The sequence below is a fragment of the Phragmites australis genome, chromosome 14 (genome assembly GCF_958298935.1).
Source record: "Phragmites australis chromosome 14, lpPhrAust1.1, whole genome shotgun sequence".
NCBI lineage: Eukaryota > Viridiplantae > Streptophyta > Magnoliopsida > Poales > Poaceae > Phragmites > Phragmites australis.
This window is the reverse complement of record NC_084934.1, coordinates 15,187,182-15,259,270: the sequence shown is the minus strand read 5'-3', so window position 1 is coordinate 15,259,270 and position 72,089 is coordinate 15,187,182. Positions and strand designations below refer to the sequence as shown.

Here is a 72,089-nt window from a genome sequence, read left to right as displayed (position 1 = left end):
ATTACAAGAATATTCACATCCCACTGAATTGGGTACATATATGATTTGTATTCGTTATAACATCTATTCACATTAATATTCTAGCATGTTTGAATTCATATTTGTTTAAAAATTACAACTTCAAATCTGACCTGACCACTGTTCGATTCATATTGACCCCTTGATTTTAGACAAGAGTCCTGAACAACCATCCATTCGATGAGGAATTTGACTATTCACTACTTTAATGATGTGGCTTCAATTATTTATCACTCTAATTGTTAGCTTTGATTATTTGGCACTCAGATTGTTGACACTTTGATTTCTATGCCATTATCTCATTTGTTTTAATCCTTTCCTTTTTCTTTTCCCTTCCCAGGCCAAGTAAAAAGCTGGTTTTGCCCCTGCGCCTATTCGCTCAGCTAAGCTAGTCTGACTTGACCCATTCCGCTAGGCATGGGGTCAATCTGATCCATCTGATTGGATCAGAACCTCTCCGTTTCAACTTTCTCCTGTCTCTGTTCGTTCACATGCAACCGAACCACCGCTGCGTGCCCCTTCTCTCTGTCATGTGCCCTCTCCACCGCATGATAAGTATTTAATAGGATTAACTACTGCAAACAATTTGTAAAACTATAATACATAGCACATAAGATATAAGTCCAGTTTTAAGATCATATAAATTATTTGAAAACATAGATTCAATGTGATAAGAAATAGGACTTGCCTTCTGAAGGTCAATTCCCGATTGGTCTTATCGTTCAAGTCTCCCGGGTTCTTCATCTTCGGATCTCGCCTTCAATTCCTTCCTCGTATTTTTGTTTAGAACCTTGACTTCGAGCCTACGCAGATTAACGACAAAAAGCACACATCGACTAAGCAAATGAACACCAGAATAAACCCAAAAAACATTAAAGCAAAGAAGAACGACCGAGGAAAATGACGGAAGCTAACCCAACAGGAAGACGACGATAACACTAAGCTTAGCGAAACTAACATACAGAGACTAGCGAGATTATCTAGTGAAGCAAGGCTAAGTTTTTAACCTAGTTATTTTATTAACCTAAGAGAAAACATAATCAAGTCATTAACGACTAGGTGGGCGTTTATTAGCTTAACTGCCGAAAGGCGACGGTTAGGATTTCTACGTATAGGTGAGTAAATGTGTACAGACATAAACGTACGTGTGATACCTACGTTTATATGTATATGAGCAGGTATACGTATATACGTAAGTATGACTCTAGGCAATTAATGTGTTTTAAGTGTCAAGATTAATTATTCTAATTTATAGCATTATAACATGGTTATCTAGTAATTAATTTTAATTAACATGTGTTCCTTAATTGCCACTCTAATTAAGCTATATCTATTGCTATAGCAAGAGCATGCATTTAATTAATTAACTAGGTAAACTATTGCATTAATCTAATTATTGCTTATTAAATAATATTTAATTAATTAATTACCAATGTTAAATTATTCTATCATATTCTAATAATATGTAGTTATTACTTAAGCAGCTACATTGGTTAACTTGTTATATTAATCATACTAAGATTAAACTATAGATTATAGCATGAAATGACAATCTATTTAATTAACGTGATGATTGAACCTACAGTTAAGCAAGATTAATATAAGCAACTAATCTATGATTATAACCTAAGCATGGTTATTGAATTAATTAAATCGACTTTATTTATTAAAGATGAAACTACTTCTAGTTAAACGCTGTGACAAGAAATAAATACCGGACGAGAAAATTAAATGAACTCCAAAAATTACAAGAATTGGCCAAGAGGTAGATTATAGTTTTAGAGGAATATCGACGAAAGAATTGCCGAAATCGAAGTTGAAACAATGGAATTGTGGACGATGGAAGATTTACCGGTAAAGAATTCCTGGAAAAATAAAAAGGATACTATTTCACGAACTTGGTCCACGAGAGTTGTGAACCAGAAGGAGTTTGTGAGTGAAGTCCACCGTGCACCGGATTTTGTGAACTCAGTCTGCACTGTGCAGTGGACTCGGTGGACCGAGGGGGCTCATGTGGTTGGTCCATGGTGGACCAAGGCCGATGGACACGGGCTGGCCTAACCTGTGGGCCCCACCTGGTAGTGAGGGGAGCCAGCAAAAAGAGATAAGGCCGGTTGGGCCTATGTGTACATGAGGCTCAGAGGAAAAGAGAGGGAGAGAGTGGGATGGCGGCTGGCCGGGGGAAGAGGGAGGCAGCATCGGAGATGGGGGTGTCGGAGAGAGAGGAGGAGGACGGAGCTCAGGGAGCAGTTAGTGGCCAGCCGGGTTTGTCCCCGTGTGATGCGTGTTTGCACGATCTTCCGAAAGGTAATACGATAAGTCGATTGGTGGAGCTTCGACGTTGATGATCCAAAGGTTCCGAACAGAACAGATCGAGAACCCTTGCAACCACTACACCACTACTTCGTGGTTATCAACCGTTCCAAGACGCAGTTGACCATGCCAAGAAGGCTTTTCCTGCAAGTGAATCGAGAACACAAACAAGAATAGGTAGATGCAATCTGAATATTGTCAATTACCAGTGAAGTACTCGAATTGCCAATCACAAGAATTTAGTAGTAATCCATCTAAGGAAGCATGAACAGCAAGGAACGAGTTCACCTGCTGGTCTAATTATCGTGCTCGTGCTCTTGGAATTGGACCTTGTATGATTTGAGGATTATTGGCGCTATTGTTCGTATCTGAAGGAGCCATGGGCTCATCATCCTCCCCCTCTTAAATTGGAATCATCCTCGACTCAAGCTCTTCTTCTTCTTCTAAATATGGCTTCAAATCTGAAATGTTAAACATGAGACTAACCCCAAAATTTGCAGGTAGGTCCAATCTGTATGCATTGTCATTGATTTTCTCAATTATCTTAAATGGTCCATCACCTCTAGACATCAACTTGGACTTTCTTAGCTCTGGAAACCTATCATTCCTCAAATGCAACCAAACTAAATCACCCAGTTAAAATTTTATTTCCTTCCTACCTTTACTTCTAGCAATCTATACTTTTCAGTCATGCTCTCTATATTCTTTTTAATGGTTTCATGCAACTTAAGAATAAATTCATCATATTTCTTAGCATCTACATTAAGTCTTTCAAAAGTAGACAAATGTAGTAAATCAATAGGAGCACAGGGATTAAATCCATACACTACCTGGAACGGACTTACCTTGGTGGTGGAGTGTACAGAAACTTGCACCCCACGGATCCTAGGATATAGGGGGAGCTCTTGCAAAATATTCTTATAAATATATGCATTTGAGTTCAAACCAAATTCTCAATCAATGCACACATTTAGGGGAGCTCACCGTATATTCTAGAATTCAATTTTTTTAATTTAGTTATCTCTTGTAAGTTTTAATCGTGTTGTCATCAATCATCAAAAAGGGGGAGATTGAAAGTGCATCTAGACCCCCTAGTGGGTTTTGGCTTATTGATGATAAAACGATTATGGGACTAATGAGATTATTGAAGCTATAAATAGGTTTTAGTCTCATTGGTGAAGTTATACGACGTTGGCGTCCCTCAAAAAGAAAAGAGAAGCGGTTTGTAGTACTCAATAGGATTTAATTTGATTTTATCTTTGAAATTGAGTTTAGGAAAGCCTTACTATCAAGAGGGATGCAATTGATAGTTTTGATGGTGTCTCAATACTCAAAGTAATCTCTTAGAACCAAATGTTGAGAGACACATTCACCCACGGACACCGGAAAATAGGCAAAGTGTTCTGAGTCCGGAGTCTCCGGTGTTCACTGGATACTCCGGTACTTAGTGTTTTAGGCTGGAGTCTCCAAGTGAGACTCCGCCAGAGAGTCTCGGTTTTGATTTAATTTTAATTGTCTGGAGTCTCCGGTGTTCACCGGATACTCCGGTGCTTGGTGTTTTTGGCCAAGTCTCCGAGAAAGTCTGCGGCAGAGAGACTCGGTTACATTTAATTTTAAAAATGGCCGGAGTCTCCAGTGTTCACCGGATACTCCGGTAGATAGAGTTTTCGACCAGAGTCTCCGAGTGAGACTTCGCCAGAGAGTCTCGGTTAGTTTTTCATTTTAAATGCCTGGAGTCTCCGGTGTTCATCGGATACTCCGGTACCTGGAGAGGCCAGAGAGTCCGGCAAGTCTCTGGGTCTTTTCTGTGTGACGACTAAGTGCCACCCGGAGTCTCCGGTGTTCATCGGATACTCCGGGTCAGTTCAACAGAACTGTAACGGCTAGTTCTGACACTGTTTCGAGCCTGTTTTGGAATTATGGCCGGAGACTCCGGTGTTTATCGGATACTCCGGGTTAGGTCAACCAGAACAGTAGCTTCTAGTTTTTGAGGGATAGCTATATATACCTCCCCACCTCTTTGCATTAAATGCTTGATGTTGCTGCTGAGCTACTCTTTGACAAAGCTTCCTAAAAGCATTCAAGAGCTCCTCCAAACCTCTCTAGTGCTTAGATTGTTCCAAGAATTGAGAGATAGAGTTTGGAAGAGTGATTTGAGTTGTTGAGCCAAAATCCAATCTTTGAGCATTGAGTTCGTCGTCAAGCGTTCACTTGTGATGTTTTCTCTTGGAGCCTCGTGCTCCTAGACGGCAAGGCGTCGCCCGTAGAGCACCCAAGAATTGTGGAGTGTCACGGGAAGTTTGTAATCGCCCGTCGATTTGAGTAAGAAACCTAGCTTGATCTTTGTGGTCGCTAAGATAGGATAGGGTTGAAAGAGACCCGACTCTTTGTGAGCTCCTCAACGGAGACGTAGGCGCTTCTTAGTGAGGCAGCCGAACTTCAGGATAAATTCTTGTCTCCTTAATTTTTGTGCAAGCTTTACTAATTCTTGTAGTTTTGGGATTTTTCCCAAATTCTATTATTCGTGAGTGTCTTACTGTAGGATATTGTTGATAAAGTATTTTTACTCCTAGTAGAACCTGTGGTAACTCTTAGATTCTAGTAAACTTGCTTAGATTCATTTTGATTTTGAAATCATGTATAACTCGGATAATCCGGACAAGACCGGATAGTCCGGACACCCGGAGTATCCGACCTTCACCTGAGTATCCGGACTCCGTTAATCCGCTGCTGAGTTTTAAATTTCAGAAACGCCTATTCACCCCCCTCTAGGCGACATTAAGTACATTCAATTGGTATTAGAGCCTAACCTCCTACACGGCTTCACCGCTTGGAGGAATTAGAAATGCCAACATCCGGAAGTCTGAGGAGTCCAAAAGATGATCTATCGAAGAACGACGAAGGTAATGGTAAGGGAAAGGGAAGTGAAATACCTTTCAATTATGATCGTTTAAATTCTTCTAGAAATTACATCTCCGTGCCATCCGAGCGTGCACCATTCTTTGATGGTACACATTATGCCGCTTGGAGGCACAAAATGAAAATGCATCTAATATCTTTTCATCCAAGTATTTGGAAGATTGTTTGCACGGGTTGTGACTTGCCAGATGAAGACCAAGAGCTCACTTCTAATGAAGAGCAAAACATGCACCGGAATGCTCAAGCTACAAGTGTTTTGCTTAGTGCCTTGAGTGCAGAGGATTCCAACAAAGTAGATGGACTTGAGGAGGCTAAGCAAATTTGGGACACTCTCCAAGTTGCTTATGAAAGCACCACAAGCATGAGAGAGTCCAAGATAGAGTTGCTTGAGGGCAAACTAGGAAGATTCATCATGGAAAACCATGAAACTCCCCAAGCCATATATGATAGGATGGTGGTGCTTGTAAACAAGCTAAGAGGGCTTGGGAGTGAAGATATTGATGATCACAAAGTGGTGAAAAGATTGCTTAGAGCTTTCGCTCCTAGAAATACCACTTTGGTGGCACTTCTCTGAGAAAGAAGAGATTACAAAAGGCTCACACCAAGCGATGTGCTCGGGAGGATAATTGCTCATGAGCTCATGGAGGAAGAAGCAAATGAAGTGAAGATTCATGCCAAGCAAAGCTGTAACATCCTGATTTTCAGATTTCTCAAATTTCTAAAAAATTTCCAAGATTATTGAATAGCTTCACCAGTAGTATAGGTTTAAAACCTATTTTCTTAATCAATCAATCAACATATGTTATTATTTTCTGTGCATTGCATGCTGAGTTTTGTTAGGAGCCAGGTAAATGTATTAGAGTTCTTTTTCTTTTCTTTCTCTTGGTGTTTTGAGTGAAAAATATTTTGAAAATATTTTTGCAAAACTCAGTAGTGAATAAGTTAAGGATCTTAATGGTTGGAATTTAAAATCTTTGAATTCATCATCTATTCAATCCTTGATCATACTTCATCCTTCTCCAGGTCAATTCAAATCTTATCAAATTCTTGTTTAAAGCTAATCTCTCATTTTTATCAAATTCTACTCAAATCCAAATTCACATTCCTCATCTACTCCTATTCTTGTTCAACCTCATCTTTTTCGGTTTCTCTCAAATTCACTCCAAACTCAATTCAAATTCAAATCCTATTCAAATTTCTCCGCAAACGTTTCTTTTCTAAACCCTAGATATACCTAAAGTATCTTTGGGCTCAATCTTGCTCAAGTCCAAACCCTTAGCCAAGTCTTCTAGATGGCCCAACAAAGGATCCACGAAATCTGTAAATTTTCGCGGAGTCCTGGACAGCCTCATCTTTCCATGACGTTTTGGAATTTAAAAAGGTCTCAAATGCAAATCTTGATAATACCAAAGTTGTAGGTCTCGTCGAGAGCTTCGATTTGAACCTATGGAAGTCACCTTTTTGATAATAGAGCTGAGAGTTATGGCCCCCGAAATCAGTGCTGCGCAGAGAAGTCCGAGTTCAAACAGTTTATCTTGTGGCGCATTTTTGGAAATGAATATGACGTTTTCAGAAGTTCCAATGACTACCAAAGTTGTATATATTTTCGAGTACTACAATTTAGAATCAAGAAACGTCCAATTTGGAGTCCGGACGATGGAGATATCATCCTCGGAATACAGATCTGCGAAAAAGGAATCGTAACCGACTCGGACTGTAATCTGAATCGTGTTCGGTTTGGACTCTACCTCATCCAGCCGCCCTTAGCCCTATATATATGAGTTGCACACCCTCTCCTACCTCTATTTCATGCCCTCAAGCCCTAGAAGTCGCTGCTGCCCTGCCCGTGAGTCGCCGGAGCACCGCCGTTCGCCGGAGTCGCCGCCGTCGCCGCCCGTGATGCGCTACGTCGTCTACTCCGCGAACCCTTCTTCCTCGACCACCAAAGCAATGTGAGGACCCCTTCTTCTCCTCCCTTACTACTGTTTTAGCATCATACTAAGTCCCTAGCAAAGCCCTAGCCCCGATCAAAGCCCGATCTATGCCGCTATGGTCGTCATCGTCGCGGACAGCCGCGAGACAGCCGCGCTGTAGCTGATTGGCATCGATGTTCCCGACCGACCAGTGGTCAAATCACCAAGCCCTTTCACCGGTGCATGTCCCATGATGTTTCCCACGCCCTCACCAACCGGTTTGGCCAGTAGATTAGCCAAACTATCGAAATCAAGGTCGACATACCCGCTGTCCGGTTTCTGGACGTGTTCAGCACGCGCACTAGATTTGCATTCGCGTTCCCCGTCAATCCGAAAGCCGTATGGATGCACCAACCACGTCACGGTGTGTCCCATTGAGTCTTCTACGTTACCCTAGGTGCCCATCTCCGTTTGTGCAGCGACATGACCAGGACGCCAATGCCAACCACAGCATGTCGCAGCCATCAACCGTTTCATCTATGCTGATCGTTCTTCCTCTCAGTGGATGATCTATCCAAAACTATGCCGTAGCATTGTGTTCCCGAGTTATATGAACATCCTTGTTCAAACGGTTTCTCAAATTTCATAGCCAATCTCCTGGAACGCGAGCATCTTTGTTCTTGCTTCTGTTCGCGGTCACCACCAAACCTAGAAGCAGTCATCATTGTTTTTTCCGCTACCTTGAATGACCTCTTCCAAAACCAACCATAACATTGAGTTAGTCTTTCCGCGTTCTACGCCATGCTCCCCTCGTTTCACTGAAACACCACTGAAGCCGACATCGATGTCTGTGGCCACATGCCCGATCACTATCTCCGACAAAACCCGAACCACTACCACTACATAGAGTGACTAGTAGTATCCTTAACCTAGAAGCACAACCTTCGGCATTTTTGATCCATCATAGGTGTTTGATACTAGATCTCAGCATATCCTTTCTTTAATCCAAGATGGTATTTGCATAGTATGCCAAGTCAGAGTCATATCATTCTCCTTAGCCTAGCCAGTGAAGTCTAGTCTGCCCTACACTTCTTGAATCTTGCATAAGGATGTTGTCAAGCCTGATGCAGTGATTGTGAAATAAAGTCTAATCCCATAGGAAGATAGTTCCGGAAAATCAGCATTTCCTTTTCAGTCTAATCCATCTCCCGAAAGCTGTTCTCTTTTCATCTTAACTCCGATTTAGACGATTCTTGCATCTAAACATTTCTAAAATCATCCCTATCCAACCATAGTATTTTTAAAGTGTTTTAATGATATTTGTTATGTTGTTCTTAGTGTTTTCCTTTGTGTTGTTTGTCGGTAGTTCTCGCGATTAGTTGATAACGTTCCTGAGCAGTTCGAGGGACTTCAAGACCAAGATTTCGACAACACTGAGCAGCATTGGGAAAAAGGCAAGTGTCCTTGATCATTTTGAACCTATGTTTTCTAATGTTTTATTTTACAAAACTGCATGCAATGTCTGTCAATATGATGGGTAGTCACCTATGTTAGGGTTTTCCCTAGATTTTTCCTTATCATCCCTTGGAACCTAGATGGTTTATGGTTAGGTGTCTTTTATGGGTAGATTGCTTAGCCATGCTTTTGGGATGTTGAAAAGTGTCATAATCTTGACTAATAAACATATGCAATAAGGATGGTTTATGTGTTAATGGTCTAGCAACATGGAACCTTAGGCCTTGAGCAAAGTGGTTTTGATGGTTGTCACGGTTATGATGTTGGTTTAGTGTTTGCTCAAGTAACCTAAGTAAGGACCGGTTCGTGGAGCGACAACCCAAGAAGTAACGTACCAACCACGAGGCTGATATGGGTAAAGTGTGACATACTGATTAGTCTGTCCAGTGTGCGTTGGGTCAGCACAAAAGGGGGCTTCTGGGTAGGAGCTGTTGCTTGCGTAAAGCCTGGCGGTGAAACCTAGTGGGCAGACATGCACTGGATTAGTCTCTGGTTAGTGGAAAGTGTCATACAGTGATTCTTGGCGGCACACCACTGGCGTGTGTTAAGTGTTTCGCGAACACGGCAACATGGAATTCACTTACTCGTGGGGAAAGCTGGACAACCTCTGCAGAGTGTAAAACTGTTATAACAGCCGTGCTCACGGTTATGAGAGACTTGGATCCTCACATGATTAGTTGGGTTGTGGTTATGAGTTTGGTTGTGGGTATGGATTTGGTTGTGGTTATGGTTCTGGTACAGTGAGTACTAGATGGTTGTGGTTTTGGTTATAGTACAGGGAGTACTAGACAGTTATGGTGTGCAAGGTGGGGAGCCTTGTGTACTGAGTGTTGTACTGTATGGGTTACATTCACTTAATAATTGCTTAATGCTTTTGAGTCCAAAAATATTTTCATTACTCGCATTTACGCAAAAATACCATTTGTTAGCCTATTCTTGGTATAAGCCTGCATATCATTACTTTCCCCCACTTGCTGAGTACTCTATGTGCTCACACTTGCGATTTTCCCTATACCATGCGACATGTATGCTGCTGCTCAGTGAGTGAAGATGTTGAAGACTATCAAGACAAGGTTGTGACGTTCTAGGCGCGTGTCTCCCGGTCAGTTGCCTGCGGTGTTGTTGGGCACTAGTGCTTCTGTTCCGCTGCAAATATCTTCATAGAAGACAATATATGTCAATTGCTGTAAGAATTTAACGTTATTTAATACAAGTATTGCTTTTGTTACTTCACCTATGACGTCCTTATGTGTGTTGAACATCCTGGGCACACATAAGCCGCATCTGGTTTTGTCCGTTAAAACCGGGTGTGACAAAAGCTCAACCTCCAAGAACAAGGAAGTTGCATTCAAGGCAAGTAAAAGCAAACAAATTTAAGAATCAAGCTCAAGTGAATAAGAGAGCTCTGAAGATGAAGAGATGGCCTTCTTTGTAAAGAGATTCAAGAAATTCATGAGGAAGAGTGGCTATTCCAAATACAAGAGAGATAAGCTCAAGAAGAGAACATCTAAGAGGGCATGCTATGAGTGTGGCGAAATTGGTCATTTCATAGCCGATTGTCCCAACAAGAAGAAGGGAAAAGACAAGGAAGAAAATAAGAGCAAGTCATTTAAGAAGGAAAAGTACAAGATCCACAAGAAGAAATATTCGGGTCAAGTACACATTGGAGAGGAGTGGGATTCTAATTCCGACTCCGACTCCGATGATGAAGGGATTGCCACCATCGCCATCCGCGAGCCTACACCAAGAAAATCACTCTTAATGAGTGATGATGATGATGATGACTCCCCCAAGTGTCTCATGGCTAAAGACCGCAAGGTAAAATCCCAATCCAAGCTCCTAGATAGTGATAGTGATTGTAATAGTATGTTTAAAGGTTTAAGCAGAAATATCATGTCTAAGATAAAAGAGCTAATGGATACAATAGATAGTCATGAGGAAACCCTTGAGAGACAAGAGAACTTGCTCATCCTTGAAAAGGAGAGACCTTGAAATCGAGGAGCTCCTTACTAAGGAGAAGGAGAAAGTTGAGAAATTATCCAATGATTATGATTTGACTAAATCCTCAATTGCTAGTTTTGAGAGTAACAATTCTACACTTCAAGATAAATTATCATGTTTGGATAAAAATTATAAAACTCTTGAAATGCAAATTGATACCCTTAAGAGTAGCTCATTCGACTCTAATGATGCAAACTTGCTATCGAGTGCTTCCACTAGTAATGGGTGCTCTCTTTGCTTTAATATTGATATAAATGCTTATACTACTAATGTTGAATCTTTGCAAGCATTACAAAAAGAAAATGAGAGGCTAAATGCATTGGTCAAGTATGGGTGCATCAAAACCTAAAAATCCAAAGATGCACTATACAAGACCATTCAAGCCAAGGACAACAAGCAAAAGAGAGGGCTTGGATTTTATCAATACACGAGCAAGCCAAATGGCCGTGTGATGATGAATGGAGTGGAGTGCCTCAAGTTCATCAAGGGAGGCAAGCAAGATGATCACACCGCTCAAGCAAAGCAACCATAAGCCTATGCTCCTCAATCTACCTTTTATGCCTCTTATATGCTTAAAAGGAATGTGTGGGTACCAAAGGTGCTTGTGACTAACGCTAAAGGATCCAAACAAATTTGGGTACCTAAAATAAAGGTATAATTTTTTTTTAGGCATACTCCTCCGATAGATCAAGTTAGGTGATCAATAGTGGATGTACAAATCACATGACTGGAGAAAAGAGTATGTTCTCATCTTTTGAAGAAGATGGAGGACCACATGAAAACATCATCTTTGGCGATGATGGAAAAGGAGAGGTAATATGTTTAGGTAAAATTGCTATTTCCAATGATCACTCTATTTCAAATGTTTTGTTAGTCAAGTCTCTTAATTACAATTTGTTATCTGTGTCACAATTATGTGAAATGGCTTACAATTGTCTTTTTAATAATGAGGGTGTGATCGTCTCTAGAAGGGAAGACACCTCAATAGCTTTCACTGATAAGTTGAAGTTGAAGGGTAAACTTTATCTTGTTGATTTTTCAATGGATGAAGTGAAGCCTAAAACTTGCTTGATTGCTAAGTCTAGCATGGGTTGGCTATGGCATCGCTGACTAGCCTATGTTGGCATGATGAATTTGTCTAAAGTTCAAAAGGGCGAGCACATCCTAGGACTAACAAATGTTTCTTTTGAGAAAAATAGAATTTGTAGTGCTTTTCAAGAGGGAAACCAAGTCGGAGCACCTCATCCCGCCAAGAACATGATGACAACCACAAGGCCATTGGAGATTCTCCACATGGACTTATTTGTACCAATCGCCAACATAAGTATTCGCGGTAACAAATATGGTTTGATTATTGTTGATGACTATTCTCGTTTCACTTGGGTATCCTTTTTGCATGACAAAAGTGAAACACAAGCCATATTCAAAAAAATTGTAAGAACAGCCCAAAATAAGTTTGAAGTGAAGATCAAAAGGGTGAGAAGCGACAACGGAAGCAAGTTCAAGAACATACAAGTTGAAGAGTTTTTTGATGAAGAAGGGATCAAGCACGAATTCTTGGCACGCTACTCCCCTCAACAAAATGGTGTTGTCGAGAGAAAGAATAGAACTCTAATCGAGTCGGCAAGGACAATGCTTGATGAATACAAGGTGTTGGATCATTTTTGGATGGAGGCAATCAACGCCGCATGCCATGCCATCAATCGGTTATATCTCCATAAGATCTTGAACAAGACCGCTTATGAGCTCCAACCGGTAACAAATCAAATGTTTCATACTTTAAAGTCTTTGGTAGCAAATGATTTATTTTGAATAAGAAAGTAAAGAGTTCTAAATTTGCTCCTAAAGTAGATGAAGGCTTTATGCTTGGTTATGGATCAAATGCCTACGCCTATCATGTTTTCAACAAAACCTCTGGTTGTGTTGAAATTGCACGAGGCATGACATTTGATGAGTCTAACGGCTCCCATGTGGAGCAAGTTGATCCTAATGTATTAGGTGATGAAGAAATTCCAAGCGAAGCAATCAAGAAAATGGCAATTGGTGAAATGAAGCCTCTAGAATCACAAAATCAACAAGTGGCTCAAAATGATCAAGCTCAACCATCTTCATCAATGCAAGTGGAGCCATCAACATCAATTCAAGATCAAGGTGAAAATCAACTTCAAGACCAAAATCAAGCCCATGATGACTCCAATAAATTCTTAGATGATGATTAAGTGGAATACATTCAACCTCAATCCTAAGTGCCACACCTACGTGTTCATCAAAGCATCCAAAGAGATCACCCGGTGGACAACATACTTGGTGATATACAAAAGGGGGTAACTACTCACTCAAGAATTGCAAATTTTTGTGAATATTATTCTTTTGTTTCTTCTTTGGAGCCTTTGAAGGTAGAAGAAGCTCTTGAAGATCCGGATTGGGTGATGGCCATGCAAGAAGAGTTGAATAACTTCAAGAGAAATGAATTGTGGACGTTACTGGAAAGACCAAATCAAAATGTAATTAGCACCAAATGGGTCTTCCACAACAAACAAGATGAGAACGGGATCGTGACAAGAAACAAAGAAAGATTGGTTGCTCAAGCCTTCACACAAATACAAGGTTTGGATTTTGGTGAAACTTATGCTCCCGTAGCTAGGCTTGAGTCAATTCATATATTATTAGCCTATGCAACTCACCATGATTTCAAGCTATATCAAATGGATGTGAAGAGCGTCTTCTTAAATGGACCAATCTCTGAATTGGTACATGTGGAGCAACCACCCAGATTTGAAGATCCTAAGTATCCTTCTCATGTCTATAAACCCCATAAGGCGCTCTATGGGCTAAAGCAAGCACCTAGAGTATGGTATGAATACCTTAGGGATTTTCTTGTTAAGAAGGACCTTGAAATAGGCAAAGTCAATTCTACACTCTTTACTAAAAATATTGATGATGATTTATTCATTTGCCAAATATATGTCGATGACATTATATTTGGTTCTACTAATCAACTATTTTGTGAAGAATTTAGTAGGATCATGACAAAAAGGTTTGAGATATCAATGATGGGAGAATTGAAGTTCTTTCTTGGATTTCAAATTAAACAACTCAAGGAATGGACTTTTATTTGTCAAACCAAATATATCAAAGATATGCTCAAGAAGTTCGATATGGAGAATGCCAAACCCATCAAGACACCCATGCAAGCAAATGGTCATCTCGATCTTAATGAAGATAGCAATAGCGTGGATCAAAAGGTATATCACTCCATGATCGGTTCTCTACTTTACCTTTGTGCATCTAGGCTCGATATCATGCTTAGTGTGTGCATGTGTGCAAGATTTCAAGCTGCTCCAAAAGAGTGCCATTTAGTGGCCGTTAAGAGAATTCTTCGATATTTGGTTCATACACCTTACCTTGGCTTATGGTATCCTGAAGGGTCATCTTTTGACCTTATCGGCTATTCAGATTTCGATTATGCCGGTTGCAAAGTGATAGGAAGAGCACCTCGGGGACTTGCCAATTCTTGGGTAGGTTCTTGGTATCTTGGTCTTTAAAGAAACAAAACTCCGTAGCCCTATCCACCGTCGAAGCATAGTATGTTACCGCGGGAGCTTGTTGTGCTCAACTCCTATGGATGAGGCAAACCTTGAGAGATTATGGCCACAACCTGACCAAAGTCCCACTTTTGTGTGATAATGAGAGTACCATCAAAATAGCCAACAATCCCATGCAACATTCAAGAACCAAACACATAGATATTAGACATCATTTCTTGAGAGACCACTCAACCAAAGGGGATATTGACATTCGCCATGTGAGAACCGAAACACAACTAACCGATATCCTCACAAAGCCACTAGACGAGCAAATATTTTGCGAGTTGATAAGTGAGTTAAATATTCTAGATTCTCGCAACGTGGCTTGAACTGTTGCATACATTTGATTGTTATAGTGTTATAGCTTTGGTTGCTAGGAGTTTGCAAAAATTGCATTTTGTGTACTATTTTCAAAATATTGATTCTTTGATCTTACGATCATAATTTGCTACTTGTGATCATAGTTATGTAATGATGTTTGTTGGCTGATCACAAGTGGTAAAATAGTCTTCTATGTCCAACTATCCATCTCCCAAAACTTCCCCTCGAATCTCAGCCCAAACTTCCAATTCTGTCAAAGTTCCAGGTACCGGAATGTCCGGACTAGGCTCGAGTATCCAGCACCTGACACTGTTCCTGTATGTGCTGAGTTCTGTCGAGTTAACAGAACCTGGACTCTCCGGTCTAAACTAGAGTATCTGGAATCTATCAGGTCTGGAGTCTTCGGACTAGATCGGAGTCTCCGAGCTCTCCAGATTTTTATCCCTACCCTACCCGAACACTTATTCATCTCCTACCAAAAACTCCTTCTTTCAACCTCTCTCTTCACAAACAACTCCCTCCGGCGATTTCCAAGTGTGGCCAATGATTTCTGGCGTCTCTCATCGATTCACCTTCAATCTAAGGTCAGAATCTCCGGACTTTCCTGTAGATCGATTCTCCGGGGTTCCTTTTCCCTAAAAAGGTATTCTTTTGAAAAATCTCTCGATCTCTCAATGCCTTCATCTAGAATCGATTTCCTCTGGTAATTTTTTTCATTATCCTTCCTAGAACTCATTGCTATAAGGGATTTGCATTATCTTGGCTGAATCCTTCAAACCCTAAAGTTTTGGGTCGGAATCGTGCTGTCCGGAGTATCCGGTGTTCACCGGATACTCCGGCCCTTGTCAATCTTTTTAGTAAGCTCTGTCTTCAAGCAATCCTCGTATGAATCTCAAGCCTATCTCTCTTATGAATCTCAGGAATCTTAACATGGGAGGAGATAGGTATGTGCAAGGTCATGCTTTCGAAAGAAAGAAAAAGCAGAAGAGTGATCATCAAGCACAAGAACAAAATGCTCCGCCACAAACAGAGGATAGTGGTAGTGGGCATGGAAGCGGTGAGCGCGTCCGAAAAGTTGTGAAGAAGGTGAAGTCACCCCAAGCCACCGGACGTGGTATTCGACTTGATGAAGGAATAATTGATGCATGGCTTCAAAGAGCAAATGTTGGTCAAGGAAGAACCAAGAGTCAAGTGGCTAGAGGTCGGGAATCCGGAAGAGGAAGGGGAATAGCCCCAATCACAGCGGGTAGAGGAAGATGAACCTTGCCAACACGAGAAGAAAGAGGCAAGGGCATTGCTATGGGCACCAGCTCGGGTTCTCTCGATGATGACTTTGAGGAAGAGCAAGAGGAGGAACAAGAAGAGAATGTGGTGATAGGCCCCTTGAAGCTTCACAAGCCTATCAAGAAGACTCCACCTTTTGAGACCCCAAAGCAAATGGTCAATTATATGAAACATGCTTCAAAGGGGAATTCAGAGAGGCATGTCAACCCCTATGAGTATGAGAAGAATGTGACCGATTATCGCTTTTGGAATGATTTTCAATCGGATTTTTATGAGATAGTCATCCTTACAAAGAAGAAACCAATTACTCACATGCAATAGATTGATTGGGACTACATGGCACAAAAGAATGATTCAGTTTTCAATGAGGTCATCGCAGCCTATGAACACAAGAAAGTGAAAAACATTATGGCTTTTAAGTATGATTGGAGTGAAGAGGTGATAGCTCAATTCTATGCCACTATTTGGTTTGATGGTGTAGAAAATCCTTCCATGTACTGGATGACAGAGGGAGAATAATACAAAGTGAGTTTTAGAGCTTTTGCTCATCACTTTAGGTTTGATGCTCGTGACACTCAGAAAGATCAAATTCATAATGAGCATCAACTCACTCTGGAAGAATTGGGCTTCATGTATTTGAATCATGGAAAGGTTGAATTTGGGAAACTTACTGGGATGCGACCATTCTATAAGTGTTTGAACTCTCTATTTCACCTTACTTTGGCACCCAAGAGTGGAGATGCCACTACGGTGCAAAGCATTTGAAGAAATCTTCTTGCAGCGATGTCCAATGATCATGCACTATTTAGTGTTGCATATTTTCTTTGGGAAGAGAACGTCTTCACATCTAAACCTCCTGTCAAGAGCTATGGATATGCTCCTTATATCATGTTCTTAATTGAGAGAATATCCAAGAAAACCTTTGTCAAAGAGATCAAACATGAGCCCTATCGGATGCGGCCTTTGAACATTAAGGCTCCCTCTCCATCACCTTCTCCACCTCGTGCTCCCCCGAGTATTAGGAAGATCGCTTCAAGACATGCTCCCCCACGTGGATCCTCCTTCATCAAAAGTACTCTTAAGGCTATATTCAATGTTTGTACTCACAATGTGACACAAATTGAAGAGCAAAATGCCAGATTAAAGAAGATGGAGAAACGGCAAAAAGCTATGTATGCATCCATGAATCTTCAGCTGCCCTGTTCTCCAATTGCTTCAGAAGAAGAAGAAAGTGAGCCAGTTGAGTTTGAAAACCCTTGGGCATGGTATGATGAAGTCCAAGCTGCTATGGAGAGCTCACAAGCACAACACGTTGATGACTCCTCTGATGAAGAAGTCTATGGAGCGAGTTCCTCCCATGATGGTGACAACGATGGAAGCGGGGACGACGACGATGGAGATGAGATTTATGAGGAAGGCAATGGATAGCTTTTCTCCGTGCTTCTCTCCTCTTTTTGGTGTTTGATGCCAAAGGAGGAGAGATGTCAGTATTTCTGATTGTCTGCTCCTTACCGGAGTATCCGGAGTAGGCCAGATACTCCGGGTCAGCTAGTTCCATTTCAGCTTTGTAATCTTTTCTTTTCATCTTTGTTTGACATTAACACATATGTAATAATTGTGATGAATTGTGTGGTGTGATTTTAGTAACTTTAAAATTTGTAAGACAATTTATGTTAGTGTGATGCTTTTTCAAGTTTGTTTTGTTATGTTTGTTTCTCTCTTTATTAGATTGAGTGATATATCGTGCCATATGCATCATGGATATTCATGTATACACAAACTTGCACCCCACGGATCCTAGGATATAGGGGGAGCTCTTGCAAAATTTTCTTATAAATATGTGCATTTGAGTTCAAATCAAATTCTCAATCAATGCACACATTTAGGGGGAGCTCACCGTATATACTAGAATTCAAAATCTTTTAATTCAGTTGTCTCTTGTAAGCTTTTATCGTGTTGTCATCAATCACCAAAAAGGGGGAGATTCAAAGTGCATCTAGGCCCCCTAAGTGGGTTTTAGCTTATTGATGACAAAACGATTAAGTGACTAATGAGTTTATTGAAGCTATGAACAGGTTTTAGTCTCATTGGTGAAGTTATATGACATTGGCATCCCTCAAAAAGAGAAGAGAAGCGGTTTGTAGTACTCAATAAGATTTAATTTGATTTTATCTTTGAAATTGAGTTTAGAAAAGCCGTACTATCAAGAGGGATGCAATTGATAGTTCTGATGGTGTCTCAATGCTCAAAGTAGCCTCTTAGAACCAAATGTTGAGAGACACATTCACCCACGAACATCGGGATATAGGCAAAGTGTTCTGAGTCCGGAGTCTCCGGTGTTCACCGGATACTCTGGTACTTAGTGTTTTAGGCCGGAGTCTCCGAGCGAGACTCCACCAGAGAGTCTCGGTTTCGATTTAATTTTAATTGTCCGGAGTCTCCGGTGTTCACCGGATACTCCGGTGCTTGGTGTTTTTGGCCTGAGTCTCTGAGAAAGTCTCCGGCAGGGAGCCTCAGTTACATTTAATTTTAAAAATAGCCGGAGTCTCCGGTGTTCACTGGATACTCCGGTAGATAGAGTTTTCGACCGGAGTCTTCGAGTGAGACTCCGCCAGAGAGTCTCAGTTAGTTTGTATTTTAAATGTCTGGAATCTCCGGTGTTCACCGGATACTCCGATACTTGGAGAGGCTGGAGAGTCCGGCAAGTCTCTGGGTCTTTTCTGTGTGACGACTAAGTGCCACCTGGAGTTTCAAGCTCACGAACTAAAGCATACAATTCTTTATCATAAGTAGAATAATTGAGACTTGGCCCACTTAATTTCTCACTGAAATAAGCAACAGGTTTACTCTTGAATTAGCATACCTCCGATTCCAATCCCACTAGTATCACATTCTAGTTCAAATGTCTTACCAAAATTAGGGAGTTGGAGTAAAGGAGCATGGGTGAGCTTCACTTTCAACAACTTGAATGCTTGTTCTTGTGCAGGTTCCCATTTGAAAACTACTCATTTATTTGTCAACACATTTAATGGAGCTGCAATGGTGCTGAAATCCCGCACAAATCGCTGATAGAAACCTGCTAGACCATGAAAGCTTCTCACTTGAGTAACAATCTCAGGGGTTGACCAGCTCTTTATGGCTTCAATTTTTGCTTCATCCACTTCTATTCCTTGTGGAGTAACAACATAGCCAAGAAAAGAAACTCGATCTGTGCAAAAGGTGCACTTTTTGAGGTTATAAAACAAACGTGCATCTCTCAAAACATTAAAAACAGCACGTAAGTGATCAAAGTGTAGTTCATATGACTTGCTGTAAATCAAGATGTCATCAAAGTAAATCACCACAAATCTTCCAATGAAAACATGTAAAACTTTGTTCATCAAGCGCATGAAAGTACTATGTGCATTAGTTAACCCAAAAGGCATTACTAACCACTCATAAAAACCAAACTTAGTTTTAAATGTAGTCTTCCATTTATCTCCAAGTTTCATCCTAATTTGGTGGTAACCACTTTGCAAGTCAATTTTAGTGAAAATTATAGAACCACTCAAGTCATCAAGCATATCATCTAACCTAGGGATAGGGTGGCAATATCTTATAGTACTATTATTGATGGCTCTACAATCAACACACATAGGCCAACTACCGTATTTCCTATGAACTAAAAGAACAAGAACAACATAAGGGCTAAGACTTTCTTGTACATACCCACGATCCAATAGATCTTGGATTTGTTGTTGAATTTCCTTAGTCTCTTCTGGGTAGGTCCTATATGCAGCACGGTTTGTCAAAAAGTTGCTCCCGAAATCAAATCAATTTGATGATCAATCCCTCGGATAGGTAGTAATCCCGGGGGTACCTCAGCTAGAAATTCAACCACAAACTCCTGCAAAAGGTTAGCAACAGCATGAGGCAAAGAGTTAGACATATTCTCGAGTGAAACTAAAGCATCTTTGCATATCAAAGCATAGCATGGCAGCTCATTATCACAAATTTCATCAAGGTTAGATTTAGTAGCAAGCATAACACACCCTTTTAGTCTAATTCCATCAGACTTATAAGTTGTTGTTGCTTTCTCCTTTTTGGGTGAAAAAAACTTTTTCCTCTGCTTGCTGATTTTCAGATTCATTCTCAAACTCTTTTCTTTTATTTTCAGCTATCTCATGTTCACATTTCACAATTTCAACAGGGGTTAAAGGTAGAAAGGTTATTTTCTTTCCTTTATGCATAAGAGTGTACTTATTACTTCTATCATGATGTGTTGCATCAGTGTCAAACTCGCATGGTCATCCTAACAAAAGTGAACATGCTTGCATGGGTACTACATCGAAATCAACACAATCATTATATGAACCAATAGAAAAATACACCCTAACTATTTGTATTACTTTCACCTTACCACTGTTGTTGAACCATTGAATATGATACGGATGCGTATGGTTTCTTGTCGGAAAGGCAAGCTTCTTGATCATATCTGAACTTACCAAGTTGTTGCAGCTTCCTTCATCAATAATGACTCGAACACGATAATCCTTGACTATGAGGAACATATGAAACAAATTGTGGTGTTGTAGCTGTTCTGCTTGCTCCATTTGAGTACTAAACACTCGCTGCATAATGAGTATCATATAATTCTCTGTAGCAGCTACACTCAATTCTTCCTTATTGTCGATATCCGTCTCATGTTCGTCCTCATCGCCTACATGGTTAGCTGAAAGTGCATATTCATCCTCAACATCACTAGCACTTACATATCCACCACATTCTGTTACAATGTACGCTCACTGACTTGGGCAATCCTTCATGACGTGGCATATTCCCTTGCATCGGTAGCATACAATTCCGGTCGATCAACCTGTAGAAGCAGCCGAAGAAGAGCTCTTGGTCGGACCCTGCACACTTACAGATTTGCTTACCTTGGAAGCATGTGACAGTGTCGAAGGTACTGCTAAACGCGCTCTACTCGAGAAGGGGGTAGCAGAATGTGTAGCTGAATGTGAGGCTATTTTGACTTGTCACGGTGTTGTTTTTGAAGTGGGCGTGCTTCCAAAATTGCTCCTTGGCCTCTGTTGTCGTCCCTGCAATTCTTTTTCTGCCAAACATGCAAGTTAAAACAACCTAGGAACACTATTGTATTCTTTGTAATCAACTATGTCCTGAATTTCACACCTTAACTCTCCATAAAAATGTGCCATTGCAGCCTTTTCATCCTCAATAATATCACAATGCAAAATACTAATTTGTAGCTCCTGGTAATATTCTTTTACAGATCTATTACCTTGGTTTAAGAGATGCAATCTCTTACGCAAATCATGTTTAAAAGAGGGTGGAACAAATCTGTTATGCATAGCAACCTTTAAAGCATTCCAAGTAGTAGGAGCTAATCCCTCAATGCATACCCTATTCCACCATTTTTAAATTCACTAGTGGCTTGCCTAACTTTATGCACTTCAAGAACTAAATGAGCATTAAACTTCTGTTCTACCATCATCTCCCAATCTAGATACCTTAAGCACCCTCAAAAGATGGTATAATAAACTTAACCTTAGCAAATAGATCATCATTAATATGTGGGTTATGTTGCTGAAAATTATTACCTCTCATACCTTAATGGTTGAAGTTCAATCGGTTCCTTCATTGTTTATCAAAGGAGTCATGTTCCTATCTCAAAATTTCATCATACGCGATGGACTCCTCTTGTTCATAGGCTGCACCATGAGGATCCACTCGACCATTTTTTGATGGCGGATTAACCAATCGATCAAAGCTTGTATTGAGCATTGCAATGCTTTCATTGAGACGCTGCAATGCGGTATTGGTTCCCGTAAACTTCTTGTCAATGTTGTCATTAATAGTTTATCGATGATCATCCAACAACATTGTGAGTTCTTCCCTCAAAACATACTCTTTCGCATCCGATGCTTCTCCTGCATGGTTAGTCGAAGATAGAAAACAATGAAAGATAAATTATCCCTATTGACTACTAGGTGGTGGAGGTGGAGTCACACACTCTCAAGCATCTTACCACGCTCTTGCAAATGTTCTTACCAATAACCGTAGTTGGCACAGCCGGTGGCTGGTTCGTGATATCTTATCGGGTGCGAGTGAGGTAGTTGCAAGCGAAGAAACCGTTCTGATTGAGAGAAGGTGTAGGTTGGACATGCAATATTTAGTAGCAAGGAATGACAATAATTAAAATTAGATTAGCAAAGCTGAATAAAAGTCTACAGTACTCGTCATAGTTGCTGGCTCGAACACGTTCCTAAAACTACCTCAAGCAAGCCGAGAACTATAACAGACACAAGCACAATGAACAAAATTCGCAATGCAAACTAATTCTCTCTTTTTTTGAATTCTCTCTATCTTGTTTTTTTTTTCCACTCTTTGCTTCTATTTTTTGCACTCTTTGCTTCTTGCTTGCTTTTCTTTTCTTTTTTCCTTTTTTTTTGCGAATGTGACACAAACTCAAAAACTCTTCTACTCCCTTTTCTAAGACCAGTGAGTTATGTGGGTCAGACACTTTTTTCTAGAGAGCAGGGGTATAAAGGTAAAAAAAAGATACTCTCTCTCTCTCTCTGAACTTTGGCTATTCTGACTAGGTGGTCGGAGTGATTGGTCAGGACCCTGAGTGGGTGGTCGGTACCTGGTCAGACCCTGAGTGGGTGGTCGGAATGACTGGTCAGGACGAGTGGGTGGTCGGAGCATCTAGTCGAAACCCGAGTGGATGGTCGAAGCGACTAGTGGTCGAACCCGAGTAGATGGTCGACTCGACTAGTGGTCAAACTCGGCTAGATGGTTAAAGCGACTAGTGGTCGAACACGACTTGATGGTCGACTCGACTAGTGGTCAAACTCGAGTAAATGGTCAAATTGACTAGTGGTCGAACACGACTTGATGGTCGACTTGACTAGTGATCGAACTCGAGTAAATGGTTAAAATGACTAGTGGTCGAACATGACTTGAAGGTCGACTCGACTACAGACACAAACTCAGCTATTGCAGACAAGGGCAAGCCGAGATACACGATGACTAAATAGGAAGACTCGACACTAGAAACTAGATCACGATGACTCGACCAGCAACAAAGACACCGACGATGGACTCAAACTCAACAATGTGAATACTGAAAACAAAATTGCGATGGCACAAAGTGGTTTGGACAGCGGAAAAAACTAAGATCTAAATATTTTTGTGGGGCAATTTTCTGGACTCTATGTAATGGAAAACGACGAAACAAAGGAGATAACTGAGATTACCTAACGGCCAACCGAGACTCTGATACCACTTGATGCGCGTTTGCCCAATCTTCCAAAAGGTAATATGATAAGTCGATTGGTGGAGCTTCGACATTGATAATCTAAAGGCTCCAAACAGAATAGATCGAGAACCTTCGCAACCACTACACCAATATTCTGTGGTTATCAACTGTGCCAAGATGCAGTCTACCTTGCCAAGAAGGCTTTTCCTGCAAACTAATCAAGAACACAAGCAAGAACAGGTAGATGCAATCTGAATATTGCCAATTACCAATGAAGTACTCGAGTTGGGGTTCAACAAACTGATAAACGGTGAAACTATCTAAAACAAAATAATCTAAACTAAACCCGAGCCTAAACTACAACAGCTACTGTGTATATATAGGGGGACGTGAGGAGATCAACCTAGGGTTGTGTAGCCGTGGAAAGAGGCATATACAACCTGGACTCCGACCCCGACACGATTACAAGACCTAACAATGTCCAATACGGTGGTGCAACACCTTATTTCTTTGACTCTGACTAAACTATAAGAAATATTTGGTCGAGCTCATATCAATTGGAAAGGGCTCGTCGTAAACTTTTCAGAATATCCAAGATTGCCTAAAACAGACTTCTTAAGAGAGAGTTATGCCCGTTTTACTAACACGCTGTCCTAAAACTTGACCACGACCACAACTAGAGCTTAGCCTCGAGTCCGAGTAGACATAGCCTTTGAGGGGTGACGTCTGGATATGGTTGTGGTGCTTCTCCCATGTTCCTAAGTAATAAAACATCACAAGAATTTAGTAGTAATCCATCCAAGGAAGCATGAACAGTAAGGAACGAGTTCACCTGGTGGTCTAATTGTCATGCACGTGCTCTTGTAATTGGACCTTGTATGATTTGAGGACTATTGGCGGTATTGTTCGTATTCGAAGAAGCCATGGGCTCGTTACCGTATGGCTCACATAGAGCGAGAGAGAGAGAGAGAGAGAGAGAGAGAGAGAGAGAGAGAGAGAGAGAGACTAGAGGGGAGAGGGGCACTGGGAGAGAGGGAGCCGGTGGAAATATCTCTATTTTCCCAGGCGGTTCATATAAGGAACCGCATGTGAAAATGCTCTATTTTCACAAGCGGTTCCTTAAAGGAACAGCCTAGGAAAATAGAGATATTTCCACAGGCGGTTCACATAAGGAATCGCTTGTGGAAATTATTTTTCACAGGCAGTTCCGTATGTGAACCGCCTATAGAAATATCTCTATAAATAGTGTCATTCCCAACGCGGAGAAGACACTTCTTCCAACGCAGAGAAGAAGAGAAAAAATCATGCGATGGTAATGTGGTACCTACCAATGATCCCCCGCTTGCATCGTTTGTACTCGAACCCTAGGGACTCTGAACTGATGCATTGGCATTTCGATAAGCGCAAGAAGGATAGAACTAAGTTCGACACCCCGCTGATGCTAGCCAATGGAGAAAGTTCAATGCCATGTATCCAGAGTTCGCTGAAGAACCAAGGAATGTAAGGTTCACGTTGAGTACCGACGGAATGAATCCTTTCGGTGACATGAGCACCTCACATAGTACTTGGCCAGTGGTCCTGGCCATCTACAACCTTCCTCCATGGCTATTCATGAAGTGAAAGTACCTTATGTTGTCCATTCTAATCCAAGGACCGAAGCAACATGGCAACGATATAGATGTGTTTTTGGAACCATTGATGGAAGATATGGCGAAACTGTGGCACGAGGGGGTCCGGGTGTGGGATGAATTCCAACGACAGTATTTCACGCTGAAAGCCATGATTTTTGTTACCATCAATGATTATCCCGCCCTTTTTTCCCTATCGGGACAGGTAAAAGGGAAGCAAGGATGTGCAGTGTGTTTGGATGAAACCGCGTCTGTGTACCTTCCGTACTCACAGAATGTAGTGTACACATGACACCGACGGTTCTTACTCAGAACTCACAGATACCACAAGATGAAGAAATATTTTGACAACACGGTTGAGAAAGATACTGGCCCGAAACCTCACAGCGGGGCATTAGTGTTTCAAATGGTCAGTAGCATCAAGGTTGTTTTTGGGAAGCCACCGAAGGGTAAAAAGAGGAAGAAAAGTGAGACGCCGACCATCATCCTGTGGAATAAGATGCCAATTTTCTTTAAGTATTTGCCCTACTGAAAGGACTTGGACGTTTGTCACAGCATCGATGTTATGCACATTGAGAAGAATGTGTGTGATAGCATTCCTGGCATCTTACTGGACATACCGGGCAAGACAAAGGATGGAATCAAGTCACGTAAAGACTTGGTGGATTTTCAAATCAGGCCAGAGCTACACTCTGAAGACAGATCAAATGGGAAACATTATCTTCCCCCGGCTAGCTACTCTCTAACACCTGAGAAGAAAAAGGCACTGTGCAAGTGCTTACATGGGGTGAGAGTCCCGACTCGCTACTCATCCAACATTAAGAACATAGTCTCGATGAAAGATTTGAAGCTAATCGGCATGAAGTCTCACGATTGTCATGTGATGATGACGCAGATGCTCCCTATTGCAATCAAGGGTATCAAGCCAAGATACATAAAGGTGGTCATAACACGGTTATGTCACTTCTTCAACGCAATTGCTCAGAAGGTGATCGATGCTAAAAAAACTCGGTGCTCTACATAGTTACTTAGTAGAGACTCTGTGCCAACTAGAGATGTGCTTCCCTCCATCCTTTTTCGATATCATGGTACACCTCTTGGTTCACATCGTGAATGAGATAATTGCGCTCGGCCCTGTATTCTTGCATCAGATGTATGCGTTTGAGCTGTACATGGGCATTCCAGGGCTATGTACGGAATCGCGCTCACCCAGAGGGTTCCATGATCGAGGGCTACAGTACCGAGGAAGTCGTTGAGTGTTGCATTGATTACATAAAAGATTCCAATCCGATTGGTGTACCTGTATCTTGACATGAGGGGAGGTTGTCTAGGAGAGGGACCAAAGGAAAGAAAAGATTCATCGATCATGATTACAAAGCATGTTTCACCATCTTGCAGCAACTCCAGTTAGTGGCGCCGTACGTCGAGAAACACCTGGATGAGCTCCACACAAAAAATCAAGGGGGCTCATATGATTGGATCTTGAAAGAGCACAAGCGTCGCTTCACCACATGGTTCAAGAACCAAAACCTTCCGGATGGTGAATCTGTAGATAAAAAAAAATTGAAAATATTGGCTTGTGGCCCATCAAGTTTACTTACGTCATGGCAAGCGTATGACATTAATGGGTACACGTTTTATACCAAAGCAAAGGAGAAGAAGAGCACGACCCAAAACTGCGGCGTTCGAACAGAAGCCTACTATGGGTTCGTAGATGAAATCTGGGAACTAGACTATGGAATGAATCTACAGATCCTCATCTTTCGGTGCAAATGGGTCAAACACCCAAATGGCGTGGCGGTGGACAACTACGGGTTCACAACTGTCGACCTCAGCCTTGTAAGGCACAAAGATGACTCGTGGGTACTCGCTGATCACGTCGCACAAGTTTTCTATATAATCGACCCCACGAATGAAAATAAGCACATAGTTGTTGCCGGAAAACAAAGAATTGTCAAAGTCGAGAATGTGGAGGATGAGGAAGAATACAATCAGTTCGATGGCGTGCCACCTTTCAAAGATCTAGAAAAGATCAAACTTGTAGAAGCAACCCTAGATAGATCTGTGATACCCTACATGCGCCTTGATGGTGTAGGAAAAACAGTTCAAGGCAAATAGTGCGATGTTATGTAACTTATGAAAACTTTACTGTTTCTGAAAATGTCATTGTGGGCCTCTTTTGACCAAACAAGTTGATGTTTTGTGTTATTCTACTCGAAATGTATCCATAGTCAAGGACTTTGTATGCAATATGTAAGATTATGCTTTAATTTATTTCAAGGGCATGTATGGAGTAAATAATATGCTTTAGGGCATGTATGGAGTAAATAATATGCTTTAGGGCATGTATTAACATGTTGTTGTTTTGCAAAAAAATAAAAAAAAAATCAATTTCACAGAAGGTTGACGTAAGCAACCGCTTGTGAAAATGATTATATATATAGAACCCGTTGAGGCCCCTGAAACCCTATCCCTTTGACGAAGTTTGGCCACGCGTCGTCAGGCTGCCCTCTTCCCTCGCCGCGCTCCTCCCCCGACTCTGGCCACGTGCTCTCCTCGTCTCCAGTCGCCTTTGCCGTCTCCCCGATGCCGTCGTCCCCCCACCGCCGCTCTCCTCATTTGCGACGAAGAGGCGCCTCCCTGCGATGCCACCGCCCCTGATGAGGAGGTTCCACCCATGATGCCTCGCCGCGCTCCTCCCGACTCCAGCCGCATCCCCCCCTGACGACCGCAGCTGAAGAAGTAAGTGGTGAGTCGCTCCATCCCCCTCCCGGACGCGCCGTCGTAGCTGGTGCTCCGGCCGACCGTGTGATGCCTTCCTCTCTTTGTGATGCCAGCCATCGTGCCGTTGAGATGCAAGTTGAATGGATTTTACTGAAATTATTTGCCATCGTGCCGTTGAGCTGCATGTTCTGTGGTACTCGAATAAACTTACAATATGCATGAAATTTGAACAGTGACAGAGCAACTGACCTCTTTTTTCAACAAATTAAATGGAACAAGTACACAGTGCATATTACAAACTTGGGATTACATAGAAGCCAGTCCCAATTTGATGTAAATAAACCAACATACAAGAGTGGCCAACTCTAGACATGTAAAAGAAGTTGTACCGCATTGGTACCTCATGTATAAAGCAAAGAATGGAAAGGAAAATAAATGAGTGCACAAGGATTCTTATTTCAGTCCTATTTCTTCTATGCATAACTCTATAGGAATCAATAAAAAAATACAACCTTTACTCTTTGCTACATATACATTGATTATAAAAGGGGGCATATCGCATTTTGGGAAGAGATATTTAAGCAGTTGTATTCTAGCAGCCAGATCTATAGTGGGATTGTTCTCAAGTTCATGGGCAAATTAGAATAATGAAGCATTTCAATTCGTGGGCAATAGCTAGCTAGATAGTCAATCATTTCAATTCATGGGCAAATTAGGATCTCAGGGAGCATTTCAGTAGTCAGGTTGCAACCGGGTGCTGGATGTAAAAAAGATAAAGCATGTTCATTAGATAGAGCAGTAGAGCATGCACACAGTATATGTCAAAAATCCCTAGTAATGACTTGGTTAGCCTATTTAACATCGAACCAATAACCAACAGTACATTTCATTATACCAAACTTATTGTGCGTACTACCTTGCTTAAACCATTTCATTTTGTAGAGCATATTTTGAGTTTATCATCTTGCTTGTTTTCACAAATATAACAGTAGGAGAGTTACCATTGAAATTCAGAAAAGAATAAATTGAAAGTTATTTGAGATATCAGATACATGCGATGTATTACCATTGTTGGAGGCAAATCATGTCAAGATATTGATCAAGACAAAGAACCAAGTGTTGTTGCATGGTCAACTTTCTTTGAAGATGAAAGCAGAACATGTTCCCTACATGGCCTAGTGCCAATGAACATTGCACAGAGGCCGCTTCCAATGTTAGGTTAGGGTTAGATTGAAGAAAGAAATTTATGAAGCTGGAGAGGTGATTTAAGATCAACATTTTGATGATTTTTCAAAAAATGTAGACTAAGAAAAGCGAAATAATTAGTTCAATTAAGTATGGCTCAATAATAATGCCACTTGATTCCTTTTCTTTCCTATACGAAAAGTTTAAAACACATACATTAATTCATTTTCCTTCCTCTAAAGTAATATTATTGCATTTTTCTATGTAACAATAATCCAGTTGTCGAGTAAGTACCATAGAGCCTAAGAGGCCGCTCCCAATAGAGGGCACCCCGGCACAGAGGCCGCTCCCAATAGAGGACGCCCCGACACAAGATGGAGCAGATGCAAATGGGAGGTCAGATAGGAGCCCAAGCCCGCATCAGCCGTCCTCCTCCAACAACAGCGAAAGCTCGGGCTCGTATCACAGCCCGAGCCCTGTTCTGTGCGATCAGGAGATCCAATGTCGGGAAAGTGACAACGACTATGATCCCGCCGAAGAGGTATTTAGTTAAGTCAATGCATTTTATACTTCTTAAATAGAGGAATATCTTCTGTTCATGTCAACTCTCCTTTTTTTCCTCTAGAGGGTGAGGGTGCAAAGATCTTCGCGTCGATCATCCGCGCCACAACCCACCGCTACCTCTGTGCCCGAAACTTCGGGTCCCTCTGGGCCTACACTGAAACGAAGAAAGGGTGTGTGTAGCAGAAACAAGTTGCCGTCCGGCATTTATACAATAACATAGGTCGGTATTGAAGGGGAGCCTGTTGCACCTCGTGAGGCTTGCGCCAAATTCCGCAACAGTTGCGGATTTCTTGTCAAAGAGTACGTCCCAATCACTATAACTGATTGGCGGTTGCTACCAGATGAGACAAAGGAGTTCCTGTGGGCAACATTATAGAGAACCATCTGATTCCCCTCGGGAACAGAGGAAGCCACCAAACAGAATGCATTGAAAACTATGGGAAAGAGCTTCCGGGGTTGGAAGAGTGAGCTGAATAAGGACTTCGTGAAGAAGAACCTGGTACCCTTTAATAAATACGGAAAGATTACGCCAAACCAATGGGCAGAGTTTGTTAGGCAGAAGACCACACTTGAGGCCATCAAACTGGGTGAACCATTCAAGCACCTTGCGAAGAAGAACAAGCACCATCATCACCTGGGCTCGTCTAGGTATGCCCCCAAAATTCCTGAGTGGAGGAGGCAAGAAGAAGAGGCTGCCCGGGCTGGGAAATGGACCCTTTCGAAAATTGTGATGAGCGAAGCAGGAATTGGGTCTACGCTCAGTCACCATTGAGGTCATTCTCCCTGTCGGGCTCTAGAGACTCTTCCTTAGCAATACCTTGAATGGTCTGGGTCACCTCCATGGTCTCGGGGCTATTGACCCTGGGGAACAAGGAACACCTGGGTCGCACTTGAGGCATTGGATCAAAAGTGTCCTAAAAGCATGGGTTCCCAAATGCCGCGGGCCAGTACAAGACCCGTAATAGATATAAGAAGACCCTAGAGGAACAGATACAAGAACAGGTCAAGATCCAATTCATGAAGATGTGGAAATGAAAAAGAGAAGGAAAAGGGCGGCATTAATGCTGATAGAGCAACCAACTAGCCCAGACTTTCGAAGTAGCGTCGGGTCCACGCAGACCGATAATCAGAAATATCCTGTGGATGATATCACAGAGGCTATCCCTTGCATGCTACATGTTTCAGTTAGCAAGGGAGACTTCACTGTCGAGGCTGCCACGGGTCAGGCCATTTCAGGCCGTATGTTTCACAATCAAGACATTTCAGCCGGTTACGCTAGGGTATAAGTGGACTCGGTACAGCCGCTTTTCATGAAGTACAAGCTAGACATCAGCACACCTGAGGGTATCGAGCTTCTCGATGAGGCTGTTGGCAACTTCATTCTATGGCCCAGACGGGATATCATCTTCAGCCATCAGAAGTCACAATCGCCAGCGTCACGGCCGCCCCCGCGCCCAGCATCTCTGCCTCAAGAACCTCCAGCCCAGAGTCGAGCCTCTCCATCTTAGGCACCTCCGCCCCAGGGCCAAGCCTCTCCGCCTCAAGCACCTTCGCCCCCGCACCCAATATCTCTGCCTCAGGCATCTTCACATCATGCTTCACCGTCTACGACTCAGACACCTCCGCCTCCACCACATTCACCTAAGCATCGGAGAGTTCCTGTCATGGTTGCCCCCTACGAAAAGACTCTACCTGATCCGGTGAAGAGGTGGCTTCTGACCTCATCAAAAGGAAAGGCATCATCCGCTCAGGAATCAGCGAAGGGTGATCTCGTGAAAGAGATGGGCAAAACATTAAGTACCTCTCAGATGGATTTCTTGCCTACACTGGATGTTCCTGAGAAATATGAGCATGGCAAGACATTTCTGCCATCGTTTCAACTTGAAGAAGGTCCATGGGAGATGAGAAAATTCCACGAATGGTACATGAGGGCATGTCACGCGGGGTTCTCCATAATAACTGCTTCTGTCCCAGCTAACGTTTATCTAAGCGGAGACTCCTATCTCATGGTGGATTTTAAGGATATGCACGCTTTGCTCCGCCGCAACAAACTCGACGTCAATCTCATAATCGCATGGTGCCTGTAAGTACCTACAATCTACCCTTACGTTCGTATATCTACCAATGTATGCTATAGAAGCTAATGACTAGTGACTTGTTCTGTAGGATGCAATTTAACGATGCGGAAAAGTTGAAGGCACCCATCGGATTCATTAATCCGCAACGAATTTCCCAGCCTAATATGGTTGTGAACTTGAGGACTGATGACCCCTAGATTAAGGGGAAGAGTAACAAGGAGAAATCAAGGGTCGTAAGATAAATGACCAAAACACGCAAGCTTGAAATGTCAACTTACATAGGAAGAGCTATGCTAGAAATGCAGGAGAAGGATTACAACTTGGCTCCCTACAACTTTAAGTAAGTGTGATACGTCATGAACCTAACATAAGTATTCAACCTAATTGATCAATCAAGAATCTAACATAAGTATTCATGTAGCGACCACTATATCTGTATAATGCTTATGCTGAAGTCGAGCAAAATTGTAGTCCTTGACTCAGCCGATCTTCAACAAAAATCCTACCAAGATTTCATTAATGTTATACAGAGGTAAAGGAAATCTTCATACATAAAATTTATATAAATCATTTATGAATTGATAATTACTTATTGGTATTCGAATATGGCCTTCAAGTGGTACGTAATGAAAGGTGGGATACACGATACAGACAAGTTAGATGTGATGATGGTCCGTACACACTTCCCGGTAATAACACACTTTTAATGTTTGTATCTCACTATTTATGAAGAAGAGTCTTATTGAACTAACGAATACGTTGCGTTTCTATTTGTAGTGCCACAAGCAAGGTTTCAATAGCGTTCTTTGTGGATACTATGTTTGCCAATTTCTTAGGGTAAACGGGAGGTACACAACGTACCATGAGGACGTAAGTTATCATTGTGCCTGCACATTCTTATTTGGTTATGTTTCCGTTGTCAGTAGTGTTTTAACTCTTTTACTTGTGTTTCCATTCCAGGCACGGATGATCTAATGTACCAACCAATCTCTCATAGACGAAGATATCCAAAACGTCCAACGTGACATGTGCCGATTTATTATGCACGAAGTCATCCACAAGAGTGGCAGATTCTTCGATCACGGTGGCGAATTAGCTAGCCATCCGAGGCTTTGTGAGTGGGAGAGAAAAGACTCTTAGCAATATAGGCTTGTGATGTCGTGAATATTATTGTACTTGTGTTAAATATTGAATTTTGTGAAATCTTTGATGATGTTGAAATCTGTGATGTTAAAATTTGTATTGAAACTGTGTGAAATTTGGAGGGAATAAAATATATGCTTATTTTTTTTAAAGAAATTCATACCACAGGTGGTTCTCTTACAGAACCGCATGTGGAAATCTTTATATCTATAGGCGGCAGCTAAAGAGGGTCGCCTGCTGAAATCCATTTTCACAGGCGGTTGGCTTAAGGAACCGCCTGTGAACATGGATTTCCACAGGCGGTCTGTTTTGCGCATGTGGAAATCGTTCATTTCCACAAGCCTTTGGTCCCAGACGGGTGCGCTAAACGCCTGTGAAAAGGTGTTACCACCCGCCTGTGATGACGTTTTGTGTAGTAGTGTGCATGCGACGGCTAACGGTGCAGCTAGGGCAGTGGCAGTGACGGCAGCCGGGGGATGGTGGCCCGTGCGGCCCGAGCTAGCGACTGCGCGCAGAGGGCGGCGACGCAAAAGGAGTTGACCGGCCGGGGTAGTAGCTGGGTGCCTAGGCCAGCCGAGCGGCACAACACGCACGGCGCGGCATGGGCCAGCGATTGCATGGCGCGACAACAGGAGGCGAAGGCGCACGGCAGCTGGAGGGTGCGGTGCGACGCACAGAGGAGCGCGCGGGTGGCTAGGCGCATGGGCCGGCACGGTGCAGCGTGACATGGCGCGTGGCTGCAGCGCGTGGGACGGTGGAGAGCAAGGCTGACCAGGGAGGAGAGCTCCCGGCGGCAGCGGTCTTGGCTGAGAAAGAGAGAGAGAGAAGGAGACGGAGGTTCATCGGTGATGAACGGAGACAGTGCACGTGACGGCAACACGCACGACGGCTCAGTTGGGAGCCCGCGGCGGTGTGTGGACAAACAGGGTGACGTTGGCGACTTCGGAATGGCGTGCGCAAGCTCGGATGGGGCGGACCAGAGCTCAGTCGTGCGGTATGGTGGAGCTACTGCTACTTGTGTGCTTGTGTGTATGATGTGACGTTGTATGTAGGTGCAAAGCCTGGTGGTGATGCCTATGTGTGTATTTATGCTTGTGTGAGAGAGAGGAGCGGAGGAAGTGAGGAAAATGGCTTTGGCTTCTTGGTGAAAAGATCAGAGGGATGGTGGTCGGTGCTGTGTGAACACGGCTGATGAGTGGCGCCAGCCGACATGGGCGACATGTAAGGGTGGTGAGCTGAGAGAGAGCAGAGAGGACTTTTGGGCTACTCGCGTGGAAAGATCAGAGGGAGAGTTCAGAGAGATGAGAGGATCAGAGACGGAGAGATGTGTGAGAGAGATTTGTGTAATAAATCATATGGATGTATTTGAATTGTAATGGATTTGTAATAATTCAATTTGAGTAATTTGAATTGGAATTGGATTTTGCATAATTCAAATGAATTATTTGAATTAGAAATGCATTTGAAATTATTCAATTTGAATACATTGAATTGAATCGGATTGGCATAATTCAAAATAAATAACTTGAATTTGAATTGGAAATTGGCATTATCTTGGAACAAGGATTTGAAATATTTGGAATTAAATTCAAATAGGAGTATTTGAATTTTGGATCTGAATTTAGATTTGGCACTAATCCAATTAAGAGGATTTGGATTAGGAAATTGCTGTGACGAATTAAAATAGATTCGAATTTGAGAGACGTTCAAATTCGAATCGCCACACAAAGAACCATTAAACCAACAATGCATATGACTCAATTTAATGCATGGATTGATTTAAAAAGTAATTTGGTGCTCTTTGGAATACTTAGATAAAATAATATATTTGAATATATACATACGAGTATATATATTCAAATATATATTTTCTTGATTTATATAGGTTTAAATAATTAGAAAAAATTTAATTTGTAGTGAATTTTGTTATTTTTTTAAATACTAAAACTCAGGGTATTACAGCTGAACCCTAAGTAGGAGGATGAGGTCCATGGTTCTAGGGCTCGGGTGAGCTCAGGAGGGCGAGAGGACTAGAGGAGGAAGAAGAAAGAGTACTTGCCATTTGCTCCCTGTGCACGAATCTTAAAGCTGACTTGGATGAGCGCAGAGGGTGAATGGACGTAATTAGACCCTATTTGTTTAGGCTTCTGCCTTTTGAGAAGCAGAAGCAATAGAAGCCTAAATAGATAGTCTGTTTTTACTAGCTTTTAGCTATGGTTTCTAAGAAACAAAATCACTCTTTACTCTATATAAAACTGTGAAGTCAAAAACAAGTCTAAATATATACTTCCTCTGATTGCAAATGTATGTCGTTTTAGCCTCCTCAACTATTCTCTAAATATAAATCATTCTTAAACTTTTATGTACTTTTTTCTCTTTTGTTCTCTTCTTGCTCTTGTTTAATAAATACTATCACTCTCACAAATGAATGAGTTATATTTTCTAATACAGAATAAATAAGGGGCAATAAGGTCATTTGATCTACTTTCTTAATCCTTGTGCATAAATCTAAAATAATATACATTTGTAATTGGATGAAGTATGTATTAGAACTAGACTTGTAGCCAAGGTTCACGTTACCAACCGGAGCTCGGTTACCGAGCTCCGGCGGTAACCGTGGTTACCGGTCAAACATTCAAAAAAAATTCGGAGAAAATTCATTCGACAAAATTTGAATTTTTGCGAAAAAATCGTGTTTTTGCCCTCTCGGAGAACGCTCGGTTTTGGTCGGTTACCGAGCGGTTTGGGTCGGTTACCGAGCGATTTTTTTGTATTTTTGATTTGGTCGGTTACCGAGCGGTTTGGGTCGGTAACCTCTCGGTTTTCTCGATTTATCGAGCGGTTTTATCGAATTTCAGCGCAGTTCAACAAAAAACCTTAAAAAGGGCTCAATTTGTAAAATCAATAACTAATTCATCTGAGCTTCAAATCGAGTGAAACAAATTTTGTTGGCTTCCTTGTAACATGATCTACATGGTAAAAGTATTTATACTCATAAAAAAGTTCAAAATTTTCTGTGAGAAATATTATTTGTTAAACCAAGTTAAATGCATAGTTTACTCTTTGCTAATCAAAAAATTATGAAACTAATTTTGTTAGTCTTATTACATGATCCTATATCTTTTAAAAATACATAAACTCATGAATTAGTTATTGTAACATGCATGATTGTGTAAATGTGTTACGGCTAGATTAATTCATAACTGACCCATCACACCTCAAAAATTAGTGAAACCACTTTCATTAGCTTATTTATACTATGATTTACGTAGAAAAAATAATAGTAGACATGAAAAAGTTAATTATAGTGCTGTTTCTTAACATATTCACTTTATGCTTGTGAACTTTGTAAAAATCAGAGAATTTAATAAAACTCTAAATAAAGTGAAATTAATTTTAAAGATTCTCTTAAAATACGTTTTATACAAGAAAAATATGTGTTTGCATACTACACTTTTCCTTAACGTGAGTTAATAACTGAGCCGCACGCTTCAATTTTTTTCATTTTTTTTCAAACTTTCTCCCTATAAAATATAATGCAAACGATATTATTTTTGAAACAATTTTTCACAGAAGGTCTTAGAATTGTGTCTAGGTTTTTTTTTAGATTTTATTTAAAAAAATTTAAATTTTTTATTTTTTTGGATTTTTTAAATTTAAATCATCGGTAACCACGATTTTTAAACGGTTACCGATGATTTTTTAATCCTGCTTGTAGCTAAACTATAGCTCGTAGAAGCCTAAACAAACTATAGTCTGTTGTCCAGCTGGTCCATTAAGAAGATAGTGGGCTTAAGCCACCTTGAGCACCGTAATTGGGCTTTCCTCTTCTGCCCCCACATGTCATCGATCATCAGTGGCGAACCAAAAGTCCACGGGCGCCCCTCCACTGACAGCCGCACCCCACCCCGCCTTACCGCCGTCACTGACATGTGGCGACCGGTCTAGCTCCGGCCCCACATATCGTTAGGCTGGAGGCTTGGCCAGCCCTTCGTTTCCGGCGACCGCACCTGCACGGTACGGGCTGCTGCTATATAATCTCCTCCGCAATTCGGCCGCCGCGTGCTCGCCGCCCTCCCCCCGCATCGCATCGGCCCACCACATCGCATCGGCCCACTGATTCCTATACGAGCAGTAGACTGGAGTAGTAGTAACCCAAGCTGATTTCCCCATCGCGAAACCCTAGCCTCGCCACCGGCGATCGCCGGGATGGCCTCGTCGCCGCACGCCCCTCGCCGGTTCCTCTTCGACCTCAACGTCGCCCAGGAGGAGTTCGATGAGGGGGAGGAGGAGCCCGAGGAGGCGCTCGAGGAGGAGGTAGTCCAGGAGGAGCAGGTCGTGGTGGAGCAGCCTGAGGGTGTGGTCGATGAGGAGAAGGAGCAGGAGGTGGTGGTGGTCGAGCCCGAAGAGGTGATCATGGAGGAGGATGCTGCGGAGGAGGTGATCATGGGGGAGGAGGAAGCTGTGGCGCCGGCGGCGGAGGAGGAGGTGGTGAAGGAGGGGAAGGGGAAGAGGAAGAGGAAGGACTACGAGGTGTTCGTGGGCGGGCTGCCGCTGGACGCGGCGGAGGAGGACGTGGCGCGGGCGCTCGCCGAGGCCGGCGATATCGAGGAGGTGCGGCTCGCGCGGGATCCGGCGGACCCGCGGCTCAATCGGGGATTCGCCTTCGTACGTTTCGCTGCTGCCTGGCAGGCACGGTGGGCTGCCAACGACCTCCGCACGGCTGTGGTATTGAATCCTGCCACTGCATTAGATTTGCATCGCTAGCTAGGCGAATTGGGACAAAGTGATTGGGGAAAGTTGTGAATTTTACTGGTGTTAAATTGATTGATGGCTTTTGATGAACACCTGAAGCATTTAATTTTTGGTTTCGATGGGAAATTGTTTAATTTCCCTCTGGGAGCGGAAAAGGCCGACTTTGTCTTGTTCAGCAACTGATAAAGTTAGGGATTTGAAAATGCTGTAATGCTCACTAATTTGAGATAAGCTATGTTCTTGCTGTCTCCTTGGAATGTTTGTTTGAAGGATTTAGATTAGTCGATGTGAAAGGAGAGCTTTTGAGTTGGTAATTGGAATGTACAACTCAAATATGTGGCCGTCTCATGCAGTCTTGGGACCACAATGTTTGTCAATGCATAAGAGACTGATTGGAAAGATTACACTGTCAGGAAAAATTGAATAAGATGGATATAGTTTGTTCCTGCCTCATCAATTTTGTTGAAGCTATAAAAGATTGTAATATCTGAAAGGTTTAGTTTTTAGAAAGCGTGCATCCATATATTAATGGCATACTAATATTAATGCAAGATGAATCTGGTCTACTTCAATGAAGAGCCAGGGACTCTGCTTCATATATCATTACTTGAATAATGTCTACATTGAACACCTTCGTCTAAGATGTGTGACTGAAGCCTATCAGTTTAGATGTTACCAGTGTCCTTCCTTACAAATAAAGTACTTATTCTAGGTAACCACAAAGATGTGTTCCTTATTTTACCCAGTTCATCCCACCGAAATGATCTATTCATGTGTGCAGTACCTTTTGAACAAAGGATAAAAGGGAAATGATGTTGGAAACAACTTTGGTATTTATGAAAACGTTTCTTAAAGGTCTATGGTTTCATTTCTCCATTCCAGCGGCACATAGGCAAAAGGAACACTCAATTCAAATCTAGCCAAGTTAAATGGGTAGCTTCTCTAAATTTGGTGTGTTTGTACTCATTAAATGTTATGAGTTCTGTTTTCTCGATTCGAGCTCACTCCACATCCTTTTGTTGTCTATTCAGTTTGAGTTAATGAATTGCCTAATAAGTAATAGTCTAACACGAATTAATTTTTCCACTTCTAGTAGAAATGTGCTAACATAGAATCATTTTGGACGGAATTTGATTGGCTGAACTGGACTAAATCACTTCGTGTGTAAAGATATACATCCATGTACTCTGATAAACACACTGCAAAAGTTGCAAGTTGTACCTGCATTTTATATTTTAGGTATTGTTCACGATCTGACTTGCTATTGCAGTAATTAAAAGTGACAATTGGAAACTTAAAGGGGCTAATTCTGCAAATCATAGTTTCTATCCTTGTTCTACTTCAGTGATCCAGTTTTAGTACAAGTGTCCTGATTTAGCATCTTTGTGTCTTGAATATGAGAGGTAGAAGTAGGTGCAATGGCTCCACAATGCATGTCGTGCCAACATGTGTGCAAGTCCAAGCTGTGGTACCTGTATTTTATGCTAATCATGATATTTGAACAGACTGTTCCAGTGAAATAGCAGGAAAAATTCACATCTGTTTTTCGTTCTGGTTAATCTGCCTACCGGTCAATACTTGCCCCTGTTCAAGTCTGTTGAATATGATGTATCCACTTCTCTCTTGGATGCTGAACTGGAGCATCCAATAAGTTATTAGCACTTTAGTGAATAATCTCGATCATATATTCTGCTTGTACAAGGGTTGTATATGCCTATATATAGTTTGCAATATTTTATTCAGTAATACTTCCTATTCATTATGATGGTTGCTATCATATTGAATGCTCGCATCCATGTATATTGATCACACCTTACAGTAGTTTCTTCACTAGATTATTAAATAGCATTTCATTACTGGTAATTATGTTTTCCAGATCAAGGGAAAAGCTTGTGGAATATGCAAGAACAGTGAAAACGAGACCCTTCATCTACGGAATATATGCTTTGATTGGTCAAAGGATGATGTATGCTTTCTTGCTTATTTGATACTAACGTTTGTTATAAGTATGATGTTATTTTGAATAACAGTTGATCCCTCCTGTTCAGTTAGCTGAGAAGCTAAAACCTTTTGAGTTGGAAAACCTGGATAGAATTAATCTGATTGAGCACCCAGAAAGAAAGGGAAAAAACAGAGGCTACGCGTTTCTTGACTTCAGAACGCATGTGGATGCTGTGGCTGGTTTTCTGAAACTACAAAAAGAAGATCTGTATCTCGGTACTGATTTTAGAGCACATGTGTCATTTTCAAACACTCTTTCACAAGATGATGAGGTTATGGAAAAGGTAGAGTAACAAGACATATATACCTTGTATATGAATTTGTTGCTTGCAGATATTGCATTATTTTTCTTTTGCCTTTTACATTGTTTTTATTCTTGATTGTGTGATGCAGGTAAAATCTGTTTTCTTAGATGGCTTACCACCTCACTGGGATGAAGACAAAGTGAGAGAAATGTTTGGAAAATTTGGTGAAATTGATAACATACAACTTGCTAGAAATATGTTCACAGCAAAACGAAAAGATTTTGGTTTCATTGGCTTTACGACAAGACAGTCAGCTTTAGATTGCATTAAGATGATCAATAAAGATGGTGTTGGGGAAGGTAGTGGAAAGGTAACCACTTTAGTCGGTCATTTATTACCATTTGATCCAGATATGTTTCATTACTTGTCAAAATTTCAGGTTCATATGAAAGCTACTCTACAAAGGCCAAAACCTACTTTTAAGAAGCCTTCATGGCAAGGTGCTAGTTCCATGTTAGTTAGAAGAGGATTTGTAAATAAAAGTTCTAGTGGTAGAGGACACCACTCAGACAGATATAGGCATTTTGGTCATGAAAGGCTTGCTTATTCAGATAATTATGCTCGCTATCACCACTCTATGGATGTTGAAGAAAGGCCTGTTTCTATCCGAGAATACAGAGCTTACTATAGAAGGGATTCCGCAGTGCATGGTTCGTTTCCTTTTGTCTACACCAAATTCCCTCCGTCCATTTATGTAAGCTGTATTTTCACTTGAAGAAGTCAAAGTTTGTAAGGTTTGACCAACAATTAGTCAAACTATATGTATGTTTAGTTTACAAAAGTTGCATCAATAGATTTATATTTCAAAATGCTTTTAATATGATGTTAATTTTGTAGCTATTGACAATACATCGTGAGAGAAATTGAAGGTCAAAATCTACTTTTGAAGACTTTTTTATTATAAAATACGCCTTGCATATATGGACGGAGGGAATAACTTATTTCCTTCTTCCTTTTTTCCTGTGTGTTAATTAACAGTTATTTCCAATGTCTGGTTGTAGCCTCAAGCCATAAATATGGAAGGACACATCCGGGGGCAAGAATCAGGGAAGCATATGCTGAGAGTCGATACTCCAATAAATATCCAAAACACAGGCACGCAATGCATGAAGAACCCATGGAGCGAGATGCATACCGCAGGAGCAAATATGGACATTCATACCAGGAAAGGGCAAATAGAATTTCTTGCCCGGAATGTAATTTGAGTGCTCATAATGGTGGTGCTTATCAAAGTTGTGAGTACCCCAATGGTGAAGAGTTTTCTGCAACCAGTGGTTGTGAGCATGCCTACTATAAGACAGTAAGCACAAAGCTCCATTGTTAGTATTTTATTACAGGCAGCTTGATGTTGATTAGGGTTGGTTCTGTTTCTCAGGACCATGACCTGACGCCTTCAACTTCTCTAGTATCTCATTGTGAGGATTCTTGCTGCAAGGTATATAGGCATTGCCTTCTATAAGTTTACTTTGATCTAAGTTGATGATATAGCTATTGGGGCTTACGTTTCTTAGGGCTGCCAGGTGATGCCTTCGAGTTCTTCTGTGATGTGTGATTGTAGCGAATGCTGTATTGTAAGTTGGAAGTGCAGTCGTTGTTTGTCATTGAATTTTCCTGAAGCAGAGCATCTCAGATTCTAATAATTGGAACTTGTGTTCTTCAGGAACAAGAGCCAACTCCTAGTTCAAGTGAGCATGCCAGAACCAGATCTAATCCCCAAGCGCCTCTTCATCACCGGCTTGTCAAACCTTCTCATGAGCATCGGAGGTACCTATCATGAAGGACGCTCATATCTTACCCTGCCGTCCGTTCCTTCTCCTTCCGAGTTCTGAGTTGTAACCTTGTTTCGTGATCACTGGCAGGCTTGTGCCTGACGAGCATTCTGCATATGAGGTGATGTACACGGTCAGGGAAAGCAGAGGGCGGTATTTATCTTCAGGAGATCCGCTCAGCTCTCACTCCAGGAAACACCATAGGCCAGCAAGATAGGCTGTAGCTGTCACAAGTTAGAGAAAACTCTTCTGGTAGCTCGCTTCGGTTACCTATAGTACTGTCGATAGCGCCGTAAGTTACCGGCCCTGCTTGTGCGCATTTGACATCCCCGTTGCTCAGCAGAATCTGCTTAGAGAAGCAGTATACCGCTCGAAGTTATAATGTATAATCAAATATTTTGTCTGTTCTCGGTCCCATGTTTGCATGTTGAGCGTCGATTACCACAGGGTTACCATGATTGATAAGCCATGTCTCGGAAGGCAGAAGCCGATCTTAATAGATGCTGCCAAAAAAAAGAAAAAAATATTTTTATTTTGTTGGGAGAGCGTGGGAGCCACTAATCCAGTTATCTGACTGGCATGAGTTCCGTCCATCCCAGAAAATTCTTTTTCTTGGGTGCTTCGATTTAATTCATCTTCGGGTTACTGTGTTAGGCATATAAAGACAAAGGCCAGCCGTACCTAGTTCGTACATCCGAGCAATTCAATGAAAAAACGGCCTCAGACAGAAACCAAAACTATGCTTAGTTTAGAGGCTCTTGACGGAATCATGGGCATGATCGGACCGATGCATACGAACGCCTACCTGAAAATGGAGTTGGGAGGGACGGCAATAACGATGCATCGATGAACTCCTCGTCCTGTGATTAACCAACAGATAAGCAGCAGATCAATACCAATCACGTGCGCATATCACATAACGGTTTACGTAAAAAAACCTTCTCAAGACGAAGACAGAGGAGTAAGCAATCATGGGACCAACCGGTGTACTTCAAAGTCCAAACTTCTGCTATGAGCAGTAGTGAGTACAATGAGTTCTCTACAGAACTTCTTGAGGATTACATTAATAACACACCTTTATCAACTTAGAAACTTAGCATCAACAACAAATAGCACACACAACCAACAAAAGGTTTATATGATAGTAGTCAAATAGAGAACACAGTTAATGACCCTTTCAGTTATCAGATCTGGTGTCACAAAACACAGATTTAGACCACATGAATTTTTTTAGGAATGTAATGCCACAACCAAAATTTTTTTTTCAACACTTCAGCTCAATCGGCCACGTTTCACCACCCAAACTATGTTGAAACTGTAGTAACCTAGTTTGACCACTGTTTATCGTCAGTTTTACCACCAGAGGTGTTAAGGTTTCCAAAACCCTCTGTTGGCTTCTGGTCTTATCGGTACCTTTACCGGTCTGACCGTTAGTGGGCAGTCTGACTATTAAAGCCTAAAACTCTCTGTGTGATTTTTGGTCTAACCGTTATTCCCGTGGTCTAACCAAGACGCGGTCTGACCGAGCCTAGATGTAGTCTGACCGTCAGCTCATGTGAAAGCCCAATGATTATCTTTTTTTTCCATCGATGAAAATCAATGTGATTCTTACCAATTGAGGAGAAATCTTTCCCATTCCACCACCGTCAACTTCTCCCTAAGTCTACCGAATCTCGGGACGAGATTCTTCTTAAGGGGGGAGGTTTGTCACGTCCCAAAATGCTAATTAAGTAATTAAGCATGCATGATCATCATCGCATGTAATTATATGTATTTGTTCATCGAGAGGAGTCGAAATTATTTTCAAGTACTTTGGAGATGGTTTAGAGTACTTTTGAGAAGCCCCAAATACTTATAAAAATGTGTAGAGTGAAGATAAGGGGACCTTAGGAAAATTCAGCAAAAACTACCCTCATGGTCTGACCAGGCTTACCCGTGGTCTGACCATTAGGTGTGCAGCCACGTGGGCTTGTCACGTGGACTTACTATGGTTTGAACGGGAGCATTGGCGGTCTGACCGCCAGAGCACAGAGGCTCAACTTAAGTGAATCGATCACTCTTTCTTGCTCTCTCTCACACTCACTCCCTCACTCTCTTCCCCACTCCACCTTATGGAGAGAAGGAGAGCTCTACATCAACGTCCACGATGATCAGAGATTGATGGTGAGAATCTCTCCAAGCTACCAGAGGACTTTCTCGAGCTCCTCCCCTCTTCTCCCTCGCCGGAGGCACACTCATCTAACCTCAAGCCCGCACACCACCCCGGAACCCGATCTCAAAACCGGAGCTTCTCCGGAGTGGATTGATCCACTAGGAAGCTGCCATACACTAAGGTGAGGCATCTCCTTCCGTTCCCCTGTTGTTTCTAAACATAATTCTATCCTCATGTCATTTAGACCCAAGTTCAACCTGGCCTAGATTTAATCCATAGGGTATTTTGAGTTTAGCTCGGTAAATATTGTCCAAATGACTTTAGAAGCACTCCACTAGTCTCATAGAGCACTTTGGTGTCCTTTGTCACCGAAGGTGTCACAGGAATCCTCATCGGTGATCCTACAAAGTTGTTGCCGGTAAGGTCTGGTGGTTTGACCACTGTTGGGCCGGTCTGACCGCCAGTCAGGACCGGATTATCCGAGTGGAAAACCATATATAGAGGTCAGATCACCACTAGGACTAGTCTGACTGTTGGTCGGTGGTCTGACTGCCAGCACAACATCGGTCTGACCACCAGTGGCCAAAACTTTCTGCATGCTAGTCGTTTGACCGTCACTTCAATGTTGGTCTGACCGCCAGTCACTGAAAGCTTCAAGCATTTAGTTTAGCTTGTCCGGGGTTTCCAACTTTGAAACCTTAAGCCTTTGGCGATCTTTTACAAATATTTTCGAAACACGATGCTCTATTATTATTCAAGCATGCATCATGTGCACCCTTTTTTATTGTTGGTTATTTATGCATTGCATCCGTGATTCTTTTAGAGAATGTTGAGCCGATGACCCAAGCAAGTGAAGACGACACCAATATCTTCGAGTTCCGCGAGTTTTGCGCAGGTAGCTTTAGGCGGTCACCTGAGTAGCAAGACAAGCATCTAAGCATACTTTATATATTACTTTGGATCTCGTATGATATAATTTGATAAATTATGTAGTATTTATGTTTGCATAATTAGAGTTCCCGAGTCGAGTATTATGGGTAGAACCTATATTATTTTGCATTGCCCCTACCTTAAATTATTGTTGATTTGTATCCTTATAGCCTGGGTTAACCTGATGTTGTTTAACTTAAAATTTGATTCGTGATGCTTAGCAATGCAATAGGTCATCGGTAGAAGTCGAGCGGTAAAATGTTTCATCGTTTACGAGCATAGGCTTTAATTACTGTCACAGTAATAACTATGTTGGTTAATGTTGTTGGTTGGATGAGTGATAAGGATGAGATGAGATATGGACGGTGCTAGGGGTGTCTTCTGCCCCGAAGGAGTTCCTCGGGGTAGTTCGGGAGAGGAATCCGGGCACCATAAACCGCTTTGCATCGTTTAACCATTGTTCGTTGGTGTCATTGGTTTTAGCACTTTCCGTACTCGCCACATGCTTATCTAATGGTAAGGTAAGCCTAGTGCCATATGTCGTGCTGACGCTCGCCTTGCAGCCTTATGACATGTATGAAAAAAGAATGAGGAGGAGTAAGGTGGCAGGGAGTTGAAGGTGTCCGGGACATGCTTGCGGTAACCCCGGTGCCATAGGGGTTTTGCGAGTGGGTAGTTCCGGGTATGAGAAAGGTTATCTCGGAGGCTAAGAGGATGGACCCAGGGTGAGTGGGTAAAGGAGTATCACCTGTAGGGTGTATAATTAATTCGAATTATTGCGCTCTTGGTTATGCACATGCTTTTGTCCATCCGCATTGGTCGTAGAGTTATGAATGTGGGATGTTGGTGGCGGTTGAGATAGTTCTACTCGCATATGTTATTGTTATGGTTTCAGATACACTTATGTGTAGGTTGGTTGATATGTTGGTTTAAGTATAGATGCTCACATGTGTGTGTGTGTGTGTCATTTTTGCTTTCTCATATGAATTTTACTAAACCATGTGGTTGTCTCTTGTTAATATCCAAATGCATAATCATTGGAGTCGAGCTATTTATAAGTGCATATTATAGATTAAGTCTTGCGAGTATCTTCGTACTCATACTGCTCTTTCAGGTTCTGCTGGTGAGGAAGAGATGGTGTTTGGCTACTTCATGCCCGTCGGCGCTGGCGACGGCCATGAGTAGTGCATCCTACTCTGTTGGCGTAGCTTTTGGGGCGTGCCTAAGGGCATGTGGTGCTGCCCTCTCTTTTGTTGTTGATAGTTTTTTTTTCGCCGCTTAGTTTTTCTCTTTTGTGTAAATTGTTGTAAAAGGTTGGATGTTTAGGAATTTGTAATATAACTTTACTTACTTGCTCTTTTTTAAGTTTTATTGTGATGTGTATGTTGGAAATACATATGTTTCACTCTTTTTTTAAGTTTTATTGAAGTCGTGATGGTGTAAATAATCGACTTAATGATTAATTAGAATACTATCTAAACGGTTCCTCACAATAGCCTTCCCATGGTGAACAACTTAACCAATTTGCAGGCTGATCCTCAAGAATGGCAAATTAGACAGATCATCAGGGAAATCAGGATGCACTCAAACTATTGCGGCTAATTTTGCTTACATTCCAAGAAACCTGAATACCAAAGCAGATACGTTTTCTAAAGATGCCCTTAACCTTGATGCTACATCTATAATGTTTGATTGTGCTATTCCTAGCCACGTTGGGAATTGTCCTATGAAGAATATAATGTATAACATTCCCTCATGGGCTACTCTTTGTAAAATACATTGCGTTTAATGGAATATAAGCCCGTCTGGGCGGTTTGACCTTCAATAAAAAGGGCCATTGGAGGGTACAGATAAGCATGTGGGTTCACAGATCTCGAAAGTCTTTCGATCTGTTTAGCCACATACACATTCTGGAGATACGTTTCATCTGTACACAAACTAGTGCATGGCTTCAGGTCTTATAACCTGACATGAAGAACATCGACCAATGGGCATATACAACCACTGAATAGAACAAACAGTATAGGTACTGGGGTTGTTTTGGGGTCTGAAAGTTGGTAAATCGACAATTGGCTTTGCTTTGGATTTGAAGTAGAAAATGTTTCACAGTATATATAAGTTACCCGCTATGATTACAACATGATAAAACTTCCGCAACAAAGAAAGGATTATGAAAGGTGAAGATGACCATTTCCTATAAAAGCTATTTTTTGAGACGGGTGGTAATCCGTTTTTACAGACGTTTAGCGCACTCGCCTGTGATCGAAGACCTGTGGAAATGGACGATTTTCACAAGCGCTAAAGTGACCGCTTGTAAAAACTGGTTTCCACATATGATGCGATGGGTACAGGCAACAATGCCGATGTAGGAGATGGTGATGAGGACAGAAACCAACCAAATATGCCATTAAATGAAAAGGAGCTTGATCCTAATGCCATGCAACTCGAGACAACTGAGAACAAAGAGAAAGAAGAGCATGATATAGGCAGGAAGAGGGTTGGTACATACAAGATGAGGGGCGTAGATAGGTGAGTTCTATTGCATCACATACAAGCCTAAGTGCAAAGAAGAGAGGATTAGATGAGATAGACAATGGAGATGAGGATCAGTGTTTGAAGAAACAATGTGTGATTGGAGTTGAGGGGAGTGGACATGAAGATGTGCTTGAACACAACAAACAGATGTTGGGGCTGCCAGGACAACCTCGCATGACCTAATGATGTTCATTGCTTGGACTGCTGAGGATTAAGGAATAGGCCGATAGTTTGACGTCTTCTGGATATCCAAAAGGAGGAGGACCCTGATATCCTTTTCTTGTCCGAGACAAAATGGATAAGAGAAGGGTAGAGAGATTTAGGGGGATTCTTGGATTGGCAAATATGGCGGTAAAGGAGTGTGAAGGGTATAGTAGAGGGCTTGTGCTCTTTTGGCGGCAAGACATGATGTTACTTTGCTGGGTGTGTCCCACAATTATATTGATGTGGAGGTCAAGGATGGTGGAGGTGCGCTGTGGAGGATGACTGGGATCTATGGTGAACCACATGAGGGAAATAAAGAGTTAATGTGGCAAGCTTTACAAACTCTACACAAACGAGTTCAATGTTCATAGATTTTCCTTGGGGATTTCAATGAAATCCTAATGAGTCACGAAAAGGAGGGGGGAGTGCCTAGACCGTAGATATGTATGGATCATTTTCGTGTGGCTTTGGAGGACTGTGAATTAAGTGATCTTGGTTATGAAGGGGATGTCTTTATATGGAGAAACCGTAGTCATAGGAGAGAGGTATATATTATAGAACGGCTGGATAGAGAGGTTGCAAATCTACAATGGCGTATGAAGTTCCTAGCTTATAGAGTTATTCATGGCGATCCACGACACTCTGATCACCGACCTATCATTGTATGCTTATAGTAAGCAGTGGATATAAATAGGTCAGGTTCAGGTGGGAATTCATTTTGGTTTGAAGCTAAATGGTCACAGGAGGACGCATGTGTTGGCCTAGTGCAAGAGGCTTGGAATCAAGCTTTTCTTTCAGGTGCTTCCTCGGTTGCTACAGGGTTATATGAAGTTGCAGATTCTCTTTCCGATTGGAACATAAATGTGTTGGGCAATCTTGAGAAACGAATAAAGAGAGTTAAGCAGGAACTAAATATGTGTATGAGGCAACCAATCTCAGATGCATAGGTACACAATGAACAAGTGCTTAGGTACCGGTTAGAAAAATTGGAGAATCAACTTGATATGTACTGGAGACAGCGATCGCATATGGATTGGCTGAAAAAGGAGATAGAAATACATATTATGTTCATGCTTGTGCATCCAAAAGAAAACGAGTTAACAAAATTAAAAGAGAAATTTTACGGTGGTCCAAAATTAATATGAGCCATCTATTTTTAGAGTCCAATGATCCAGATTAGTCAGAATACTACTCATTTTCTACTAGTAGTATAGGTAGTATATGTGAGTAGTATAGTAGTATTAGGGTTATTTTGGGAAGAAAAATACGTTGCATAAAACTAATTAACTGCAGTTATGTGTCTCTAAATAGAGTAATATTTCATTGTTATTTTAACATTTTAATCTGTCTTCGGCATGAGAGTTCATTTGCTACCCATCGGCTAGGGTTAGCGATCCGATGTTTGCGGCGTCAATTTTTCTATTAGCAAAAGCATGATAGTTAATTTTAACAAAATTGCCATAATTACCAAAATATCCAATTATATAGATCGTCGGATTAGATTTATACTACCTCTTACCTCTAGGTAGTATGGACCACCGTAAAAGAGCTCAATTAAAAAGCTACGAAAAGAAGATGGTTCTATAGTTGATGGGGATTCTCAGTTGCTGTCCTATGTCACTGCCTACTACCGATCACTTTTTACCACAAGTAATATGGTTGGTAATATGCTAGCACTTGATCATGTTCTTCTAAAATTCACTGATAACATGAATGTGTCACTGCAGACGCCCTTTATAGTTGATGAGGTGAGGGAGACTTTGCATTGCATGGGCGATTTAAAAGCCCCGGGACCGGATGGAATGCCTACCATTTTTTATAAGAGATTATGGGAGGTAATTGGGGATAGGGTCCAACAGGAAGTTCTAGCAGTGCTTAATGGAGGTACTTTTCCTGAAGATTGGAATGCTACAAATGTTGTGCCGATTCCTAAAGTGAAAAACCCTGAAAGAATAAAGGATTTACAGCCTATTAGTTTGTGCAATGTACTATATAAAATTGTGTCTAAAACATTAGGTAATCGCCTAAAAAATTTCTTAATGATGTGATCTCTCTGAACCAAAGCGCTTTTGTTCCTAGTCGGTTAATCACAGATAATGTTCTTCTGACCTATGAGATGTCACATTTCATGCATAACAAGAGATCTTGCGAGGATGGATATATGGCGCTGAAACTTGATATGAGTAAAGCCTATGATCATGTGGAGTGAAATTTCTTAGAAGCCATGCTTGCAAGATTGGGGCTGAATGAGCATTGGGTTAATATTTTGATGAATTATGTCTGGTCAGTCTCATACAAGATGAAAGTCAATGGACATTTTTTAGAAACAATCATTCCACAATGAGGGCTTAGGCAGCGTGATCCACTCTCGCCATATTAATTTGTGCTGATTTGTGCTAAACTGCAGAGTAGCTTGGTATGATTGAATGGGTTTCTATTTGCCAAAGTGCACCAGGTGTTTCCCATTTGCTCTTTACAGATGATTCTTTAATTCTACTGAAAGTTGACAATGCCACCTTCAAAGTATTCTTGACCTTTTATGAAGCGTGCTCCGACCAAGCTATCAATGTGGGGAAATCTAGTGTCATGTTCAGCAAGAACATAAGGTTATCTGTCAAGAACAATGTCAAGCAAATCTTATAGTTAAACTCAGAAGCATATACTACATAGTATCTTGGGTTGCCAGTTTACATAGGCTAATCAAGAAAGAAAACTTTTGAATATATCAAGGCTAAAATTTGGAAAAGAATTTAGGATGAAAAGAAAAAGATGCTATCCAAAGCAGGGAAGGAGATCCTAATTAAGGCTGTAGCACAGACCATTCCAACTTATGTTATGTCATGTCATGTTTTGATTTGACTAAAAGTCTATGTGAAGAGATTAGTACAACGATATGCATGTATTGGTGGAGCCAAATGGATGAGGAAAATGAAATACAATGGGTTTCTTGGACAAAGATGATAAAACCAAAAAAGGAGGGAGGACTTGGGTTTAGAGATTTGTATGCTTTTAATAGGGTAATGTTGTCGAAGCAAGGTTGGGGATTGCTTCAGAATTCAGAGGCTTTGTGTGCAAGAGTGTTGAGAGCAAGATACTACCATAATGGTAGTGTACTTCAAGTTGTTCCTAAACAAACCATTTCTTATGTATGACGGAGTGTACTGAAAGGAGTTGAACTCCTCAAGGAAGGAATCATATGGAGGGTGGGAAACGGCCGGTGCATAAACATATGGTATGATCCATGGATTCCCCCTGAATGCACCAGAAGACCCATCACTTATAGAGGGCAAACTTTGCTGACTATGGTTGCTAAATTGATTGACCCAATTTCAGGACGATGGGATACAAAATTGATCAATTCAATCAATATTTAGGCCAAAGGATGCTCAAATTATTCTAGCGGTTCCACTCAAGGATGCTTTTAAAGATTTCGTTGCATGGCAATGTGATCCAAAAGGTTTATTTTTTGGTGAAATCAGCATATAATCTCCGCATGCAACTAGATGAGCAACAAGCAACAGGGAGAGCTAGCAGCAGTGGCACTGCACACAGCTTGACAACAGAACAGCTAATGAGTTAGGGAAGCATTTGGAAAATCAATTGTCCTAACAAAGTTAAAATATTTCTTTGGCATTTTGCTAGAAACAATCTACCTCTCAGGATGAACTTAAATTGTCGTGGGATTGATCTTGATACTAGATGTTCGTTGTGTCAGAGATTTGACGAGGATGATGTCATTTGTTCCTGAAGTGCAAGTTTGCAAAGAACTACCAGTGGATCCTACAGTGGGAAAAAATTAGACTGCAACTTATCTCTCTTGCTAGCTAAATAGGTGGTGAGCCACATTTTGAACCTTCAGGAGAACATGTATATCAAGATAGTTACATTTTTATGGGTCTTATGAACATAATGTAATGCGATGAATACACATGAAAGTCTGAAACTATTTGATCTTGTCTGTGAAATTGCTTAGAAGCAGGCCCATGAATTCATTCAGTTTCTTGGCAAACAATCAAAGGAATACAATGCTACTAACTTAAAATAACTTAAAATGGCATTCCCTCAACGAGAGTTTCTGAAGATTAATTTTGATGGTTCCTTTCTCAATGATCGGAGAACTGGTGGATGGGGTTCATTATTAGAGACCATGATGGCCAATGTTGTGGTGTAGGGGCCGGTAATATTATGCATGCTACTGATGCCATATTTGCACAAGCAGAAGTTTATATCTGAGCTATAAATTTTGTAATGGACTCAGTAATGGAAAGAATAATTTTGGAAACATATGCGCTAAATGCAAAGACGACATTAGAATCGGATGCTTTTGATTTATCTCCTTCTGATGTCATATTTAAGAAAGCAAAGTTTCTGTTGCTTAGTGCTTTTATTGAATACGTCATTGTTAATAGGCCTAGAGTGTGTAATAAAGTGGCAAATGAACTAGCTAGCATTGGCTCCATGATGGAACCCGGTGCTCACATGTTATGGCACATTCAGTCCCACCTGATGTAATGACGATTGTGCTAAACGATTTAGCTAGCGTATCGGTTTGATGGAATATATTCATGTTCCTTTTAAAATAATTGTAGGTGTAAGACTGAATTAAATGTTCTAGTAAGTGGATAAATAAAACCTATATTATGTAAGTGGGTTTTTGCAAAAACATTTTATTAAATTTGGAAAATGAAAGTAAAAAATAAAAAAATCGTGTGGATTGGGTCCAGATCGTGAGGAGCACGTGATTTCACCGAATATTTTTTTCTGCAACTTCCGCCGGCACCTCCCATCCAGAGTATTATTATTCCATCTGTTCTCCCAACGACCCATTCCCCGCTCCGATTTCCTCGTGCTCGCCGCCCTCTAAACTTCAAGCCGAAGCCGCCTCCGCACGCGCTCCTCCTCCCCCCCTGCGCATCCATGGCAGGTCAGTCCATCGCCTCCTCCTCCTCCTCCCCACCCCCGCCCTTTTCTAACCATCAATTTATTCGATGTGGCCGATCCAATTGAATCGTACTCGAACCCGAACCGATGGCCGCAGTTTGGCCGTAAACCTTGGAAGGTTCGCGAACTGTGGAGCTCTTGATGCGTAGGGTTCAGAAGTCGTATCTGAGTACGGGATATGAATATCCCTTTTCACTATGTTTGGGTAATTGAGGGCCTGTTTGTAAGAGGAGGCAAAAATATTCTTGTAGGGCTTTGTACACAATTCGTTAGTGGTTGCATTTTCTTATGGTTGGATTGATTAACCAAGCGATTGAATCATGGTCCAGCCTATGCTCGCCATTTTTCTTTAAAAAAACATTTGCGGATGAGCACACCATTCATTCAATGTTTACAGCAAAGTTTGTTAATATACCTTGAGGCCCTGACTGGTTGATATGTGTACTAAAAGCAGGTGGATATTTGACATATTTGAATGTGTTATGCTGCTTCTTCTGAAATCTTTGTTCTGTCGATAGAGAGAAGGTGATTCTTCCGATCTGTCAGTTTGTTATGATCGTCCATTTGACCTAATCACCTAAAGTTATCGCTGGTACCGTGGTAGGTTGAAAATGAAAATATAGAAAAACTGAAACATCCTGTTTTGGAGACACTTGTAGGATCTATGTGCCCAGAGCCCACCATCATTGGCTTCTGAAAATCTCCATGGCAACACCAGAAGGTATTGATGTTAAGATAGTGTTGAACAGATACTTGAATGTGTTTGAAGAAAGCAATTCAAAATGATGCCTTAGTAGAAGAATTGTAACCGTCCGTGTGGGCGTGTGCACCTTTCTAATTAGGTGAGGTGATTAGGAGCCGCATGAGTGGTTATAGTTTTATTAGTTGTCGGAGCAATGCAGGACACGAGATCAACATGAGCCATTATATGTAGTTCATCGTATGGATAGGAGTAACCTTTGTTCACTAAGATTGATGAATGTAGAGAAGAAGGCAACCCATATTTATATATAGCATAGATGTAGTACAAAGTGGTCTTGGTCCCACATGAGGCCATTTTTCTCTATTGATTAATTGTCTGATTTGAAAACAATAGTTCAACTTTCAAATGGTTTTTTCGTCTCTGCCTAAAAAATTTTTGGTGTGCATGACTATGATGCATATTCAAGTGAACAATCCCATACAGGTTCAACCACATCCCAGAAACAAAAGTACATTAGATCACTTGAGCACTCTAACCTTGTCTCTAAATTTTAGTACTTTACATTTTCAAAGAGACTTCCAAACATTTTTTTCCCCATACATCCCTGGCTTCATTACTCCATAGTCCCTATACCTAAATCCTTGTGCCCAAGTTTAGAACAAAATATACTTTATAAAGAAAGGGCGTTCAAATTTTACTGATTTGCAATTTTCTGAAGAAAATTTATTCCATCCATCCATGCTATTTGGATACAAACAAAAAAACCAGTTACCTTTTAAGGTGTCTTAAGTTAACATTAGAAGAAGATCTGATAGATTTGGCAATTTGTGCAGCATTATCAGCGAAGACCATACAAAATGTGTTCTTGGCACATCGCTCACGGACTAGGCAGAGTACAAGATATACCAGTGACTCTTGTTCCCTCAATACCCGCGGTATGCATTCCATCCAGGAATGTAGATTAACATTGGCTGATACTTCAGCCAAATGGTTAAATACCACATCGACACCGTGGATTAGCTTCAGCAAACAAGCAAACATTAGCTGCAATGGTGTGTTCTAGGCTCTCATTGATCAGATTGCTCACTAGTGTTGCATTATATTTTTTTTTAATTCTTTTGAAGATTTTCTTTCAGATATTGTCTAATTATCTTGTGTCAGATCATAGCTTGACTACTGATTTTGGATATTAGTCCTGTGTAATATGCATGCACGTCCGTGTGTGAAAAGTTGCTTACAGTAACTTTCATTGCAGCTGTTCAAGATAGCAGTGTTGTCTCGTCCTCCGAGAAAGTTGATTTTCTTAAGCTTCAAAATGGCAGGTATAGAAGGCCTTTTACTTTCTGTGATAATATCCGCTTTACATGCACTTCAAAGCCAAATTATATAAATTTTATTTTCTTTATACAGTGGTAAAAAAACATATTGTTTTTAACCATGATGTTGTTTCAAAAGCAGTGAAGTTATTTTAATTAATAGCCAATGCCATGTCTAGTGCTTTTCTGCCCCTTCTTATTAGATACTCCCTCTAGTCACAAAATATTGTCGTTTTCGGGTACATGTGGTCAAACTTTTGAATATTGCAATTGAATATATGAAAATGACATGTACTGACTTGTTTCAAAAAGTACACATGTACCAACTTGTTTCAAAAGGTACTTTCAGAATCTTATAGTTTCATTTTATTTATAAAGACATATATAAATTAGGGATCAATGTTGTCTTTTGACTTTTGAAGACAAATGTTAGCATGTGCGGTACACAGTATAATTCATATCTGTGCAATCTGTGCTCTCCTTTTGTGTCCTTACCGCTGCTCTGTTATCTGGCCGTATATATGTCCTACGCAATTTCAGAAAACTTACCATCAAACCTACCATGGTTGCTTTAGATTCCTAGTATGGTTTTTCTCAAATGCATTACCTTCTTCATATCATGGATCAAAGATAAAATCACGTGTGATCAACTCGTGATGATTACTTTGGAATGATCGGTTATCATAAACTGATATTGCTCTTGTATAATGTGAAATATGGCCAAACAAAGTTCATTTCCATTTAAAAGTAGCTTTTCGAGACAGCTAGTACTTTGGGACTTACTACCAAATTTTTCAAGAGTCAATTGATGGTACAGTCTCAAGTCATTCTGAACTTAAGTACATTTGTTTTGTTTAATATCAAATTATTTATTCAGGCTGTTTTGTTTTGCAGCGATATTCGTGGTGTTGCTGTTGCTGGGGTTGAAGGCGAGCCTGTCAACCTCACTGAACCTGTTACTGAAGCTATAGCTGCTGCTTTTGCTGCATGGTTATTAAACAAGAAGAAAGCAGATGGATTGAGACGTTTAAGAATCTCTGTTGGACATGATTCACGAATTTCTGCACATAAATTGCAGGTGGCTCCTGTTTTTGTTTCATTTTTGTTTGTTTCTTGGTAGTGACAATTTATAATTATGGAAAAATAGTAAAACTACTTTTGTACATGACTACATGTGCATGCTCAAATTGCATTAATAGTTTGATACATTATGAACTCAGGGCAGGGTTAGTCAATGATTTGATTTACTTTTGGTGTAAAAGAATTTTTTTTTCTCTCGAACCGGCAGGAGAGCTGCCCGTCATTATATTAAGAAGGAATAAAGGGAGTACAAAACAAACAGACTAAATTCGGCAAAACACAGACGCACACAACACACACTAATATGTACAAACACACTAACACGCACAAACTCATACACACATCGACCACAACCCAGATCACCCTTCCTCTCCAGCCTCATTTGCAAGGAGTAGGCTTAAGCCAGCGGCTCCCAGTCGTTGCGGTGTTTCCATATTAAACACGCCACAAGTATGACCAGAGAATGAAAGCCTTTCCTTCGGTGTGTGTCCACCATCAAAGTCGCCTCACGCCACCATTCTTGGAAGGAGGTCGAGGCTGCAATTATCGGTGCTGCAAATAGTAGTCCTACGGCCCGAAGGACGCCGACCCAGACCTGCTGTGCAAACACACAACCAATCAGGAGGTGAGTGATGGTTTCGTCCTCCTTGTTGCAAAGAGGGCATCTCGTAGGGTGAGGTAAGCCATGCCATGACAGTCTATCCGCTGTCCAACAGCGATTATGACATGCAAGCTATATGAAGTACTTGGCTCGCGGAGGCGCCCAAGATTTCCACAACCTTTCTATGGTTCAAAACCAATGCACCCATTGAGGAATGCTTGATAGGCCGACTTGGTGGAGAATATGCCTGAAGCGCTAGCAGCTTAGATATGTGTGTCCTCCACCTCCTCGTGCAGCTCCACCTCGGTCACAAGGTCGCAGACCTGTAGGAATTGCTCCAGGACCCAAACTGTGAGGGTTCCCCTGAGATCCCCGACCCATGAATTATTAGATAGGGTCTGGCTTTCAGTGCGCCCCTTGGCAATGCGCTTAGGCACCAGGCCGAACTCATCTGGTGCCAGTTCCTTGAAAGATTTTCCCAGAACCCAGCAGTCCATCCAAAATTTTGTGGAGTGACCATTGCCGACTTTGGTCGTGACCGGGATGGAAAACATAGCTGAGGACTGTGATGGAACCGATGCTCCAAAATTGATCCATGGCCGGTGAGGGTCAGTTTTCTGTATCCAGAGGCATTTCATGCGTAGGGCCTAGCTAAGCAATTCCAAATTGTGAATTCCCAAATCTCCGAGCTCTTTTGGCATGCAAAGTTTGCTCCAGGCTAGGAGGCAATGCCCACCATTTACCTCTTTTCGGCCTTTCCACAAGAAAGCACGCCGTCGTTTGTCGATAGCCTTAATCAGCCAACGTGGGGTATCCAGAGCCATCATGTGGGGATGTCCGTTAGAACAGCTCTGACAAGAACGGCGCGACGAGCAGGGTGGATAAGAGCTGCCTTCCAACTCGGTAGCTGATCGGCCAATGTGGTGTAAAAGAAATGATGCGATTTGTATTCATTTTGCTACCGACTTTTTGCCTATTAAGTTAAAAATAATTAAATATTCTGATGCTTAAAACTGAACAACAAATATTTAGTTCTGACAAATCTATGATGTTTGAGGCTTTGAGAAAGGCACTTTAGCCCTCCACTTGGATTTTTTTTACTATTGTGTTTTAAAAAGTGATTGTTGTCAGAATGCAGTTACCCATGGAATCACTGCTGCAGGACATGATGTTTTACAGTTTGGGTGAGTTGAAACTTCAGTTTTTCTTACATTCAATTATGCAAGATCATGAAGCCATTCAGATTTGCAGAGACCTAGAATTGTCTATTTTTCTGAAATTCCATCGACTTGTGTTTTTTTCTCACTGATTCCACGCTCAATTCTTTGAAAGCCACAATTCTATTTTTATCTATGTCAAATGGTTTCAAGATCTTATTTACTTTGATATTTTCTTCATGATTTTCTTAGCCCCTACTTTGACAATGCAAAAAAGATGGTTCAAATATTCAGCTCTGACAATGCATTATGCATATATGTAGATTGGCTTCAACACCTGCAATGTTCAACAGTACACTTACAGAAGATGAAAAAAATCATTGTCCAGTTGATGGAGCCATAATGATAACAGGTATTAGTACTAATATGCTTTGGACGATTATAGAACACATTAGAAATGTTTGGACATTATTTGGCACTCTATGACTATCATGATGTCGTTATTCATTGGAAATGTCACTTCTCATTATTGTCGAACCCAACTTGGTGCTCAGGGTTGCCATCCATACCTATTAGTGCATTTTGGGCTCAAGCCTTGGTATTTGTGGTTCCATTGGCACCGATGACATTGTCATCTAACTTGTCCCAACGGCGTGTGGTGCCCAACCCGATGGGGGTTAATTCAGCTTTTAACTACACACATGTTTGCCTAGGCGGTGAAATCACACTACATTTGGCTTTGATGAATACCATGTAGTGTCAGGAAAAAACACCATTAATACCACCACCACTGTAGTTACCCTGGTTTTCAAACCTTGAGGGGGTTAAATATCTGATTAAGAATTTAACCATTTTGCTTTAGCATCGTACTTTTTAGTGGATTTTTCGAGTACGGTAGCAACATATGGAACAAGAGAAAGATGTATATTAGCGGAAAGGAAAGTTTCCAGTTTCCATTGATTTCATAGGAAACTGAACGTCCACTATGAATTCAATTATCAAGTAGTACCAAGTGACTGAGGAAGCAAGATAGAAAGATGGTTAGCTCAATTGTGCATTGTTGCCTTGTTTATTCCGACTGATTAGGGTTATCTATTCACAACTGGCTAAACTGCACCTGCTGCTTGACAACGCCAAGTTACAGGCAGAGGAAGTTGTTTCCAAGCCGTCGCCTTGTCGACTTGTTTACTTCACTACCACTAAATCCTGATAGGGAGGTCGCTGCAGTCGCCTACTATTTTGTGCGGCCTCTGTCGGATTGGATTTCTTCAACTTTGGTGTATGCTTGGACAGAGATGGCCAAATGGGCCTATCAGACCGGCCCAGCACAACCCGTCTAGGCACGGCCCTACTACGGCCTGGCCCGATCGGCCCGACTATTGTAACGGACTGGGTCGTGCTGGCACGCGCGTCGCCCTATCGGCCCACGACTGTGCCGGGCGCGACTGCGGCATGGCTGGTCCGATGGGCACGGTGGAGGCACGGTGCACGGCCAGCCCATCGACAAGGATGGGCAAAGCCGACCCGGTAGTACTCCAAAAATACAAAAAAAATAAAAATAATAGCTACAAAATTACAAAAAATAAAAAAAAGAAAATAAATAAAAATGAGCTTTATTGATTGGTTGCCTCATTAAACACCTTTCTACTAGAAGGAAAAAAGAGTACGGGCTGCTTCCGTGCCGTGCCTGCACCGGCACGGCCGTGCCGGCTTGAAACAACCGGGCCGTGCCGTGCCGCGCGCTCGGCACAGGCATAGCCCGTGGCCTCGTGCCAGCCCGACCTGGCTCGGGTCGAGTAGTGCCGTGCCTGGGTCTTGCCTACAGTACCGAGCTTTGGGTCAGCCCAGTAGGTACAACCCATTTGGACATCTTTATGCTTGGAAGTTCAATTGGGATAGGATTAGTGGTATAAAAGACGATTAATTTGGTTGAATCAGGCAGAAGAAGGGGACGCAAGGAGAGGATGGAGAGTATCCTGTGGAATCAGCAAGGAAAAATAATTCCAAATAGAAAAATAGCAGCAACAGGACCCACCTTTAGATGATGTGCAAATCCAAGTCCTCAATGTTTTCACATAATACTCGTATCTTGTTTTGATTCATATGTTTTTTTGTCTTCCTCTGTTCCAAATACCAATTCTTGTGGTTTTCCTATGCTTTCCAGCCCTCTGTTGTTCACCTACACGCCTTTCCTATTCCTATGTTTTTGCCCCCTTGTAAGTTTTCCTTTGCTGCATTTCCAACAGGCCCTAAATGTAATTCAATGCTACTGAAAAGCAGCAGGGTAACAAACTATTTAGTTGAAAAAATAAGATGGTGAAAAAATGGTATAAATGCATCACTCAAATGTTGTTCTTCCTACGTGGTTGTGTGATGATCAAGGGCGATTATTCTATTCTTCTCAGAAACCTGTATGGCATTGTGATTATATAGAGGCATAGTATTTTCTAATATGCATCTGCTTATTATAGCATTATGTTCAAGCCACAATGTTTAAATAATTTCTTCTTCACAAAGTTCTTGGTAGTTATATATGCAAGCTAAGTTTTTTGTGTTCTTCTTCTGTACAGCGAGCCATCTTCCCTACAATCGGAATGGTCTCAAGTTTTTTACAAGTGAAGGTGGACTAAATAAGGGTGATATCAAAGATATCTTGGAGCGTGCTTCTAGATTATACAAGGAATCTGCATACAGTAGCATACAGGAACTAGGGGAAGCATCTAGGGGAGTTGTGTCTAATGTGGACTACATGTCAATTTATGCTTCTGATCTTGTACAAGCAGTTCGTAAATCTGCTGGAGACAAAGGTAAATCATATGCTAATTTTATAACTCATTTTGGTTTACTAGAGCAGTCCAGAATTTGATTTCTTGTCTTGCCCCTTCCATTCACTTTTGATATACACCGATAATTTCTGCATTCTATTTGCCTCCTTATTATCGCATACCTTTTGTGTGCTCAAGCCAAATTCAATTGGTTATGCCTTTTCATATTCCATTTGCATTTTTTGCCTCTTATAATTTGTGCTTATCAACATATTAATAAATCTGTATGATATATTATAATTTTATAAGACTATGATTTGTTCAGTAGAAAGTCATTTGGTCATTATTTCACACGCTTCTTAAAGTTTGCGGATGCAGTCCCGTTTTCCTGTCCACCAAGCCAATGTTTGCAATTCATATACTCCCTCCAGTATAAAAAAAAGTGATGTTTTGAGGATTGATATGTTGCCTCACACACAACTTTGACTACTGATTTTTATTGTAATTGTTTATGAAACATGGCAAAATTATACGATTATGGAACTACTTTTGGAGACAAACCAACACATATCATTTTTAAATGTTCAAACTTGTTAGGAATATAAAGTCCTTATCCATTACGTATAGGTTAGGTTACTAGAGTCCTAATCCTGTACTCTTTATATACTCTATATATTGCTCCTAATGGCTACTATTGAATACAAGTTGTTATTCCTAACATGGTACCACAACAAGTCTTTTAGACACTGCAACTCGTCCTGCTGTAGATCTATTACACCGCCAGCTTTCCCTCTCTTCCCATCGTCTCTTCTTAGTGTCGTTTCTGCTCGGTTTGGTTTTTGTCCGACGTGCTGCTGCCCGATGCCTGCCCCTGCCTCTATCTGCTCTGCCTGTGCTGATGCCCGACGTCGGCCCCGTCTTGATCTGCTCTTCCCGTTCGTCTCCAGCTTCCCCCACCGCGCGCAATGGCGTCCGTGCCTACGCGTGCCTCGTAGCCGGCTCTCCCCTGGCCGGATTTGCACCGAGGGCTCCTCCTCCGGTCGCCCTGGCGTGCCGCTACCAGATCCCGTTGGCCTCTGCCCGGCGTCGCCCGCCTCCTCCCCGCTCGTCCTTGGCTTCCGCCACCTGGAGCTCCGTCAGGCCATCCGCTCGACCGCCTGCCCGTGCTGAATCGCACCGGGGAGGAGCAACGGGAGCAGGAGGCGCTCACGACGTCTGCTTCGGCGGGATGGCCTTCCTGCCTCGTCCACCTACCCTGGGAGCACACCCACCTCGCCCACCTCGAGGAGCTCGAGAAGCACGGTGAGAAGCACTAGATCTCTCGCTGACCGCGCCTAAGGACTAGTAGCTTATCTGGGGTCCATTCAAACGGATGGTTTCTATTTTCTTCTACTGATGAACTCCTGGAGTCTATGTTCATTTGACGAGCTTCTTCTAGGCATGGTGGTATTCGGGCTATCTCCTGTTGCATACTGCTATTTTTTTCTTTGTTTCCATTGCTGTTGTTACGCTAGTCGTTGTGTGGTGTTGCTGGTGGTACATCTTTGTGTAGCTTTTGTCTCCACTGCTAGTACCTGCTATTATCTCACTGTTGCCTGGTAGTGTATTAGTCTCATATTAGAGTCTTCGCTATCCGTTACGTCCACTACTAAGTTTCAGTCTCTCTTTAAGTTCGTCTATAACATGCGAGTCCACATATTCCTTCGTCAGTTAGTCGAATCCTTTTCAGTCGTTATTGATGCAACTTAGCCATCTCTCTTTCCGTAGCATTACTGATAACTTCTTTTGTTGTCTTGCTACTTGTCATTGTTTTGTTCGCAATTCTTGATCTAGGACGTTTTTGTGTCATTTGATCTTTCCGTAGATCTAGGGAAAATTTTGTTTGTCGTCTTGCTATTCATCATCGCTTAGATTGCAATTCTTGACCAATGACATTCTTTTGTTGTCATCATCACAACTCTACTCATGTGCTTCGTATAACACTTCTTCGGCTTGATTCGACAGGATTACCAAGGCTCCACTCTACGATAGCTTTGAAGAGAGGTTTTTTGATGTATTAATCTAAGTTTATTACTTAGTGTCACCTCTTTCAAATGCAACTCTATTGCATATGCCTTGCATTTGAGGGGGATGATAGGAATATAGAGTCATTATCTATTATGTATAGGTTAGGTTAATAGAGTTCTTATCCTATACTCTATATATTGCCCCCAGGGGCTATAATTGAATACGAGTTGCTATTCCTAACAAAACTCAATACACAAAACATAATTTGTGATGAAAATTTAAATTGGTTGGATGCACGCAACCCAAAACGTCATTTATTTGTGACTGGAGGGAGTAATTATTTATCTAATACACTTCTTTGCATCCTCAACAGAAAATTATCTGTTCATCTTTTGGAGTACTTCACACTATACTTGTATTCGGTATAAGGCTTGCCATGGGGGGATAGATATGAGAGAACTATGAAATGATTGAATAGCAAACATAAAGATAAAGCAACTTCTGATGGTTATGTTTTTGTTCATTGGCGTTAGAAAAACCATTGGAGGGATTGCACATAGTCGTTGATGCAGGGAATGGAGCAGGTGGCTTTTTTGTGGTAATGTGTTTACTTCCATACTTGTTTTGTAGCAATGCATCTTTTTTTTTTCGAATGACGCAGGAGAGCTGCGTGTCATTTCATTAAGAAGAAAGAGTACCAAATGTACAACACCATACACCCAAAACTCAAACACTCTAGTCCAACAGATACATGCGCGCCACGTTTCTTTTCAACTCCTAGTTCCTTTGTTGTGCCTTTTTTCATTACCTTCAGTCAATCTTTTGCATTTTGCACTTGTCTCTATGCAATGTAATATGTCGAAAGAAATGTCATTAACAGAATTTTTATGTAAACGTATGATTCTGGAAGTAAAGGGCCTACAATACTTGATTCCCTTTTGTCTCATTTAATTCTAAATTTAATCAAATATCTTCTTGACATAGTGATGGGTTTCCTGCCCGTTTTGTCATCACTGCCTTCATGTTTGATCATTTCTACAGTTCCACCCTAGAATAATCTCCCAAATTTGAACATGTACTATTTTTTTCTGGTTCATTTTCCCCATTACTTATGTGTTTTTACTGTGCCAAATTTTCCACTTAGAATGAGACTACTGACACAATTATCTGTTGACATTGATTATGGATTTGAGTTTATTTGTGGTTTTCCGATCAGGATAAGGTACTCAAACCTTTAGGAGCTGTTACTACTGGAAGCCAGTTTCTGGAGCCTGATGGTAATAGTTGATTCTTTTTTAATGCCTAATCTACTTTTGGCTTTTCTCCCATTTTTATAAATTGCGTATTCACTTATTCAGGCTTGTTTCCCAATCATATTCCGAACCCTGAGGACAAAAATGCAATGAAGGCCATTACAAAAGCAGTGTTTGATAACAAGGCAGACTTGGGCATCATATTTGATACTGATGTGGATAGGTATAGAACAGATAGCCATTGCAGATGTCTATCACGTCGATGCTAAAATCTCGTTTTTTGCAGGTCTGCTGCGGTTGATTCCAGTGGTCGTGAGTTGAACCGTAACCGATTGATTGCTTTGATGGCTGCCATAGTTCTTGAGGAGGTAGGACTTTGATGAGTCGCAGTTTTATTTCGTACTACTCATTGCTTGCCAATAACTAATTCATTGCTCTGATATTAGCATCCAGGAACTACCATTGTTACAGATAGTGTCACTTCAGATGGCCTGACTGCATTTATTGAAAATAAACTTGGTAAATACTAGTTATAGTGTGGTGTTTTGTTTGATTATAAGATCATTTGCTTATCTGTTTTATGCTTAAGGAGGAAAGCATCACCGTTTCAAGCGAGGGTACAAGAATGTAATAGATGAGGCTATTCGTCTGGTTAGTTTATACTTTCTATGTAATTATATTTTATATTTTACCTCGCAGCAAAGTGAAAGGTAAGTTATGGATAATGCTTCAGAATTCTATTGGTGAGGAATCACATTTGGCCATGGAAACAAGTGGCCATGGAGCACTGAAAGAGAATCACTGGCTTGATGATGGAGCATACCTTATGGTAAGAGCCCTTGTTCTGCTACACTCATTAAACTTTTTGAACCACACAAGTATATAGGAGATGGATAATCATATTGGCATTTCATGCATCAGGAATGGTCTTTTGCATTGCCTGGTCGAGATGGTTAAATCCTTTTGATTTTCATGTACTGTTATATTTGGTTAAAAAAACGATTTGGCCTTGAACTGTAGCTGCGTGTCTTACTCTTCGGAGGATAGTTCCTCCTTGTTAGACAGTTAGAGTAACTCCTAGATAAAATGATTTCTAATGTGGTGTGTTTCATGGTTTTCTGGAAAACTGGGGCATCATCTCCTTTACAGGACATACACCCTTTACTTATCGTATAGTTTTCTTCTGTGAGCATGAGCCTTGAAATTTTCCCTTTTTCCCTCTCAGGTTAAACTTTTGAATAAACTTGCTGCTGCTAGAACACTAAATTCAAGCATTGGTAGTAAAGTTTTGACTCATTTGGTTGAGGGCCTTGAGGAGGCTGCTGTGACAGTGGAGATAAGGTTGAAGATTGATCAGAATCATGCAGATTTGAAAGGAGGGTATGTCAACTTTTAAATGTCATTTGGTTCTTTTTCAGGGGAAGAGCTTGAACTAGCAGTGAGCACTACACACAAATTCGAAATGATTTATGACAACAACAACTGCAATATATTGTTAACAAAATGGTCAGTGGACATGAGAGAGTGGTTTCACTGACATGAGAGAGTGGTTTTAAACTCCAGTCGTTCTAAGCCAAAGTTATCTGGAAATGAGAAAACAGTTAAGGTAGAAAAGGAAATGATTGAATCTCAGTTGAATTTTCCCCAAGAAAACAGACAAAATTATCACACAATATTGTGAATTCGAGATCCCATGATCCCTTTTCATAATCATATATCTAGTCTTGTAATTTCATATACAGCAAACCAATGCAGTGCTCTGTTTTTGAATGCCTCATTTCTGATTCGTGGTGTTATGGCCGTGAGATTTGTTGAGGCGCAGACACAGCGGCACGGAGGTCCTTAGGCTAGACAAGATCAGGAAATGTTACATTTGGTTTGTTACTTCTCCCTTCTCATTGGCTCATTGTGTTAGGCAATAGGAGATCCTCGTCAGCTTTATGGAATCAAGCAAAGATTAAACTGAATATACCCTGTCATCTCTCTCTCTCTCTCTCTCTCTCTCTCTCTCTCTCTCTCTCCCCCCATACCCCCAAGGTACACCATCTCTCTGTTTCTTCCCTGCCGAGAGCTCCTTCCTTCTGCCCTCATGCTGATTCAAGCAATCTACTGTATTTCTCTGTTCTTACTCTATCTATCCTTCCCCAAAAAAATGAAGTGTGATGTGAAAATAGGATTGGAGGCATCAATTTACTCTTGATAACCCTATATTATTTTCTGGATGTTGGGAATGGCTATTGTACAGACATTTTTGCTCCATAAAATACGATCACATGTAAGATGAGTAGTGAATGACTGAAATTCGTATGTAAAGTACATTAAATATAAACACATGTACCATAGTCACTTCATTAAATGTTTTTAGCTATTCGGTCCGCATGCTTTTGCTATCACAACAATGGGTTATACAGGATCCAGCATTGATTATAGAGTTGTCTTGTTGAAAGGACTGCAAAAGCTTAATGTTTAATCTTTGCAGGTCCTTCCGTGACTACGGAGAATCAATCCTGAAACATTTGGAGAATGCGATAAGTAATCATCCAAATCTCCACAAAGCGCCCAAGAATTATGAAGGCGTATGTCAATATTCTTTGCTTGCTTTTTTATACATCTTGATACATCTAATCTTTCTTGTAAAGTACGCTGAGCTTTCTGCTTGATACTTTATACCACACTACTACGCAGTTAAGAGTTTCAGGATATGGTGGGTGGTTCCTGTTGAGGCTCTCCCTCCATGACCCGGTTCTTCCCCTAAACATTGAGGTTAGCCTCTCTTCCCTTCTCTTGACTCTCAAGCCTTAGGAAATACCGACCTACCATCTGAATGTCCTGTATTATGTCCATACAGGCACCAAACAACGATGATGCCGTCAAGCTCGGGCTTGCGGTGCTTGCTGCTGTCAGTGAATTTTCAGCATTGGACGTGACGGCATTGAAGAAATTTGTGCAGCAGTGAACACATCGATATTGGCTTCATTCTGTTGACTTCACGTGGCTTCTTGCTCGTCTCAGTTTATCTGGGACCAGATGCATGCCGCCAAGTGTTATACAGAGAAATACTTGTATTGCATTATGCACAGATGTTTTTTACTCTGAGCGTGACTGGGGAGATTTCAATGTTGGCTTTCCTTAGCTGAACACGGTTTTTTTTTTCGTGTTTCACAACAGGTAAATGAGGAAGAATCTTTGTCATACTGGCATGGCTGGTGTATCCATGAAAATAAGATTGAAGTTCGAACTTGTATTTAATATAGCCCTAATGGATAATATATGGAGTATAAGAGAGGGCATTAGAAAATAACTCTAATAACAAATACATAAACGATAAGGATTATGTACTCTTAACACTCTTTCTCACATGTAAGGTGTAATGATGTTGTATTTGAAAGAGTAGACATTAAGTATTAAACTTGGATAATATAAAATTGATATATCCAAAATCTGTCTTTTTAAAGTTATCATAGAGTTGAGCTTTGGTAACATGTTGAATCAAGTCGAAGAAGTGGAAAACGTAACACAGGAGTAGAGTTATGATGATGATAATACTCTAGATCAAGTTGTAGAGTTGAGCTTGGTAACACATTGAATCAAGCTGAGGAAATTCAAATCGTAGCATAGGACTAAAGGCGTGATGATGATAACAAAAGAATGTCCTAAATCAAGAATCGTAAATATAGCGATGATGAGTAGCAAGATGACTGTTATGATTATGATCGCAACACAGTGGATAATGTAATAATTATTGGTGTAATAATTGTTCGTCTCTTTTTACATTAGGTGAGTAAGGGTATTTATAGACATATTTTAATCACTCTCGTTATTATTATATATTTACTCCTTATCTATAGAAATATTTCTACTAACACTAGAAAATATTCTAGAATATCTCAGGAGTATTATGACTATTGTCTACCTATATTTCACTAAGCAACCAAATCTCGACACATGTCTTACCCTTTGTCGGATTACTAGCGATGTCCCTTTAGCCATTTCATTATCGGGTTTCAGCTAACTTGCGGGTCCCTCTTTAGGTTAGCCTTCGCTCTGTCACCAAAGGTCCTCGCGATGTCTTCCTTCGGCTTTAGCGTTTCGCTAGACCCTTTATCCTTCAGGCTTCATCACACCCCTTCGGTCTTAGGGCGTCGCTACACTCTTCGTCCTTCGAGTTTTGTTGCACCCATTCAACTTTCGGACTTTGTCTCCGAGTTTTGTTTCTTGGCTTTTGCTACGCCTTCTCAAGCATAACTCCTGCAGAACATTATAGCGAAAATAGCCCTATTAGGCTATGATTGTGATTTTAATGATAAATAACAACATAGTCATTGAGACTAACATATTTGTCAAGAATATATGTTAGTATATCTTATAGATGTAATATATCAAGAAGCCACCTTAGCCGGGATAACACTATTGGTTTTGAATATCTAAATTCTGTACCCCTAGCCCGCCTTGGTCTTTCGGATTGCATATAATATTCCATTTAGTTAGACGGTATTTCTTTTTATGTCCATCATTTTGCCAAAAGAACCTAGACCTATAATACTTCAGTTTTTGAAGAACTCTCCTAGGTACTTCAAAAAGAGAGAGCATAAACATTAACAGGCTAGTTAAAACAAAATTTATCAACATCAATCTACCCTCAACCGACATGTGCTTCCCCTTCCAACTACTAAACTTTTTCTCGAATCTTTCCTCAATTGTCTTCTAATCACTATTCGTTAATTTCTTGTGATGTACCAAGATATCGAAAGGGATATGTACCCATCTTACACCCAAACATATGAGAATATTATTCTTTACAATCTTTAGCCATTCCATAACAAAAGAGCTTACTCTTGTGAAAATTGATCTTAAGACCAGAGAGTTGTTCAAAAGTACAAAGCAAAAGCTTCATATTCTTTACTTGCTCTATGTTATAATCCATAAAGATAATTATATCATCTGCATATTGTAATATCGACAACCCTTCATCGATCAAATGCGATATTACTCCAGAAATTTGGCCTTCCCCTTTTGCCCTTTTTATTAAGACTGCCAACATATCTACCGCTATGTTAAACAAAATCGGAGATAAAGAATCACCTTGCCTCAACCCTTTCTTTGTTTGGAAGTTCTGGCTGACATAATCACTGACCTTTATCCCTATGTTTCCCCCTTATATAAAAGCTTTAACCCATTCACACCAAGTATCAGAAAAACCTTTCATTCATAAGGTTTGTTGTAGAAACGGCCATCTAACTTTATCATATGCTTTCTCAAAATCAATCTTCAAAATAACCCCATTTTGCTTCTTACGATGTAATTCATGTATTGTCTCATGTAAAATTATTACCCCTTCCATAATATTTCTACCTTTCATGGAAGCAGTTTGAGTTGGACTTATCAACTTCTGTGCTACTCCATAGATCATGCTAGTAGCCACTTTGGTAAATATTTTGAACCTCACATTCAATAGACAAATATGCCTATATTGTTGAATTTTTATTGCCTCAGTACACTTCATAGTAAAATTATAGTTCCAAACTTTAAACTATGAAGAGGTAGTGTCTCTTTATGGAAATCATCAAATAAAGCCAGCAAGTCAAATTTTATAATTTCCAAAAATGCCTGAAAAAACTTTGCTGGAAACCTATTTGGCCCTGGTGCCTTATTATGTTCCATTTGGAATATGGCTTTTCTTACCTCATTTTCTGAGAAAGTCAATATTAACATATCTTTTTCCATGTCAGAAACTTGAGGAATATCTTCCCGTTGAGTTTCATTCAATGAGAAATGATTGATCTCCGAAGGTCCAAAAAGCTCTTTGTAATATGTTGTTATGTGCCTTTTGAGCTCTGTTTCTCCTCGTATTATTGTCCCTTCATGTTCTAGTTGAAAGATTCTTGTTTTCCGGTGTTTATCATTGGCCACTAGATGAAAATACTTGGTATTAGAGTCACAGAAAGTAACTCTTTTACTTTTGCCCTATGATACCACTTAATTACATCCTCTCTCAATAATTGGGCTAACCTCTCATTGAGGTATTGTTTTATGTTAACTTCATTCGGTGTTAGGGACATATTTTCTACCTTTTTATCTAGTTCATCCAATTTATCTAGTAAGACCTTTTTTAAAGAGTTTTTCTTCTAATAGCCGAGGGAATTAGTTTTTCTTTTTGTCAGCTTTCACTTCCCAAAGTGAAAGTAGGGTCAGAAATTATTTTATCGGTTTGCTATCTCAGTCCAACTCGTGTTACTCCGGGAAATCTTTAAACAATATTTTTTACCGATTAAGGAAACAAATGTCGAAATAGCTTATAAAACCATTTATTTAACGAAATTCTCAATTCCGGTATCCATCACCATGAAAGGTAAAATAATTAGGGTTGCGCCAATGGAATAAAATTAGGGTTTAGTTAGGCCAATGTCTCCAGCTCTTGTGTTGTAATTTTTTTTCATTAAAAGAATGACATGCACACACATCATACACATCGGGGAGCACGCTTCCTAGCACCATCCCGCGACTAGTAGAACTTCATCCGTAGTTGAAGTCCGGGAATTTATTGGACTTGTCTGCAGAAGAGATTGAAGCTAGTGTTTAGCTTATCGCCGTAACGAATTGAGACGAGTGAATCCATTAGAAGAGGCAGGCAATTGAAGACCGGCAGGAAACACACAAAAATCCGAGTCATGCATCACGCTACACCTCACGAGCTTCAACTGGTCCTCATTCCTCAACAACGCATCCAACACAAAAGCAGGGGCCTGCTTTTCCTTTATGCAAGGAGTTTTTAAACTATGACAAGCGTAGGCCGTGCTGTTAAATCTTTTCCCCTTGGAAAAAGTTGTGAAGAAACTGGGAGATGAAAATACCTCGTTTAGAATTTATCAGGCCATGCTAAGCATGCATGCATCATGCCGAGAGTAAGCAGAAAGGAAGCAAGGCAAGTAGATCTTGTGCTTTCCCCAGAGGGCATTGTCAAGCAATGTTCACCTGCTGGATTTTTTTACTAGACTAGAAAAATCCTCAGATATCAATGATTTGCAAACAAATATCCTTAGAAAATCAATCAACCAGGTATTGTAAGACCATTTGCCGCGTCGATGCACATTGAGCAAGAATCCAGCATGGGCCAGGACAAGAGCAAGAAAACTCCCATGGAACTCCATCTATCAGTGCAAGGAAACCATGGGCTGATCAATGGATCTGGATGCAACCAACCATCTCCTTGCAAATTTTTTTCTGGTCATGTGAATTCTCCTCTTCTAAAACACCAAATTCAAATATGTCTTAGTTTATATATGATGAGTGATTAATAATGTTGTCGATTTGGTTTGTCGAGTTTTAGATTGTTTGAGCTTTGTTTGAGTATTTTGGTTATGGACTAACTGGAATTGAAATGAGAGAAATGTGTTTGCTTGTCTTTAGTGTGCAGATGATGGATACAACTTAGCGGTCGATGATAGATGATTGGAGCTAAATGTGTGCTTGGTGCAGGACAATCAAGAAGACCGTGTGAAGTTAAGGGTGATTCTAACTATACACGTGGAGGTCAAACAAAGTATAAAACAGAGGATGAAAATGGCGTGTTAACAAAGTAAATCGAAAGGGATACTGGTGCAAGTGACAAGGCGGCTCAAGGTATCGGGAGCGGGAGAGATGTACCGGCAATCAGGATTGCATGACGGAGTACACGTGTCGACATCAGAGCGCTTAATTAAGGTGTAAGCAAGTGACGAGTCAAGCTTTAAAAAGTGTGCAAAGGGTTCCACGGTTAGGGTTCAAAACTGTGAGAGGATTGAAGGAGTATGTGGCACCATCGTAAAGCTTGCGTCAAGGCGAAGCTAAGTCGTGGAGGCGTTATAGCCATTCGATGGACAGAGCAAGAAATGAACCAAAATACCCTCAGTAGTAGGTAGAACTATACTATAAGAGTGGGATATTTTGGTAACAAGCTAGGAAACTTAGTGGTCAAGTTTTCTATACTTATAAATAGAGGGGTATGTCTATGAGAGAGTTTGAACCAACCACTTAAGCTTTTTGTGTCACCCATTTGAAAGCCTAGTGCTAGAGTTTTAGAGGAGAAAAAGATAAGTGCTTAACCTATGTAATAGGTGAGAGTTTTTGAGAAAAAATCTTTATAATCCACCTAAAATAGAGTTGATCTCTTTGAGTAATGAAGTTTATATTTTTTGCATATCCTTGAATTCTCCTCCTTCTAATCTCTCTCTATTGTTTCCCTTGCAAGTTTGCAAGTTTTCTTTTTTTGGTTGTGTTTTTCTTATTGATTTTTGTTTTTGCCTTTAAGATGCATTTTTTTAACAGTGGGAAGTTGTTCTTCTTATTGCTAGAGGTATAAACGTTCATATAATCAAGTATTTGGGAGGGTCTTAAATCCCCTTGTCTCTAGACATCAATTTGGAGAGTTCCTTCTTTCGGTGACTGTCTTTTGCTTTGTTTTTCGTTCAAGTTTCAAGCTTTTGTACTCAAAGATATATAGAATGGTTTTGAATAGAGTCCATAGTTCATATTTCATCCATGGAGTCATATTGCCTTGGAACTTTTTTCTTGCTTTATCTCTCTAAAGTTTATGCTTTTGTTTGTGCGTTTTTTAGGGTGTTGGGTGAACAAGGAGTAGGTCATCTATTTCCAAAAAAAATATAAGGCATTCACCCCCCTTTAGTCTTCATTCTCGGTCCTACAATTGCATCAAAGCCAATTTGATCACTTATTGACTTTAACCGGATTTATGCTCCTTAGGCAACAATGGAGAGAAGTGAGAGAATTCCATTCTTCGATGGTCGAGAATTTTCATACTGAAAGGTGCGCATGGAGGCTTATCTCCTAAGCCAAGAAAGTGAAATATAGGAGATTATGAACTCCAACTATGTGATTCATGTTGCTCGTTCTTCTCCAACCAAAATTGAACAATATGAGGTCAACAACAAGGCTCGCAATATATTGTTCACTAGTCTGAGTCATAATGAGTTTGACAGAGTTCAACACCTCTTTACTGCTCGTGAGATTTGGTCCACTTTTAGTGTCTTTCATAAGGGCACTAACCAGATTCAAGGTTAGGCACCAGAACATATACAATCAAGAATACCAGATGTTTGTACAGAACCCTAGAGAGTCTTTGAATGCTATGTTTGCTCATTTTGATGGAATTGTTAGCAACCTTAGAT

The 72,089-nt window shown here is 41.0% G+C and overlaps 2 protein-coding genes across 7 annotated transcripts; both read left to right on the top strand.

Moving 5' to 3' along the window:
• The first annotated feature begins 36,465 nt into the window (after nucleotides 1-36,465).
• Nucleotides 36,466-41,687, top strand: LOC133890742 (uncharacterized). 2 transcript variants are annotated; one of them, XM_062331261.1, is made up of 10 exons: nucleotides 36,466-37,179; nucleotides 39,083-39,172; nucleotides 39,255-39,491; nucleotides 39,601-39,822; nucleotides 39,892-40,162; nucleotides 40,514-40,812; nucleotides 40,888-40,947; nucleotides 41,024-41,083; nucleotides 41,173-41,276; nucleotides 41,372-41,687. In XM_062331261.1, the coding sequence occupies exons 1-10, from the start codon at nucleotides 36,661-36,663 to the stop codon at nucleotides 41,496-41,498; spliced, it is 1,989 nt and encodes a 662-aa protein (XP_062187245.1). In that variant the 5' UTR covers nucleotides 36,466-36,660; the 3' UTR covers nucleotides 41,499-41,687. The 2 variants fall into 2 exon arrangements, with proteins under 2 accessions (XP_062187245.1, XP_062187246.1); XM_062331262.1 differs by having other exon boundaries at nucleotides 36,467-37,179; nucleotides 41,033-41,083.
• Nucleotides 41,688-51,854: 10,167 nt separating this feature from the next.
• LOC133891607 (uncharacterized) lies at nucleotides 51,855-66,174 on the top strand. 5 transcript variants are annotated; one of them, XM_062332334.1, is made up of 20 exons: nucleotides 51,863-52,026; nucleotides 52,498-52,568; nucleotides 52,703-52,764; nucleotides 53,580-53,798; nucleotides 54,002-54,068; nucleotides 54,957-55,140; nucleotides 56,875-56,927; nucleotides 57,224-57,312; nucleotides 59,471-59,707; nucleotides 62,206-62,270; nucleotides 62,889-62,949; nucleotides 63,031-63,148; nucleotides 63,212-63,293; nucleotides 63,372-63,444; nucleotides 63,515-63,576; nucleotides 63,659-63,754; nucleotides 64,151-64,305; nucleotides 65,405-65,501; nucleotides 65,611-65,688; nucleotides 65,774-66,174. In XM_062332334.1, the coding sequence occupies exons 2-20, from the start codon at nucleotides 52,519-52,521 to the stop codon at nucleotides 65,879-65,881; spliced, it is 1,956 nt and encodes a 651-aa protein (XP_062188318.1). In that variant the 5' UTR covers nucleotides 51,863-52,026; nucleotides 52,498-52,518; the 3' UTR covers nucleotides 65,882-66,174. The 5 variants fall into 5 exon arrangements, 4 of the variants coding, with proteins under 4 accessions (XP_062188318.1, XP_062188320.1, XP_062188319.1 ...); XM_062332335.1 differs by lacking the exon at nucleotides 52,498-52,568 and having other exon boundaries at nucleotides 51,864-52,026; XR_009904248.1 differs by lacking the exons at nucleotides 64,151-64,305; nucleotides 65,774-66,174 and having other exon boundaries at nucleotides 51,855-52,026.
• Nucleotides 66,175-72,089: the final 5,915 nt, after the last annotated feature.

Coding starts and splice junctions, on each gene's coding strand:
- LOC133891607 (XM_062332334.1), top strand. CDS start 52,519: ATGTGTTATGCTGCTTCTTCTGAAATCTTTGTTCTGTCGATAGAGAGA. Junction 63,294..63,371: donor CTGCCATAGTTCTTGAGGAG/GTAGGACTTTGA, acceptor CTCTGATATTAG/CATCCAGGAACTACCATTGT. Junction 63,755..64,150: donor ATGATGGAGCATACCTTATG/GTAAGAGCCCTT, acceptor TTTCCCTCTCAG/GTTAAACTTTTGAATAAACT.
- LOC133890742 (XM_062331261.1), top strand. CDS start 36,661: ATGGCCTCGTCGCCGCACGCCCCTCGCCGGTTCCTCTTCGACCTCAAC. Junction 40,163..40,513: donor AAGGGATTCCGCAGTGCATG/GTTCGTTTCCTT, acceptor GTCTGGTTGTAG/CCTCAAGCCATAAATATGGA. Junction 41,277..41,371: donor CCTTCTCATGAGCATCGGAG/GTACCTATCATG, acceptor GATCACTGGCAG/GCTTGTGCCTGACGAGCATT.